This window comes from Mercenaria mercenaria, chromosome 7 (assembly GCF_021730395.1).
Source record: "Mercenaria mercenaria strain notata chromosome 7, MADL_Memer_1, whole genome shotgun sequence".
NCBI lineage: Eukaryota > Metazoa > Mollusca > Bivalvia > Venerida > Veneridae > Mercenaria > Mercenaria mercenaria.
Window position 1 is genome coordinate 65,665,465 of NC_069367.1, and position 72,089 is coordinate 65,737,553.

General features: G+C 34.9%; 2 protein-coding genes and 2 long non-coding RNA genes across 4 annotated transcripts in view; 2 read left to right on the top strand and 2 right to left on the bottom strand.

The window, feature by feature from the left end:
- LOC128558325 (uncharacterized) overlaps window positions 1–159 on the top strand; it is a 3,051-nt gene extending 2,892 nt beyond the window's left edge. Inside the window, exon 4 of the mRNA XM_053547253.1 lies at window positions 138–159. Coding sequence (XP_053403228.1) covers window positions 138–159 — 22 coding nt within the window. The remainder of the gene's footprint in view (window positions 1–137) is intronic.
- Window positions 160–10,792: 10,633 nt separating this feature from the next.
- Window positions 10,793–14,841, bottom strand: LOC123555348 (putative nuclease HARBI1). Its single transcript, XM_045345996.2, has 4 exons — window positions 14,419–14,841; window positions 13,472–13,704; window positions 12,390–12,543; window positions 10,793–10,925 (listed from the first exon to the last, which is right to left on the bottom strand). The coding sequence occupies exons 1-4, from the start codon at window positions 14,431–14,433 to the stop codon at window positions 10,821–10,823; spliced, it is 507 nt and encodes a 168-aa protein (XP_045201931.1). The 5' UTR covers window positions 14,434–14,841; the 3' UTR covers window positions 10,793–10,820.
- A 5,712-nt stretch (window positions 14,842–20,553) lies between these two features.
- LOC128558826 (uncharacterized) lies at window positions 20,554–21,364 on the bottom strand. Its single transcript, XR_008371948.1, has 2 exons — window positions 21,155–21,364; window positions 20,554–20,891 (listed from the first exon to the last, which is right to left on the bottom strand). It is a non-coding gene; the product is annotated as an uncharacterized LOC128558826 (long non-coding RNA).
- An 8,492-nt stretch (window positions 21,365–29,856) lies between these two features.
- Window positions 29,857–54,229, top strand: LOC123555347 (uncharacterized). Its single transcript, XR_008371778.1, has 4 exons — window positions 29,857–29,966; window positions 41,998–42,206; window positions 42,439–42,523; window positions 47,604–54,229. It is a non-coding gene; the product is annotated as an uncharacterized LOC123555347 (long non-coding RNA).
- Window positions 54,230–72,089: the final 17,860 nt, after the last annotated feature.

Below are 72,089 nucleotides of genomic sequence, written 5' to 3' on the forward strand. Positions count from 1 at the left end.
TATGAATGCGGAGATAAATGTTAAGTAACTGTGGGCAAAGGACAGATGTCCTACCATCATATAATCATCTAAAGATACAATAAAATGCAGTAAACAACTGCTGAATTTTACAAGAATTATTTTAATTTAATTTTCAGGTTCATACAGTGCACTTACTGATGATGCTTTGATGTCTGTAATGCAAGAGCAGAACAGACTGCTGTCACAAATTTTGGAGCAGCAGAAGATAACAAATGATCTGTTAATGGCCTCCATGACATTAAAGAACTGAAAGATGGTTCTTTGTATTCTCTGTGATTAATGATGAACTCCTTTTTAAATATTGTGAATTGTGATATTTTTATTAAAAAAAAAAATTTTAGTTATAAAAGCATTTTTATACTACTAGATCTATATTAAATATTATATCTAAATGTCACTGTCTTTATGAGTCATAATATATACCAACTTCAAGTTTTTTTGAAACTACATGTATTTCATTGTCAGATTAATTTCCTCAAAAATGACATTATTTAGGGCAGATAACTCTTTAAATACCGATGACCTATGACTTTTATTGCATATTGAAATAAACAAGAGCTGTCTCCATAGGATGACACATGCCCCCGATGGCACTTTGAATGAATAGTTATGGCCGATGTTAGAGTTTAGGACCTTTGACCTACAGATCTGGGTCTTGCGCGCGACAGGTCGTCTTACTGTGCCACACATTCATGCGTAGTTATTTTAAAATCCATGCATGAATGACAAAGATATGGACCGGACACGCCCATCAATGCACTATCATGAAATATGAACTTTAACGTCTAAGTGTGACCTTGACCTTTGAGGTACAGACCTGGGTCTTGCGCGCGACACGTCTTCTTACTGTGGTACACATTCATACCCAATAATTTTAAAATCCATGCATGAATGACAAAGATATGGACCGGACACGTCCATCAATGCACTACCATGAAATATGACCTTTAATGTCTAAGTGTGACCTTGAACTTTGAGCTACGGACCTGGGTCTTGCGTGCGACACGTCGTCTTTCTGTGGTACACATTCATGCCAAGTTATTTGAAAATCCATCCATGGATGACAAAGATATGGACCCGACACGCCCATCAATGCACTATCATGAAAAATGACCTTTAACGTCTAAGTGTGACCTTGACCTTTCAGCTACGGACTGGGTCTTGCGTGCGACACGTCGTCTTACTGTGGTACACATTCATGCCAGGTTATTTAAAAATCCATGGATGACAAAGATATGCATCGGACACGAAAATTGCAGACAGACCGACCGACTGACAGACCGACAGACGGTTCAAAAACTATATGCCTCCCTTCTGGGGCATAATTTATTTATTTATTTATTTTGTTGGGTTTAACGTCGCGCCGACACAATTTTAGGTCATATGGCGACTTTCCAGCTTTAATGGTGGAGGAAGACCCCAGGTGCCCCTCCATGCATTATTTCATCACGAGCGGGCACCTGGGTAGAACCACCGACCTTCCGTAAGCCAGCTGGATAGCTTCCTCACAGGAAGAATTCAACGCCCCGAGTGAGGCTCAAACCCACATCGATGAGGGGCAAGTGATTTGAAGTCAGTGACCTTAACCACTTGGCCACGGAGGCCCCTCGGGGGCATAAAAATTTACCTATCTCATATACAGGAATTCTAGCATATGCCTTTAAGAAAATACTTGCTTAAGATATCATCATTTTTTAATCGAAACAGCAACATGCTTCCATTATTTCTTTCGTACATCTAACGTTATTTCAATGAAACATTTTAATCATAACAAGGCAGTTTGAAAGACAAGCTAAATCCCCCACCATTGTTATGGGTAGTGAAAGGGTAAACCTTTGACCTTGAGCTGTGACCTTGACCTTGAACTGACATGACTGACTCATGAATTCGGCAGATCATCTTGATGAGGTGATCATTTGACTCAAGTTTCATGAAAATCCTTCAAGAGTTTAATGAGATACAGAGCTCAAACATTTGACCTTGAGCTGACAGAGCTGAATCATGAGTTCTTGATGTGGTTATCATTTGATCCAATAATAATGAAAAAGCTTTAAGGTGTTTAGGAGGTACAGAGTGGACACAAAATGGAAGGCTCAAACCTTTGTGACCTTGACCCGGCATGGCTAACTCATAAGTTATGCACATCGTCTAGATGAGGTGATTATTTGACCCAAGTTTCATGAAAATCCTCCAAGGGGTTTAGGAGATACAAAGTAAAAAGGGTGGATAAATCATGAAATATTGGTGCAAGAGTTATGGCCCTTATGTCAGATGATGTGGGTGATGATGTGGAATAACTATTTTGAGTTTGAATCACATCCATCAGGTAATTACAGAGATAAGTAGAAACAAGAGGGCCATGATGGCCCTGTATTGCTCACTTGAGTACCATTGCAAAATAGGGTGGGTGGTGGTGTTGCACTGACGTGTAGATCTGCTGTAAACATGCGCAAACTTTCGGCAGGAAATTCTCACAGTTTTGAATATGGTATTTGGCAGTTGATTTTCAAAAACATTACTAAGCATATACAGTAAAACACCGCTTGCTCGAGGTCACAAGGGGATGAGCAAAATGCTTGAGTTATCCATGGTTTCGGGCGACCCAAACATTGACCTACCTACGAAGAAAATTGAAGTTTTCTTTACCGATTTTCATCGGAACCATTTGCAGAGTAAACGGTGATGCGTAATAATAACATATTTGTGACATTTTTGAAAAAAAAAAAAAACGTATTACAAACGTTATCTATGATAGACGTTTCAATATGTAATTTATAAATGGCACATGTAAAGAAACGACCAAGACTTATTTTATTTTTATTTATCAACAAGTGCATATCAGAATTATCGTCTCAATTTTTATTTCCTTCATTTGCATGCAAACAACTGCTGATTAAGATATTAAGATCTCATAACTATGTTCTCGATCCCGAGAAAAGATGTTTTAGGTAATCAGTAATTGATCAAAATTTGATGTGAAAATGTTTAATTAACCGATACATTCTGACCGCCGAAGGTGCAAAAATTTTGACACCTCTGCTCCAGTTTGCCAGAAGAAATGAAGAATAAATTAATACACAGGGACCAGGTGTCATGCTCGAGCGATCGAGTTATCGATGCTCGACCCAGCCATGGTAATTTCACATGGAAAACAGAAGAAAATCGGCCGGGACCACATCAATTGCTCGAGCGAGCCCGGGTGCTCGAGTCATCGATGCTCGAGCGAGCGGTGTTTCACTGTAGTTGGGATTTATAGACCTCCATCTTTATCCACTTGTTCCCAGTTTGTCACAAACTTCTTTCAATATATGGAGGGAGTACTATCACAGTACTCAAATGTAATGGTCATGGGTGACTTTAATCTTCACATCCACGATGAAACAAATGCAGTAACAGAATTCAATAATTCTTTGTACGCCATGGGTTTACAACAACATGTACAATTTAGTACACACACTGGTGGTAACATTCTTGATTTGGTCCTTACGGAAGTGGTAAATAGTGTTGAAGTAGTTTCTTGTGAACAGGGTCCATATATTTCTGATCACTGTGCAGTCAAAATTGTGACAAATGTTAGAAAGGAAAATATAACCAGTGAGGTTGTGCTCTTTAGAAATTTCAAAGACATGGATACGAACACTTTTTCAAGCGATCTGAGAAAAATGACAATCGAAAGTGATAATGTCGACCTTTCTGTTGAAGAGTTTCAGACAGCAGTAGAACTCACAGGCACCATTTATAGAAAAAACAATCATCCATCGCGCTCCAAAACCCTGGTTCACAGAAAAACTTATTCACCTTAAAAGAGTGGCTCGCAAATCTGAACGTTTGTGGAAGAAACATAGACAATCACATCTGCATGAAGCCTTCAAAACAGCGCGTAAAAACTACGAAAAAGAACTCAAACATGAGAAAAAGTCATCTCTGAGTGAAAAAGTTCTTAATGCAAAAGGTGACTCGAAAAAGCTTTATAGATTTGTATCTGAGACAACAGGCACTAGGTCTGAGAACCCTATTCCAACTGGACATGACAGTACACTGGCTGAGAAATTTGCAGATCATTTCATGAATAAAATCGAAAAAATTGGAGAATCGTTGAAACATTTCGATAAGTTTCAACCATGCGAAAAAGATATTCCTTGTTTTGACAGTTTTAAAGGTCTGAGCAAGGAAGAAGTTAGAAAAATTATAAACCAACTACAGACAAAATCATGTGAACTTGATATTCTACCAACAAAAGTGCTAAAATCATACTTGGATGAGCTGTTGCCTGTTATTACTAAACTGGTTAATTTGTCGTTGCGCGACGGCATCTTTCCAACAAATTGGAAACAGGCAATTGTAAGACCTTTGTTGAAGAAAATGGGACTGGAACTTGAATTCGCAAACTACAGGCCTGTTAGTAATCTATCGTTTCTGTCAAAATTAATTGAAAAAGCAGCTCTGTTCAGGCTCAATGATCATGTAAACAATCACAATCTTCTACCAAAAAACCAATCTGCTTACCATTCTTGCGAATCAGCACTGTTACGTCTTGTAAATGATTTACTGGATGCTATGGAGAAGAAAGAAGTTACGGCGCTAATTGCCATCGATCTCAGTGCCGCTTTTGATACTGTAGATCATGACATTCTTGTTGATGTGTTAAACAAGCAGTATGGTGTTCGTGGAACAGCACTGAGCTGGGTTGATTCCTATCTGCGCCCCAGAAGTTGTCGAGTAAGTGTCAATTCAACCATGTCATCTCCACGCCAATTAAATTGTAGCGTTCCACAAGGGAGCTGCTTAGGACTGTGGCTATATTTGACATATGTGGGGACACTGTTTGATGTTATTCCGCCGTCGATTTCAGTTTACAGCTTTGCGGATGAACACACTGCTAATAAACGCTTTAAACCATCATCTCCAACAGTAGAATCCCAGGCAATACAAGAACTTGAACAATGTGCTAAAACAATCAACAACTGGATGAATGAAAATAAGCTGAAAATGAACACTTCCAAAACTGAGTTCATCATGTTTGGTAGTAGGCAACAGCTCTCTAAGTGTTCAACTGACAAAGTATGTATTGTAGGTGATGAAGTGAAATCAGTGAGCTTTATTCGATATCTAGGTGCATTCCTGGATGAAAACTTGAATCTAAAAGAGCATGTAAAACGTAAGTGTAGAACAGCAATGCTCAACTACTTCAGAATAAAATGTATCCGGAAATATCTTACCAAAGAGGCTACGGAAACCCTTGTACTGTCATTGGTGATATCCCATTTAGATTACTGTAATGTCATTCTATATGGTATTGCTCAAAGCGAAGTAAACAAAATGCAACGAATTCAGAACATGTGTGCAAAACTTGTCCTAAATCGAAGAAAATATGACAGTTCCAAGCAAGCGCTGTATGACCTTCACTGGCTACCAATCAAAGCAAGAATCACATTCAAAATGCTCACCTACATGTATAATTGTTCAGTTGGAATCTCTCCAGAATATCTTTCTGAACTTCTCGTAAAACAAACACAGACAAGGAACTTGCGTTCTTCAAATTCCGTTACTGGGTGTTTCGTTGTTCCTTTCAACAACACAAAACGTTCAGCGACAGAAGTTTTGGTACTGTTGGACCTAAACTCTGGAATGAATTGCCTCTCGAAATAAGGAACTCAGACACAACAGATGTTTTCAAAAAGAAGTTGTAAACTCATTATTTTGGAAATTACTATACACTCTTTTAGAAACTGTGACTGTATTCTTTTAAGAGATTGAAGTAGCGTGAACTGGATGATTTTATTGTGTAAATACATTCTTACGAATTCTTACTTGATAACAAACAGCTGTCTTACCGTATCTTAATGTTCTAATATTTTATTAATCTTATCTGATGTCTGATCTTTTTTTTTTAATGCTTACTAAATAGTTTATTCACAATGATATTTATGCTCATTTATGTTATATGTCATTAAATATCTTAATTTTTTGTCGTATTTTTATGTATTTGTAAAACGCCATTGAATATGTTTTCTGTAAAAATAGGCATTTAATCAAATAAAACAGTTTCAGTTTTTTCAGTTTCATTGCTCAAAATGATATGATAAAGTTTTGACATAGAGCACATAGGCTTACACATTAAATATCAGAATAAACATTTTCTTGTAACAGTCCCTTTTGACCAAGTCAGGGCCAATTTCCATACCAAGTTTGAGGGTCCTAGGCTCTAATGCTGCATTTTTGTACTGTTACATGACTAAAAAATCCTTACCCTGGAAGACTTAAATAACATTTTAAACCAATCTCATTAGACGCTGCTTAGATATATTCCTTTACATAAAATAAAGGGAGGTAATTTGTCATAAATTCAGTTAAAAGTTATCTACCCTGATTGTCCGAGTCCATCTGATGGCACAAATGACATTTCAAATCAGTATCTTCATTGTTTTCTGAGAAACACCCACTTTAATTTGAAACAAGAAACGCGGCAATGCCACGAAACCAGGTTTTCAACACTTTTCATAAGAATAAAAAAGTATACTGAATCACAGTGCACCACTTTAAAGCACAACCCTAACCCTAACACTAACCCCTAACCCTATTTTTAGTAACAATGACCTTGACCTTGATCCCAGAAACCCCAAAATCAATCCCAAGCTACAACTTTATATAAGTTTTCTATACACCAAGTTTCATCATGATAGCTCATTCCTAAGTTAAGTTATTGACCGGAAACCCTTTTTCTATTTTAAGTAACAGTGACCTTGACCTTGACCCCAGAAACCCCAAAATCAATCCCAGCCTTTGACTTGATATAAGCTACATACATACCAAGTTATATTCAAATATCTTTACCGAAACAAAAGTTATTGACCGGAAACACCAGTTTGACGCCGCAGCCCATCCGCCCGCCCGCCCGACCAACGACATACCCCAATGTTATAACTCCCTGGTTAACAAAGGGAGGTAATTTGATATAAATCAGTACATAGCTATCTACCCTGATTGCCTCAGTCCAACTGAAGACAATAATGAAATTTCAAATGAGTTCTATAAATGTTTAACGAGATATATCCATTTTTATTAAAATCAGGGGAGGTACTCATGCTTCGGTATATGCATGTAGAAGATACAGAATACAAGCCTATACAACAATATATTAGCAAAGTATCCATATGGATAAATGTTAAATCAAGAGTTATCTAATATGACTAGTTATTTCCATGTAAGAAATAAACCAATCTCATCAGAAGCTGCTAAGGTGTATTCATTAAGATAAAAAATAAGGGAGGTAACTTGTCAAAAATTCAGTCAATATGTATCTTCACTGATTGCCCAAGTCCATCTGTTGACATAAATGAAATTTCAGATCAGAATCTTCATTAGTTACAGAGATATAACCATTTCAATTTGAAATAAAGGGAGGTAACTTGACATAAATCAGTCCATGGTTATCTACCCTGATTGTCTCAGTCCAACTAATGACAATAATGAAATTTCAAATAAGTCCTATATGTACTTACTGATATAAATCCATTTTGATAACAATCAGGGGAGGTAATCAGATATAAAATAACTTTGGAACCTACAATTGGATCTGACAGATTTGTCACGGAATCCAAGATTTATAGTTGTTGAAGATATTTTGGAAGTGTGTATCAAATCAAACATAAATAAAGTCTCTATATGGCTGCAAAAGCCAAAATAGTAAATTTTGGACCTTTAAGGGGCCATAACTATGGAACCCATGATGTATTCTGGCCAGTTCAAGAAAGGAACCACAGACATCCCAACTTTTTCTGAATGCCAAGTGGGAGTTTTTGCTTTCCAAAGTGGGAGATTAAGGTGTTCAAGTGGGAGATTTTATACCGCGGTAATTATGTTCATGATAACGAAGCTTTTAACAAATCTAATGATAATATAAACTTATTTGCCCTTATAAAATCACTAGTCTTAAAAAAATTCACTTGTCTATATCTTATTATTCATGCATTTTTAATGTTGTGGAACAATAATACATGAAGCCTTCTGTGCAAAATTAAATAGTTATGGCACTTTAAGCACTATGTCTAAATTCAAAACACCACTGAGAATTAAACCTGCACTTTTATTTCTTTTGTTGGAAAGAAGACTCCCCAGGTGAATTTTACATGACAAACAGTGCAGCTGTTAGAGCTGTAAAAACAAAATGTATATAGCTAAAAGAATAAAAGTTCAAGCAATAGAAAATTTACTGTTTGATTCTAATCCCTGTCAATCAGTATTTAAAACCCCTAGCTCAAATACTTTTATTGATCAAAATCCTGTTATCCAAAATTGAATGTTCGTGTATTGTTACACTTTCGTAAACATTTGCCTAAATCTCCAGTTAAAAGAATGTGTCTGACAAATTGTGATGATGCAAAGACAGTTTAACAGCATTTGATAGTAAGTGATATTAAAATTTACCATGACATTTCCTCTTATCAAAATGATTTTAAGAGAAATGTTTTTTAAAACCTAGCAGGTTGACTCGGCGACCATCTACTTTCAATTTCAAAAAGTTACAGAAAAAGGTAAAGCCAGTATAATTTCTAATCTAAATTTGATTGAATTTAATTAAATATCTAATGTCTGGATTTTAATTTCAATTGTGACACATTAATCAACACCTGGCTTTGTTAAATCGTGTAATAAACAATAATCAGCAAGGGTAGAATAAGGTCCGAAAGCTGTTGTTTACAGACTCGATCGTCAGTAGTGATACAGTATCAGATAGGTGCAAAGAAGTGGATTATTTCATAATTTTTGTTTTTTGCTGTTTATGTTGTTTTGTTGTTTTTTTTTTTTAATCGGGAGATTGAGACTTCTGATCGGGGTGATCGGGTTTCACAACCAGAATCGGGAGAAACCCGATCGGATCGGGAGAGTTGGGATGTCTGGAACCAAGATCTTGTGGTGATACAAGTTTTGTGCAAGTGTGATTTAAATCATAAAGGAAGCTGCTATTACCTCTACAGAGGTCACAAGGTTTTTCTATTATTTAACCTACTGACCTAGTTGGATCGGACGTGTCCCAGTTTCAAACCTGACCTAGATATCATCAAGATGAACATTCTGACCAATTTTCATGCAGATCCCATGAAAAATATGACCTCTAGAGAGGTCACAAGGATTTTCTATTATTTGACCTACTGACCTAGTTTTTGAACGCAGTTGACCCAGTTTCAAATTTGACCTAGATATCATCAAGATGAACATTCTGACCAATTTTCATGCAGATCCCATGAAAAATACGGCCTCTACAGAGGTCACAAGGTTTTTCTATTATTTAACCTACTAACCTAATTTTGGACCAGACGTTACCCAGTTTCGAATTTGACCTAGATATCATCAAGATAAAAATTCTGACAAATTTTCATGCAGATCCCATGAAAAATATGACCTCTAGAGAGGTCACAAGGATTTTCTATTATTTGACCTACTGACCTAGTTTTTGATTGCAGTTGACCCAGTTTCAAACCTGACCTAGATATCATCAAGGTGAACATTCTGACCAATTTTCATGAAAATCCATTAAAAAATATGGCCTCTAGAGAGGTCACAAGGATTTTCTATTATTTGACCTACTGACCTAGTTTTTGACCGCAGTTGACCCAGTTTCGAACTTGACCTAGATATCATCAAGATGAACATTCTCATCAACTTTCATAAAGATCCTGTGAAAAATGTGACCTCTAGAGTGGTCACAAGCAAAAGTTTATGCACACACGGACGCACGGATGCCGGACGCTGCGCGATCACAAAAGCTCACCTTGTCACTATGTGACAGATGAGCTAAAAATAACATCTTTAACTTTTTTAAAATAACTACATGTATATTCTGTCTGTATTTGGTTTTTAGGTGATTATTTAACAAATAATCAAAGCCTTCGAGTGGTTTATCGTCTGATTTACCATTTAAATGCGTTGGAATTGAACCATGGGGCATTAGCTCAAGAGGTTAAATACTGAAGTATCTGAACAATGTACCAAGGTAAACTAGATGTGAAATCACAAGGTCTTGATTGGTTTCATTCTGACATGCTCATTGATATATTTTTAATAAATATCATGCTGGGCTTCATTTAGGTGAGGAATAATGTATCAGACGTCAGACAGCAATTTGACGTCTCTTACTGGTCTGCGCATCAACCATTGTTTATCACAGAATATACAGAGCATGATATTCTTCTTTGTTTTAACTGAAAATCAAATTGAGCCATATTAGAATATAAGATATATAAAATATCTGAAAAACTCAAAATGCTCTGAGGTACAATGCCACCTGAAGATGAACTGTATAATAATTGAGCTGCCTGTGCAAAAATCTTTTGGTCTATTGTCAGTCACTATCAAACCTTGAGAACACTGTGCAGATGACAATCTATATTTTCAGTAAAAGAAATTAATGTAATCTTGTGCAATTTCTAATTACTTCTTGCTCTAGAAAATAGAAGTTAACAGATTAACAACTTCAATTTTGAAAAACAATGTCCATGGTGGAATAAAAAGTTAACCTTAAAGAAATGAAAATTCTATCGAAAACTGAAAAATTTACATAGCACTGAAAAGGATCACCATGAAAGTCAAGGTCAGATGTTTTTAATCAATGTAATGGACATGTGATAATGAATTTTACCGGTGAATATGGAGGAATTCACAAAGAAATGATAAGTTATGACAAGGTGGCATAAAAAGACTTCAATATTGCACGTCTTTACTTAAACTTAATAGTTGAGCTCTATGAATAAATAAACCTGCACTCATGTAAACATTAAATAATGAATTGTGAAAAATATTTACCTGAAATGAGATTTAAGCAAACCAAATGTTCTTTCAACCACCATTCTTGTTCTGCTGTGTGCGGTGTTGAAGGCATTTTCTTGTCTCGTAGACGGTCTAATCTGTTGATGTTCAGTAAACACAAATATACTACTACAAAATTTTTTTGTTATTGAATGTATTAAGTATTACATGACAAGAACATAACGAGAGCAGCACCCACCAGTGCTAGACACTTGACTTTATTGTACCTGATAGTAAAATGGAAGAAATTTGAGAAAAGGGGGATTTAACTATCAAATTCCTTAATGCAGTTACCTCCTCTTCTGTACAGGAGGCCATTACTGTAATCAAATATGTTTGTTTGTTTTGAGTTAAACCCTATCTGTCAACAGTATTTTAGTAATGTAATGTAATGGCAGACAGTTCACTTAACCAGTGTTCCTGTATTCTGCGCATGTACAAACCTGTTATTCACAAGTAACTGCTAACTTCCCCACATGAATCCAGAGGTGGAGAACAAATGATTTCAGACACAAATGTATTTTATCAAATCATCATGGAGAACATACATACCCCTTGCAGAGGGCTTGGACTTGTGATCCACAGATCTATGCTCTCCGTATTAAAATGAGTTTCAAGTCAACACATCTTACAGATATTGAGAAATCTGACCTAAATGCAAACTTCTCAATTGAAAAATTGGCATTAACTGGCATATATGGCATATAATTAATTAATTGGCATATATGTAGTTCGTAATACATCATTTAAAGCACGAGAGTCATCTTACATCCAGGGTGAAAGATTATAAGGATCTTACATGCCTGCCTGTGTAAGACTGTGTTTTCCCTACCCGAGGGACAGTGTGGAATGGGAAACCGAGCGTTAGAGATGTTTTTTATCCGTGCTGTCCCGAGGGTAGGGAAAACAGCTGTCTTACACAGGCAGAAATGTTAGATCATCTTTCTTGCCTATCATGCTCAAAATTGATTGTGAAGACAAATAGGTTTTTGGTATTTCCTGACATTATTTATCAGGGCACTCGTTTGGCTGTTTTTGGGGCCGAATATGGGCCCCATTCCCCTCATAAAATAATATGTTTTTTTCCCTTTTCTCAGAAGAAAATTCCCGTATAATAGGTTGTTTGACACAACTAGATACGAACTCTCTTTCAAGTTATATTATAGTGCCTCCAGGGAAGGTTATTTGCTGCTGCAATGTTAAATTAGTTAGAAATGATTGAAAACAGTATTATTAAGTGTGAAAATTAGTAACCTATATATGGCTAAAAACTTCCCTTTTTTTGTTTTAAAACGATGAAAAATTCCCCTTCTTGAGGGTATGGGTACCTGTCCCAAAAAGTTGTCTAGTGCCCGGTTTATAAAGTTTATGACGTCACAATGGTACCAGTACAGGCTATTTTAGACAAGGTTTTTCCCTAGGGAAAGACAGGAATATCTATTCCCGGCGTGTGCTCGGATAAATGTATACTCTCCCCGCTAGGTAGGCAAGAATGATTTTTCCAGCACTGGTAAGAAAACCTGCAATCCCCGTCTGTTATGCAAGAACAAATATTTGTTTACTTTGGGTGTGACCAGATATGGCTTCAAGGCATATCCAGAATCTCCAATGAGCCAACCATGGTTTCCTGTCTCTAACCTGGCCTTCAATCCACAACTTTCAAAGATGGTACTGTCATGGGTTGAACCCGGCCATTGAGCAACTACATCCACCAACCTGTAATATTATTATCTTTAATAAAAAGTAAATATAAGTAAGACTGCCAGAATTTATTATAATATATCTACATGAACTTAATGCAAAATGTCCATATGGAGTGAAGAAAATAATTTCTTAATTCAGACCCGATTTAGTTGTTTCAAGTTATGCTTCGGAAAAGCATTATTTTGTATAATAAAGGGAGATAACTAAAATCCATATGAAGGTAGTTATGGTTATTTTGATAATGTATATCTTTTCAATGGCCTTTAAATATCATTACATGAAATTATACTTAAATGCCATTAATACTTTTCAAGTTACCGGTATGCCCAGAACAAGCATTACGTTGCATAAAAAGGGGAGGAAATTAAAAAAATTGGTAGGTAAAGTTATCGTTCTTTGACAATACTATTCGTCTTAATGGCCTTTATTATAATGTGAAGTTTCAATCAAATAACATTAATACTTTTCAAGTTATGCTCAGACAATAATGTGATTGACAGACAGACAGACGGACGGTCGAAATGGCAACTATATGCTCCCATTTGTGGAGTATAAAGAGAATGGCACTTTATTCTTTGCCAAGGACATTGAGTTTAAAATATGTAAAATGTTTTATGTTTAGAGCTTCTTTTAATTTATGAAATATATTTTGGAAAGAAAACTACAGTTACTTCAATAAACGACAACAATGTTATATTGTACTTTCATAATGTCAATCTTTATATGCATTTATATCACATGTGACGGCCTTTTTTACCTAATTATGCATATTTATGAACCATCAATGTACTGTTAAGATTTCCCAACTGATTAAGGTTAAATTGATAAAGATGTGATCATTTTAAACATAAATGCATAACTTACATGACTATATGCAAAGAAATTTATTATTCACTCAAATATATATAGATAGTACAGTAAAAACGTGTAAGTACTATACCGCATGTCTGGATCCACAACTGCTTGTACATTTATTGCGTGATACCCTTTTCGACACACAAAAATGTCTTCTCTAACTTTTGGTGCCAGAATTGTGATGAGTGTGCTGTCAATCGCACCAATACAATTAGGAATCCTTGTGATATTGAAGAACTTTCTTTTCATTGTTGCAAGAGATGCAGCAGTTCTCGGGAAATTGATGTTATTCAGCTTTGCATCAAGTGCTTCGATAACCTTCAGTTTAAACAATATTTATTGTATTATAATTATCATGTACAGTGATTGTATACATTCACACTTAGAAGTTACAACTAATAATACATTAGGCAATTTACACAATACTTATTTGTATAAGGATCTGTAAACAAATGACAGACTGAGATTTTGTTACTACCCTTCGTCTGTCGCCTGTCCACCCACAATTTCTTGTGATAAGTGGAGACCACATTTTGCATAAATTTTGATAAAACTTATACACAACTCCTCTTTAAGATGGGTTTATTTCAAAATGAAAATATCATTCAGTTTCTATGCCATAAAAAGCATGCGATTTGATCCAGACCCACTATGTTCAATTAACATCTCATTATAACTATACTGACTGAATAGCGAACAGTATGGATCCTGATCAGACTGCAAATGTGCCGGCTTATTTGGATCAATACTGTTCACAACGGACATAAAGCTGGTTTTCGCAAGACACGTCTCATCTGTAATTTAGAATTATTACTGGTATTAACGTGTTTTATGTAATTGAATGAAAATGAGACTATAGATAGAAAGATTTAAACATAATTTAACTGAAACACAATGTTAAATTAGATGTAAATTCAAAGATACTGTAGACAAATCATAGAGCGGCTCATAGAGTTATTTATTGTTTACAAACATTCTATTATTTATCATTGAATACTAAAATGTAACATTTATATATATTGACTTACTTACCATATGCATCGACATACAGAACTCTTTGCGACACCATGTGTTAGCCCGCCCTCGCTGTAAAATTCACCTTTCGCCAGGAACTGTAGTGTGATCAGTAGCTGCATTGAATACAAAATTAAACAAACTCACATTTCACGTTTCAATCATAGTCCAACAAATTTAACCCCCAAAATAATAGTAATGCCCTAGAAATTCTACCTTTGTCAGCTTGTTTGCTCAGCCAGCTATATACATGTATAGATATTTGTGGGTCTACTTTTCAGTGGTTCACTATTGTGTGGTAGATTTTACTGGCAAATGAACATTTAGTTGGTTGTTGTCTTAATTAATCATCACAAGACATCAACTCAACCTTATGCAATATGCCAGCATTTTCGTCGAAGTCTACTTTCTCAGCCCAGCCAGTGTTCCAACTTGAACTTCTGACAACTTTTTAGACAGCAGTGCTACATAAATATGACCGTTTCCAATTCCAAACACTATACAGTAGGCTAGTTTTATTCATTAAAATTAGACACCACTGTTTTATGTAATCCGTAAGTTTAAGCGATAAAAAAACAACAGCACTTGTGTCCCCACATACACAATGTACTATTAATTCTTAACTCTTAAATCTCAAACGTCAAATTTTAGTTCTCGTGTGTATTTAAAAGGGTGAAGGTCGTAAACAATGGGAGATAACACAGTCACAACTAAATCAGGCTATAGACACGTCGACCGACTTTAGACTACTGCAACGATACTGAAAATTATAACACTAACAATATAGATCTATACTGAGATAGATCTGCAGTACGGTAATACCTTCGTGAGAGAAGAAATCGGATGACTACGCATCGACTTATGTTTAATATCTTCTTCTATTAAACCATGAAAGTCCATTATCTGTTGCCTCGAAAGACGGTATTTCTCTTTGATTGCACTTTCAGGCAATGTATCTAAGTAATTTGGCCTTTCGCGAAAAATTCGTGGCCTTCGACGCTGGTTATTTCTCCTGTCGGCCATATTTACGCAGGCGATACTCAAGGTTTTTGTACGCGTATATTTACGCAAATATTTACGAATAAACTTACGTACAAAAGTTTATTAAAACGCATTTACGCAAAATAATATTGCGTACGCACAAATTTGTGTAAAACATAGAGTTACGCATATATGTAAGTACGTTAGTAAAACGGTCCCCAGGTCATCAAAATGAAATCTGAGATGCCTTATCTCGTTTTCAGTTGAACAGGTTCAGGGAGCTGGCTCCAGGGGCAGATCCGGACCCATGTCCAGTTCCAAACTTTCTATGTAACATATTCAACGTAGAGCTAGGCAACTTCTCCGGTCAGGAATAGCATGTAACTCAAATGCAACTTACAACACTGCTGTTAACGCAAAAAAAACAAGAGCTGTCAGATGACAGCGCGCTCAACTATTCGAAGAATTGATTGAAGAATGGGGTCAAAATATTACCACAGATATTCAAACAAAAGAAAAAAAAGATTAGACAAACAATTTTCCTGTATTTGTGGATTTCGATACGTCTTGCACTAAAATGGCAATGTGTGAACCAATTTCAAAGTCCAAAAAGGGCCATAATTCAGCCAAAATAGTTGTCAAAGTTATGTACTCTTGCCTACAGATTGAAATCAAGATGATAAACAAGCGTTCAAAGTTTAAAAGCAATATGTCAAATAGTTTTGACAAAACGTGGACTTGTATGAAAACAGAACAAATTTCCAACTCCAAAAAGGGCCATAATTCAGCCAAAATAGATGACAGAGTTATGTACTCTTTCCTACAGATAGAGACTATTATACTGAACATGTGATAAAAGTTTAAAAGCCATATGTCAAACACTTTATACAAAATATTAACTGGTACGAAAAACTTAACCATGATTTCTAAGTCAAAAAAGGGCCATAATTCAGCCAAAATCCTTGATGGAGTTATGTACTCTTGCCTATAACTAGACATGGTGATGGTAAACAGGTGTTGAAAGTTTCAAAGCTTTATCTCAAAAGACTTTGTCAAAATATGAACTGGTACGAAAAACTTAACCCAGATTTCTAAGTCAAAAGGGGCCATAATTCAGCCAAAATCCTTGATGGAGTTATGTACTCTTGCCTATAGCTGGACATGGTGATGGTAAACAGGTGTTGAAAGATTCAAAGCTTTATCTCAAAAGACTTTGTCAAAATATGAACTGGTACGAAAAACTTAACCAAGGTGTGATGCCGACGCCGACACCGTGGTGAGTAGGATAGCTCTACTTATTCTTCGAATAGTCGAGCTAAAAATCGTTCCTCTTACGGGTTGTTGATACATTTAGTCCCAATCTCGGTTCAATGCATTGTTTTATTTGTATCTTATTGCTTCTAAAAAGAATGTAACATGCACCATGCACAACTAGGGTTGGTACTGATCACTTGTGTGAAGTTTCATTAAATTGTGTGCAAGGGTTTGGTAGATTAGGCACGCACAAGATTGCATATGCAGACTGTATGTACATAGTATGTTAACAAGAAACAAAGTCCCATAACTCTGCAATTTTTGTTGCTGAAAGAACCTAACATGCCCCATGCACACCTACTGTTGTTACTGATCACTTGTGTGAAGTTTCATTAAATGTGTCAAGGAGATGAGGAGAGATGGTGCGCACAAGATTGTGTCTATGTATATAGTATAGTAACAAAAAAACAAAGTCCCATAACTCTGCAAATTTTTCTTCTAAAAGAACCTAACATGCCCCATGCACAACTGCTGTTGGTACTGATCACTTGTGTGAAGTTTCATTAAATTGTGTCAAGGGGATGAGGAGAGATGGTGCGCACAAGATTGTGTCTATGTATATAGTATAGTAACAAAAAAACAAAGTCCCATAACTCTGCAAATTTTTTTTCTAAAAGAACCTAACATGCCCCATGAACAACTACTGTTGGTACTGATCACTTGTGTGAAGTTTCATTAAATTCTGTCAAGGGGATAAGGAGAGATGGTGCGCACAAGATTGCGTCTACGGACAGACAGACAGACAACCTGAAACCAGTATACCCCCCCTTACAACTTTGTTGTCGGCATTACACTTGATAATCCAGCTCCACTTACTAAGCCCGTATTGTTAGCTGTTTGTAATTCTTTGTGGCAAGTTTACTATAACAGCCATGAAGTAAATTATTAAAAACGCCTTTTACTTTGGCTTATTACGGTTTATTTTGGGTCAGCGAGTTAATTTCTGCCAACAAGCATGTATCAGAAAAGGTATTACGCCTGACTGATTTGAATGTCGGCAGTGACGAAAGTAATGTAGTTGTCCGACTAAGCATTTTTAAAACAAATCAGAATGGAAGACCCATTTTCTTAAAAATACCTTGACAGGGAAATAACACGTCCTGTAGCTGCGGTTAAAGATTTTATTAAAATGAGGCCGAAAATTCAGTCTCCTTCATTTGTCACTGTGATGGCTCGGTTTTGACTAGCTCAGTTTTCAGCTGTGTTGTCGCAAGCAATCTGTAAGTCTAACCTGACAAGTGCAAACTAGAGCTATCACTAAAGGTGATGAATGTACCCCCCGCATGCACTGACACAGTACATTGCAATTTGACGCACACAAGATTGCATAATTATGTGGACTGTATGTATATAGACTGTATGTATACAGTATATTAAAAAAAACAAGGCCCATAACTATGCAGAATATTTATCTAAAAGAATGTAACATGCACCATGCACAACTAGGGTTGGTACTGATCACTTGTGTGAAGTTTCATTAAATTGTGTGCAAGGGTTTGGTAGATTAGGCACGCACAAGATTGCATATGCAGACTATATGTACATAGTATGTTAACAAGAAACAAAGTCCCATAACTCTGCAATTTTTGTCGCTGAAAGAACCTTACATGCCCCATGCACAACTACTGTTGTTACTGATCACTTGTGTGAAGTTTCATTAAACTGTGTCAAGGGGATGAGGAGAGATGGTGCGCACAAGATTGTGTCTATGTATATAGTATAGTAACAAAAAAACAAAGTCCCATAACTCTGCAAAATTTTTTTCTGAAAGAACCTAACATGCCCCATGCACAACTACTGTTGTTACTGATCACTTGTGTGAAGTTTCATTAAATTGTGTCAAGGGATGAGGAAAGATGGTGCGTACAAGATTGTGTCTATGTATATAGTATAGTAACAAAAAAACAAAGTCCCATAACTCTGCAAATTTTTTTTCTAAAAGAACCTAACATGCCCCATGCACAACTACTGTTGGTACTGATCACTTGTGTAAAGTTTCATTAAATTGTGTCAAGGGGATGAGGAGAGATGGTGCGCACAAGATTGTGTCAATGTATATAGTATAGTAACAAAAAAACAAAGTCCCATAACTCTGCAAATTTTTTTTGTGTACGTGTCGATAAGCAAAAGTAACGAAGATGTAAATGTGATATTACGATAGGTCGCACATGCCCTCGGAATGGAAAATTACAGGCATGACGTTTTGATATCTTTACGATTCGCGGTAAAATTCCAGTCAATAAAAGTAGCAATTGAACTATCTGAGAGCTCCAGATAAGGGCCGTATTTTCGTTATTACGAATTTGTTAGGGGTCTGATATGAATTTATTTTAAAATGTGACCGTAACAATACGATTTTATTTTAAAATGTGGTCGTATCAGTACGACATGTAAACAGTATTACAAATTTCAAAGGAAGATCGAGCCGAATTGCATGTCTGTGCCAAGTTGCGCTAATCAACACTATCCTGACTGTTGACAATTTGCACACGCCATTAGCATAATATAAGCTCCGCTTACTTCAGGTACTTGCGAGATTTTCCCGAGAAGTGTGAAGCGAATCAAATTATCCACTACACTACAGTCGATTGTGTTCAGCCAATTAGCGCCGCGGTTACGTATTTGACACTTTGTTTAATTGTCAGCATGTCCGAAAGCAAAAAAAAACAACAACAATGTTTTATAACCGTGCGATTAATTGGAATAATGTACACATTTTTTGTCATATATGGTAAAAGAACGACATGTAATGGTAATGTATTAATATGTTAAATCTAACTGACTTCCATCAGTGAATTGATTTGAATATAATTATGTTATCTTAGTTTACACAGTTTTACTTTCAGTTTTTATTCAAGTGAGATATTGTTCACCGATGATATGACTTGCGCTCATTTTTGTCTGTTATCTGGAACTATCATTACTAATTTCATAAAATATCAGGTAGTACCGTTACGAATTTTACAGAAAATCTGGTAGTACCGTTACGTATTTCACAGAAAATCTGGTAGTACCATTACTTATTGCACAAAACCTTATCTGGAGCTCTGTATCTCAAAGTTTGTTGACGTTTTTCAAGATGTAATTTCTGAATTTCATTAAAGCTACGACGTAAAAACCACGCACCCGACCAGTCGAGTAAACAGGGAGATCCACTCGTCCTACCAAGACTTTAACTCCCCAATGCGAGCGGGCGAGTGGAATTTTACACCCCTGGACACCCTTACATTTTTTAAAATAAAAAATCAAATAAGTATGTTGACAAGCGATGAGTAAGCTAAGAGATGAAGAGAAGTCAGTTGTAATGCTTTTAAATTATAAATAAAAATGATAGGAAGTTGCTAGATGTTTAAGACTTTCCATCATTTTGGCTAGAGCTATATTGTATATTGGCCGTATGTATAAGGCAGACACTTTTGCCTTGATGTTATAGTCTACATGTGTGCAAGTAGACCTAGACTAGCTCTAAACTTAGTATACAGTCAGCAGAACTTTTTAAAAGCCAATAAAGGACGAAACGCAACAATGTTCAACGTCTAGAATATACAACCATAGAGAATATATAAGAGGTGACCAAGCACCTTAATTTCGTAGCATTTTTTTCAAGTAAGCCTGGTTAAATTTTCCTACACAGTTACATGTCTGTAAACTTAGCCAAATTATGGTCCTACTATTTTAGTAATAGCAATCAGGCCCTTCCCCAGGAATTTTTTAAGGCGCTGGGGTAAAGTTTGCGTGGCGGGATAAGGGGTGGGTGCAGGAGGGGTGTCCCCTCCCTTGATCAATTTTTTTTTTTAAATTGAACCCAAATGGTGCTTTTTTAAGTATACCACATGCAAAAAAACACAACAACATGTATTTCATTACTTCTACATTTTTACATAATCATATAACCATCAATATATCATATACACTACACAGACATGACAGATGTCCACTTCTTTTATATGTATTTTCGAACAACACATATGTCCTTCCACTTCTTTTGTACTAACACTAACAACACATAGGCATTTTTGTTTTCATATACTGGTAAGTGTCTGTCTTTGGCTCTGTGCCATTCCTTTACTGCACCACTGAAATTAAAGTCATTCAGTTTTTGTCCCTGCATGGACACCATGAGTAAGGCATTAAGCACTTTCATGCTCACCGGTGAATGGTCTTTACACATTCAACTGCTGAATCTCTCTCACAATCTGAAAGTACAAAAAAAAAGTATTTGTTATTTTCCCAGAGCAAGGATAACCAAGGATGGATTTATATTGTAAAAGTTCCTAAGATTTGACATTTATCTTGTGTTCTTCTGCACAATGAACTGCAACAGTATTTCTGTTAAATATTTGTGGGTGTTAACAACACCATTGCAGCTTTTTTACACACAGAAGCAGGTTCTGTATTTCAAGTTTAACTATGTATTTTACTGCAAGCAGCAAGTTTCAGAAAGAACATGTTTACACACCAGCTGCGGAGGTTGGTAGAAGCAGTCCCACTGTTGCGACTTTGCTCAGGTTTGGGTGAGACTCGTTGCATAGACTAATTATAATCTTTAACTAATTATAATCCAATCACTCCTGCTCCAGTTAACGCAAACTTGTGAAAACACAGACTTTCATCAACACGTGTCGTCTTTAAACCCTTATCAGTACACGGTAAACAGCTAGCTACACTGTGTATTTACCTGAGGTATCTCACAGGGATGAAATCGCTTACTGATTTAAGACGCTGCGCTAATAATTGAGGCACCGCGCGGGATAATTAAGCGCTGCGGGAAGCTGTATTTCGTGTTTTAAGCGCCGCGGTAGCGCGGCGCCTTATGCGGCTGGGGAAGGGCCTGGCAATTGTAAGTAAGTAAGTAAATTTTATTATAGTGACATTGTGTATAACAAATGTACAAAGTACAAAGTACAAAATCAATAGAAACATTTTACAACACCCGGCCACGTTGGGCCTATAAGTCACTCTAAGGCCTAAAAAAAAAATATGTTTGTTTCCTGTAACCCGACGACCGTAAGTTTTTACCGCCGACCGCAATTTTTTTATGGGCTGAAATTCGAGATTCTGATCATATCTTTATTGATTATAGGGATAATTTAGTTGCACCCGACCTCGTCGCGCATAGTCACGAACGTTCCTGTTCTGTCGACATGAAACAACATGGCGAAAAGCCGTTTGTCGGTAGACTCGAGGTTCCGGGTTTTCACCCGCGAAAATCGAAAGTTTTCTTGGTGCATATCGAGTTCAAAAGTTCTGCCCCTAGTCAATCAAAATCTCGGTGAATTTTCAATACTGTTCGCCGCCACAAGCGGAAGTATGGCAGTAGGCGGAGCGTCATATACTAATTAGCTACTGACAGATGTCAATCACGCCACGCGCCGACTGACACGTGGTTATCTCGTGTTTGTATTTAGTACTTCATTATGAAAGGTGTTTATTGATCAAGGTGTAAACGTAAATTGATAAACAATTCGTAGAAGAGCAGTCTATTATCATGTTTGTACCACTTGTTCAGGGTCATGCTGTCGGTTGCACTTGAGCCATTTGCGACAAAAGATTAATTGTGGCCCCGAAAATCTCTAATTGGCAAAAACGGCCGAAGCTATGTCTGTCTGCAAAACTATGAACTTTGCCTGTTACACAATGTTTACTGAACGAAAGGAAATCAGTGTAGAAAAAAAAAAACTTGTATGAAACAACATCGTTATTGAAAGGCGGGAGCAAATTTTCAACAATTTTATTTGATTAGTAATTTAATTTATACAGGTCTCGACCTTAGCGGTGGACCGTTGGACCGACGCAACCAAAATCGGCAGGTCCACTATCAAAAGTTGGGTAGACCGACGTCAACCAATTTTCAGTCACGTCTGCAAATAAAATAAAACCCTTAAAAGTGGAAAAATAGGGGTGATGGGGGGTGGGGGATCGTACCCATATCGGTGAATTCACAAAACGAAAGTTGATTTTGCCTTAGTACGGCATTCTACAGTTATAAGCATTGCGAGTTAAAGTCAGGATAGCACGAATGGACTACTCCACCAATCCGGTGAGTGGTTTTTACGTGGTAACTTTACCAAATTGAGTAATTACATCAGGCAAAATTACCTGGATTGACTGAATTTACCCACGAATCGTAAAAATATCAAAACGTCATGCTGGTAATTTTCCATTCACAAGCATGTGCGCCCTATCGTAATACTTAATTTACATCGCAGTTACTTTTGACACAAAAAACGCGCGTAGTGCATTCATTTTTTAATATATTCGCTTCAGATATTCAACACCGCTTGAGAACTAATACAGTTTGAATTCTATAACAATTTTAATGAGATATCGAAGGAATGTAGGCAAAATTCTTTTAAAACAATCAGATTTTCATATAATGTTTGTAAAATTTCAAACAGCGCGATCTTGATTATTTATTTCCTTTTTAAAGTAAATAAACGTACATACTATGGTAATAAATTCAGACTTTTGACCAGAAAGTACAAAAAACACAATTAAAAAATCTTAAATAATGAAAAAGCGGCAGCAATTTAAATACATGGAGTAAAACGATTTTTTTGGCAAACAGATTTCTGTTAGCACGGCAGAATAGGTTTACGTGACCTCATGAACGTAAATAGAAATATGGTTTTAAAAAGAGGCAGTTGATGTCGTTGCGATTTTTAATAAGTTTTAAATGAGTCTTCGTACATATATTTTTTGACACAACACTTTGTTAGATATTCTTCTCAAACAATAATGTAAATTTCTTGAGGGAAAAATAGGTCAGTACTGTTCACGATCTGACACATTTACATGTCAGTTTATTAGGGATATTGCACATTCGCTTTTTAAAAAATTAAAGAAAAACTTTTTTACTGATTTCTTCTCAACAATTAAAGGAATCGAGAAAGTACGATCAGACAGTGATGTGTCACATGGCGCGAAAACATGACGTAATGCAATGACAATCTCGTGGAAACTATACCGCTTTGATCTCCACTGCAGATGCCACAATAACCGACACACTTCTTTAGCTCTTTGGGGGTGTTAATTGATGATGAAAACGAGGCCAATTACTTAGTTTATCATCAGAATGATTACCGATAATTGTTGATGGTTTTTTTTTTTCACTTTCAACACTGGTGCTGATTGTGTCCATATTTTGGGACACTTTTCAAAATAATTATTTTTCGGGATAACAGATTGCTACAGTCTTCCATTTTTAATTATTTAGAAATAAGTCCTGTTTCTTTGAGTCATATGAAGTTATGACGTCTACAGCATCACAATTTATGAGATAGAATTGGAGGTCCACTAAAGTCTGAGCAGGTCTACTAGATTTTAGCAGTTGGTGAACCTGCTGGCAACTGCTGAAGAAAGTTAAGGTTGAGGCCTGATTAGGCAGTTAATTGGCGATAATAAGGTTACTAAACACTGAAATGTTCTGACACCTACTAAAAAAAATTTAAGAAAAAAAAAAAATTCCCTACCTACCAACCCCCATTTTTTTCAGCATGTTACAGGAAACAAACATATTTTTTTTTTATGCCTAAAAATATAACTTTTTATACAACTTATCATCCCAATATTCGTACAATTAAACATATACGTGGTAAAGAATATATTCTGAACATTTTTTGTTGGAAAAAAAAAGAAGCACATAGATGTTTTGCACATAAAACTAATAATGCTGCTGACATACAAATGCTCGACAAAGTATACCAAAGCGTGATTAACTGTGATCAAAATTGCACTCTCTGTAAATTCCATAACCAGTGTAACGCGAAATATCAATAGCAATAGTTTATATCAGAGTCTAGATCTGATAATGTATGCAACCGAAAATGTTTGTCAGTTTATTACACTGACAAACAGAAACATTAATGAACAGACAGACAAACAGAATCCCTGCCACTTCTTCTAAGAAAATAGGTCAAGTGCTCAATAGCACTTATGTTTCGTATAAAGGAAGTTCTAAAAGACTCAATACAATAGGGCTATCATAACAGTAGCTCAGTCTGGGATGTTGTATTTGAGTGCTTGAGTGGATTTTTGCCAGACAGGATCTCACAAGGTGCGCGAGCACCAAGTGTGATCTGACCTTGCAACCGCCACAATAGCCAACTACAAATTCCCAGATCTAGCTACTGTTATGATGACTTTTTTATTATATGCCCCCACCTGTTTTGTTACTGAATGAAATCTTCAATGTTAATGGATATTAAAATGGAACTTAGTGAGGTTTTTATGTACTTCATGTATAGAACTGTGTCAGGTCTTGCATGTTAATGAAAATAGTCCAGCAACATACAATACAAAAGGTACAATACGGATTTTTCTCTGCCTGTTCATATTTACTTGTGAAAAACAAACCTATATTTTTTACAGAATTTATATATGTATATAATAAAGATCTATTCTGTTCTGAAAGAAGCATAAAAGATCTAAATCGACAGGTAAGGGAAACAATCTAGGCCATGAATTATCTAATGGGGTTGAAAACTGCCGACAAAATGTTTTTATGTTAGCAGATATCGACACCCCATTCTTTCCTGTCTCCTTGGCATCTTGGTAATATTTTCCTCCATAATTGTTGTCAAAGACGTCTTTCTCATCTGTCCTTGTGTTGCACACGCGAAAATAACTAAATTTTCAAAAGCATTGTCAAGGGAGACAAGACTATCCACCTTACGACTTGCAATAACTCTTCCAAATATTGCTGAAGGAGATACGTCCTATCAGTAAGAACAATGTAAAACGATAGTGTGCAGGAGTTTCGCTTGGACTCGCAGACATTTTGGAAGTTTGTGATGTCATAGAAAAGTCACAGAAAATCTTAATGACTGTGGCATTAACATAAATGAACTCTTACAATAAGAGTGTTGATAACTGACAACTGTCGGTATTACCCAACATTACACTACTTCAATTCGTTTGAAAAATCATGAAAATTGTTCACATTCTGAATTGAAAATTAATTGCTTCACCATTTTTACGCTTGTGTCAAATATACCCGAAGTTACTCTATTTAGAATATCTTCTATGCAACACAAATAAGCTACGTTTAAAAGCGTTTTCAAGCGTTTAAAATTTTTTGAGGTCACATTTTTTGGAAATTAACAAGAGTTATCTTTCCTGTGTTTTTTTTTTCACATCTAAATATTTGTGGACTACTGTTGTCAGTGCCAGAATCGAGCTGGTTTTACTGCTAAGTGAAATGACATTCCAACATGCATTTCACCGCTAAAGTTCACAGTTATTCGTTGTCTTTTTAACTCGTACCATACCTTGTAGATGCAGGTTTACCGTTTACACGCGTTTCTTTACAAATGGCATACTTTATTCTAAGGGACCTAACTTTGCACGGACGTAACCTTGCACGAACTACCAAACATTACTGCATCAGTAGAGACCGTACCATAGCTCTTCGCATACTTCGATTTTTCAAACTAAAGTGATTTTTGGGTACTTGGGAATACCGAAAACTACTCCATTACCGAAAACTACCGAAAACCAGTTTTGATTACCGAAAACTACTTATATTTCTAAAAGTATTACTGTTTTGGAATTTAAGTTAATATATTCTGATAACATATAATAATAGATATTAACAGACGAAATTTTGAAGAAATTTGACATTTTTAAAGTGGTTTAATTTGGATTTTATTAAAAAGAGTGATAATTGTATACCGAGTTACTTCCCTTTGATAAAATAATCGAATAGTATTAAATGTCATTGTCGTCACAAGTTTGTTTTATTTGAAAATAATGTTATAAATAATTGTATTATTAAACATTATCAAATTATGATTGCATATGATTTTTTTAAAGACCAGTGTTTTTAGAGACAGCGGATGTTAATGGATTATTATAGGTAGATAAAATAAATAATTGTATCATGTATCGTAGAAAAATAAATAATTAGTCAGGTACACAAGTATTAATACTGGTGTCATGTTTCTTGAGCTGTTCTCACATTTAATCGCTATCTCATATATTTGATTGCATATTTTAAATTGACATGTACATAATCACAAACCTTGACCCTTCCTTTTGACAGATTGGCGGGAATTAGAGGGAGATAAATTTGCAAGACGTTAGAAGTTTGATGAAATGAAAGAGGACAACATTTTACATCTATTGTATATGTTCATGTATTTTTCATTTAATATTGCCCAACGATTGACAGATGGCGGGAATAAGACGGAATCACAGTGTTGGCTGATGAAGGCTGGTGAAATAAAAAGAACAACATTTTACATCTGTATGTTCACGTTTTATCATTATAAAGATGTTTTTTTTTTGTTTTTTTTTTTAAACTGGTCTGACACAATGATTCATCGTGTTAAACATATTTACAAAATATTTACAAAATATTTACATATATAGATATATATATATCTGTTACTTTTTTTCTTCTTTCTTTCATTTATGTTTGCAGAGTAAAATCTGGTGTTACACAATATTCATAGTGTGTGACACAGTGGAAATCATACAATGTTCAGCTCCTTTAGCCTTTTTTGTTACCGTCACCGTACGTACATTAATTTTCCGTTTACGTTGTCCAGGTTTTTTGCCTTCTGTCCTTGGGCCAACTACAGTACTTCGTCCGTCAGTCGAAGTGACAAGTTTGTCATCCTTAACAACATATTGTCTGTAGCGTCGGTACAGCTTAGTCCGTTCTTGTTCAGTCATGTCGATCCAACTTGCAACGACGTTAAGGTGTAATAGCACTTTGTAATTTTTACCAGTGAAACTTTTTAGAAAAAAAATGATGAAAAACGACATTCACAATTTTTCACTAGTAACCAAGAAAACAGAATTCATGTCGGTGATAACGTCTTCTTTAAAATGATCTAAAATCATATGCGGGTTGTAACAATACAAAGTGCTATTCCACTTAACATTGAAATGTAATGTTGTTTTAAACAATAAAAATGACGTTGACACTGTTCCGTAAATAATAATATTGTCAAAAAAAAAAAAAACCCCCAAAACAAGGAACTTTAACAACGTATAAACCTTTGAATTTCTTTCCTTCTTATATTCATTATTTTTATTATCTTTACGGACGTGCAATGCGGTATGGGGGCATTTGCTAAATGACGGACGGAAGCAGACATGAAAAGAATTTGTAAACTTTTAAGGCTATAAGTTATAGCCAAATACTATATGCAGTGTATTATATTATTATACAATTATACCTTTTCGTACGGCACATATGTGCATATATATACCAGTCCGTACGTGACGGAAAATATATATGACCAATCATGTGACTTGACTTCTCTGCACGTGCTTGTGGAAGTAATTAGATTTTGTCATTGAGAATTACCAGAGACTTAAAAAACATGAGATAAGCAACTTCATTGAATCCAGAAATATCTCATGTGACTGAATTTGTAACAATGAAAACTCACAGACCATTTATCATACAAACATAAAAAAACATATTTTCTGAAAGCTTAGATATTCAAGGTAAAAATATTTTCATATTTGCATTTATCTTTTAAATTTTATCCTCGCATACTTGATGCTTTTAGGAAACGTAAAGCCTAAAATGTTTTATATTTGCTACAAATGAAGAAATTTCTGCTGACACGCGTGAAATTTGAAGCATATAACAGGTCAGTACCATATAACAGTCTGTGACGGTAAGCTATATAAACGAAATCGTACTAAAAAGACTTTATATGAACATTAACATGAATAACATGATCTCCATTTTCAGATAAAGTACATCAATTAATTAGATTTAAATAACAAATAACATGTTTGACGGGTCACGGCATATATTATGTCCGTACTGGACGGAAAATAGACTTTTTGCACGTGTTATGAGCGTTGCAATTTCCTGCATATTCAAGTAAGTATTTGCTTGATAAATGTTTATAACTATCCTGCTGGTTATTGGAAAAGACATTTTTATTTTAAAAAAAGACATCTGTCAAAACGATTTCTTGAAGATTGTTGAAAGTTTTTATAATTGGTCAGTGAAATACGTTATCTGTTTTAATGCATACTAATTTTGAAAATACTTCATTATTATCCAAAAATCATTACGTTTATCAACAGTTGATTCTAAATCATAACGGCTGAATATAAAGAAGTTATATTACCTTGACAAGCTGCACTTGCATCGTAGTTAATCCAGAGAAAACACAACATTTGCACAGAAAGTTTAAGTGAGCAGCAGACCAAGTTTTCAAGTCCTTAGAACTAAAATTTGCACAATCACTATGTACCCAATTCTGACAATTGGAACAATGTATGCCTTCATGGCACTCAAGAGCACAGACAGAGCATGGATATTCCACAATGAAACCAAAGACAATGGTACTGAGGCTACTATTTCGTAAGCTTAAATATACGTTAAAAACAAAGAAGACAACAAGCTATGAAGAATTAAAATGAGTGACAAAACTTTTTTTATGTAGTTTCAACTGATGTTAAGTAGATTAAAGAGAAGCGGATTCAATAAGAATCAATTTCAAGATATATTGTTTTTAATAATTACCTTTAATGTGTCGTTTGAAAGCTCAGATTAAAGACACATTGTTATCACCTTAAAGAACTTGAGCGGGAATGTATTTAGCACCATACAGATGGATTAAAGATGCACGTGCAAACCTGAAAAGACTCTAAATTTAAAAATTAACACTCATTAAATAATTAGTTAATATATCAAAAAAATAATTTTCAACCAGGTATGAAAAACATTTATACTTACCTTTGAACTTCTTTCTTCAAACACTCTACAAATAAACTCACCGTTTTAATGACTCGTTGATATTTTCTTTCGACTAAAAGTGCAAACTTTCTATTAAGACAACAATTAATTTTTCTCATTACGGAAACTCTAAAACAAATCAGTGTAACTGATTTTGTACAGTATATATATGAAAGGGAAGTAACTCAATGTTTCATTTTCAAAGCGTAATCAATAATGTCGGATAAAACACTTAAACATGGACGAATTAATTCAAAATTTCGCCTGTTATAATAAAATATTATATATTAATAGTATGTATTAAATTTAATATCATAATAGTAATACTTTTAGAAATATAAGTAGTTTTCGGTAATCAAAACTGGTTTTCGGTAGTTTTCGGTAATGGAGTAGTTTTCGGTATTCCCAAATACCGGTGATTTTTACAAGTGCACCGGTTACGATAAAAATGTAAACAACGGACTCTGTCTATGAAACTTTGAAATGAATGGATGACAGTCGATCTTAGTCATAATACTGATTGACAGTGAATGCTAATGACTCCATGTGTTGCAGAAAGGTATTTAGTTTGTAACTGTAATTTCCCATTAATTGAAATTCTCTCAAAACTGGTAAAATAATTACTTATATTTGGACAAATCTTATCGTCTTTGCCGTTCGGCAGCTGCAAAAAGGGCAAATATAAAATATTCAGTGTAAGTAATATTTCACTGGTACTGCCAGTTAGTAAGTTCATACTCTGAACAACACGTCAGAGAAATTTGGGCAGGTTTGACCAATTATGACGTTGGCAGCAATAGATTATATTTTTTCTTTACACAAAAAATGCCGTTAGGAAACAAAGCGAATACGCCGATAATCCGGAGTTCACCGATTATTGTTCCAGTTCACGCAATGTAATCCAGCAATAAAACTGCATAGCTATTAGCTACTGCTGTTATAGGGAAGTGGTAGAGTGTCTGCCTTAGGTGTGAGAGGTCCTGGTTTCGAGTCCCAGTTAGAGCTTAACTATTTAGATTCTGCTAAAGCATAGTTTTTCTGTTAATAGACTGTTCCAGATGTTCTAAATTTTTAGCACACAGTATCATGGATCAGTATTTAGCAATCCAGATCAAAGTTGAATGTTAAATCAAATGCACCCAATTAGAAAATATTGACTATATTATGTCCCTTTGATGTTTATGCTCTCCATGTTCAAGAAGAGTTACATGGGGCATGACTAGATACCGGAAAGGGCCCTTTCCGTGATATTTGATCGGAAAGGACCTAACATGATCGGAAAGGGCCTGCCATATGTTTATTATTGGAATTTATTTAACTATTTCTTCATATTTCATTATGGCATAATAAAAGAAAATAAATTAAGAAAAAAAAGTTATCAATTTGTTATTTTTAAATGAATTATAGACAAAATACAAGTCATGGCATAAACCGCGCTGATCGGAAAGGGCTTAACATGATCGGAAAGGGCCTGCTTTATGTTTATTATTGGAACTTATTTTATTATTTCTTCACATTTCATTTAACAAATGAAAAAGGAAATAAAAAAATATCCATATTCGATTTTTAAATGAATTATGGACAAAATACAGGTCAAGACATAAACCGTGCTGATCGGAAAGGGCTTAGCATGATCGGAAAGGGCCTGCCATATGTTTATTATTGAAAATTGTTTATTTATTTCTTCATATTTCATTTATCATAACAAAAAGAAAAGAACATACGGTAAAAAAAATATCAATTTTTGGCTTTTAAATGAATTATAGGCAAAATACGCGCCAGTACATAAAGCGCGCTGATCGGAAAGGGCTCAACATGATCGGAAAGGGCCTGCTATATTTTTATTATTGGAAATTATTTATTTCTTTCTTCATATTTTATTTATCAAATCAAAAAGAAAAGAACCTAAGAATAAAATAACATTTTTTTATAATTTTTAAATGAATTATTGTCAATATACGCGCCAGTACATAAAGCGCGCTGATCGGAAAGGGCTTAACATGATCGGAAAGGGCCTGTTTTATGTTTATTATTGGAAATTACAAAGAATAGATTAAGATATATATATATATATATATATATATATATATATATATATATATATATATATATATATATATATATATATTTTAAATGAACTAAAGACAGAAAACCTATTAGTGAATAAAAGCGCTGATCGGAAAGGGCCTTACTTGATCGGAAAGGAAATGTCTTGTGTTTCCTATAATAAACAACAGTTGTGTTTCCTATAATAAACAACAGATAAAAAGGTTTAAAATTTATTATATAAATATTTCACATCTTAATAAATAGGCAATGTAACACAAGAGAAGTATAGTATAAATTATCACATAATCAAACAAATCAGGGAATATGACGAATTCATTTAACTTTTTCAAAATTCAGATACATTTAATGTGTTGCTATTTTCTGTTTTATCTAATTATTATAACTTATCAAAAGAAGGTTCAATATTAACAAGAGCAAAGTACAACATGAAATAGAAATTTACAAAGAAATGTGATCAAGTTAGAATCTCATATATCAAGTCACATAAAAAGATCAATATATTGAAGATTAAATACCAACATGCTAAATCTTCTCAATGAATATGTTACAGCATATACATCTATTAACATTATATTAACATGGTATGAGCAATGTACAACATATGTATATATTTACATTATTTACATGGTATAAACATGAAACATAAATTAACAAATAAATGTGATGAAGTATAAAGATTGATCTCATTGATGAAGTTTGAATCTCACATATAAAGATTGATCTCATTGAATATGTTACAGTATATACATCTATTAACATTATATTAACATGGTATGAGCAAAGTACAACATATGCGCCTATTCACATTATTTACATGGTATATTACCAGATTAAATATCAACATTATTCACTAAGCACACAGGATTAGTATCACAGAGGACAACATGCAGTCGGCGTGTACTACACCCGGTGAGGTATAAAACCCCCCTTACCGACTACAGCCGCCTCTTTGCACTTTTTGATGGGGTTCTGGAACGCTCCGCACGTTTTCGTTTCCTTTGATTAGGTTTTCGGCCAGCTGATGGTGTTTTGATGGCCGTTCTCGAACCATCTGAAGAAACTACCTCATTCGGCTTAGATCTTCCATAGTCGGATAAAAACCTTTTTGTTTTGCGTTCTCTTTGATCTTCCTCCAACGCAGACCACCGATCCATTTATATAGCGTTATGAGTATATCGCTCTGCAAGTCTGAAATTACCTGCATCCCGTACTGCTCTACATCTTTCTTCTTGTTCTCCTATTACAATATCATAGAGTTTGTGTACAAATTTCGGTAGATCAAACAGTTTCCACTGGGTGGCAGACTTAAGAATGTGGTTCGCACTCTCGCAGTTATTGTTGGTCCAAGTCGGTTCTATTTTCCTTTTCCTCACCGGTTCAATGACATGACTTTCAAGGAGTGGTCTTAACTTGTTCTCAAAATATTGAGTGAAGTTCTTATCTCCTGTGCGCACATCTTTTTCAGCTAACAACGATCTTAAGTTTCTTACGCGAGTGGAGTAGGTATCAATGTCTGTGTTTTCTAGAAGACCGGTTTCGCCGTATATGGCTTCCAAAATTTCTTTTCTGTCCTTCAAGGGAATACCCACCACGTCCTCCATATACTTGTTTGTATTCTGTCTTAGATGCCTGGTACATAGCACATGTGTACAACCACTGAAACACCTACTTATAGAGTTCTTGAATGAGAGTTCCTCGTCACTACCGATCGTTAAATTAGATATTTCATTGTCTGACAAGTTATCTGCTATTTCGTGGAAGAACGACGAATAGGCTTTGGTTGTTGACGTCTGATGTATTAGCGTTGGTCCAAAACATATTGGATGGTCACCAGTGGAACGTTTCACGACTGACTGGTCTTTGTAGACTGTCGGGGTAACGTGGAATTCGCCCAAGTTATATGTCTTATCTACACCTAGTACGCAACCATTGTCTTTGCCGCAGAATCTCTTTATGTCAGTAATTTGCTGTTGTGTGTACAGTGTTACCAGTGGGAAATTCATTCCATTTACGTGCTTCACGCTTTGAACGAATGGGTGATTTTTCGTCATTTCCTCGACACTAATGATTTGATCGGCGATGTTCTTTGAATGCCCGCTTGATTCTTTATTTGATAGTTTAAATTTCATGTTTCTTAATTGTTTTTCATTTCTCTGCTTATCGAAATCACTTTTTATAGTTCTGTTATTTTCTCTTTCAACGTCCTTTGCTGGTCTATTTTCAACTTGACGTTCTAGGGTTTCACGGACATGCTGCTTAGTTCTATAGTATTTGATGTTTTTACTTTCATTCTTCACCCTACCATGATACGCACGACCTGGAAAAGTTCCTATATACTCCACAATTGCGATTTCATCTGAAACCTCCGGCAGAATCTCGGACGATTTCTCTATCCATGTAATTCTCTTCTTGAACTGTTCATCGCCACTCGGAGAAGCTTTCAGAGACTGGTAATTTCGGTGAATACATATGATGGCATTCTTGTCTGGTTGTGGGGTAAGAGGTATGAACTCCCTTTTGTTTTTCATTTGTTTCAATGTGCAGAAGATATTCTCTCGCTTCACAATGTTTATGAGTTTTCCGTCTCTTTCTATGAATGTAGAGCATGGAGATGTACCCTTTACCCAGGCACCGCAGTCGTCCCAGAATTCTGATTTCTTACCCTGTTTTCGTTTCTCTAGGTTGACAGTGTTGTCTACAACGAAGAACATACCGTCCTTTCGGCCTGCTGGTACTTCCGGTATTACAGTATATGGACCCTTGAAGATGTTCATAGTAGCATTTAAGTCCATGAATTTGCGAAGAGGACCTCGGGTAAACTCTACCTCTTCATCTGTGTCACTACTGATCTCTGAAACATTGTCCGAATCAATTTCTTCACGACCGGTATCACTTATATCAGTCTCATGTTCACGTTCCTCCTGTATTGTTGACAGATCCGGGCAAAATTCATGTTCATTCTCCACAGACTGTGTATCTTCTGTGTCGTCTGCTGCCATGTGACGTTTTATTTTTGGAGAGATGAGTATTGGGTCGTCATTTTCCACAGACTGAGTATCTTCTGCGTCGTCTGATTCCATGTGGCGGCCTCTATCTGGAGAGGTGAGTATTGGGTCGTCATGGTCTTCCCTCAAGTCTGCCTTCTGTGCAGGTGTTTCTGTAGTTACGAGAGGAACGAAATGGTTGGGGAACCATTCAAGTTTCTTTTTCGCTACAAAACCATTCTTCTGAGGCGGTGACGTGTTTGTCCACATGACTGATATGGTTTCTTTATCTGGATCCACGAAAGGTGGTCTGAAGACATGATTGAGCAAGATGAATGCGTAGTGTTTTGAACCGTTGACCGCCGGATAAACAGATTCAATTTTCATATTCAAGAGATTTGATAAAGCTATAATATTCCATACTGACGCATAACTGCCTGGTTTTCTACAATCTAAACAGTCTTTATCATAATCAGGTGAGATCCATTTCAATCTAGGATACAAACTATGGCGCATTATTTTGTCTCTGTTTGTTACCATTTCAACACAACACCTGTATCTTAGTTCTACACTGCGGGATTCGTCTCCTATCAAAAGCGTGGACACTGAATTAAACAAACAATCCCCATCACCTGTACTGTTCAGCGCTGTCTTGCGCGATGTATGATATTCACTTAAAATAGCGTTGGACACTGGATCCTGTTCATAATTGTTGAAGCTAGTGTGAATCGAATCGTCCAAGGGAATGTCGGACAGAAACAATCGCTCCCGTTCTGCAGCAGTGATAAGTTTTTTCATATCATTCTTTGAAGACTGAAAATATAAAGTGCATTTAAGTTCAGAACTGAATGCCATAAATATTCTTTAATATGATTCACATATATCACTTAAAGTGCAATTATGAATTGTCACATTTTAAAAATACACGCCATTTTACTAAAAATATAAAGTGCATTTAAGTTCAGTACTGAATGACTTTAATTTGGCTGAAAATTGCTACTAAATAAGTAACCTGGTAGGAAGAATTCTTAAAGTGTTAGCCACGCAGTAGGATTTATTATAGCCAATTTGTGGCCATAAAATATTCTTTAATATAATTCACATATATCACTTTAATACAATGCAATTATAGATTCTCGCACTACACACGCTAATGATGTCACGTTCGTTAAGACGCCAAAGTCAACTTGACAAAAAGAGCAATTAATGTGTACAGAGCTATTATATATATAAATACAGTGGTGTTTGTATTTCAACGTATAGAGAAATGTTTTCTACATTAATCGCAAATTGTTAATTTATCATATACCTCCAATGATTACAGTTTGACACGTACATGTATTTCTTAGCTATTAAAACGCTATATTTTTTTTCAAATGAGCCGCACCATGAGAAAAGCAACATAGTGGCTGTGCGATCCGCGCAGTCTGTTCAGGATCTATGCTGTTCGCTTTCAAAGCCTATTGCAATTAGAGAAACCGTTAGCGAACAGCATGAACCCTGGATGCGCAGGCTTGTCTGGGTCCATGCTGGTCGCAAAGCCACTATGATGATTTCCCCATGGCGCGGCTCAAATATATACGAAGAAAAAAAATAAAACACGTAACCTGGATACACTGCAGGGGATGGACTATTATGGATAAAGGGAGATAATAACATAGTATTGAAATGTTATATAAGGACATAATAGTAGATAAAATAATAAGATAAATTATAAAGAGACAAAAATCGATTAAATTAAGAGAAAAGAAACATAATTTGAGATATATATTTTTGTCAATAAAGCTGTAAGCATCAAATAAAAGATTTGTATAAATACCATCGACAAAGACAGATGTTAATCACGTTTCAAACATTTCACCGGTGATATACGCCGGTCAGAATGCACGATAGTTGTGCATCCACCAGAAGTCTGACGCTAGAATTCAGTATGTCTTATAATATAATAATTATACATTATATCTGTTCTATTGATGTATGAAATTAATTCAGAATTCATAAACTGTGTATTACCTGCTTCAGACGCTCTAAACCCATCAGGTAATCTAGAGAACCGTCTTCGGTACTGCGACACGTAATACAAATGTAGTCAAGAGGTGTGGACTGCCAATATTTACATTTTGTCTCATCTATATTCTGACAACGATATTGGAACCATGTCTTACATATCTGAAATACATATGGAATATTCCAATATTATTATATATTTTATTTATTACAATCTCAGCAATGTACAATATACATGGAGTTAAAACATATAACTTAAGTACATTGTCACAAGAGACTTTCACATTACTGTATGAATAACAGTCACAACTGATATCATATATATGAAGAATGAACATTTTTAAAATATCTCCCATATCTAATGGAATATTTTTATTTATTTATATATTTTTTTATTATTTTTTTTTATAATTTATTTTGTTCTTAATAGAATTATTCATGAATGACAATGTATTTTAATTATATGTTTTAACTCCGTGTAAATTGTACATTGATGAGATAATAATAAATACAGATCTCCCTTAAATATTTATAAAACATTATTTATTGGAAGTTTAATAATAACAAATAATCTTGCAATATACTTTTAAAGTTTATTGCTCATCGTTCTGTTAAAAGTACCTTATAATTGTTATTAACGAATGTGTCACCTATCAACCAACAAGTTGAGTAAACACTGATTGCTACGTGTCAATCAAAATATTTAAAGAAGGTTAGATGTTTTTACGGCTTTTCGTTGACAAAATAATTTGCCATTGAGTAAATGATGCTTTATTCAATAATATAATATATAAACCATAGACAGATTTCAGAAACGCAACATTCGAATAATAATGGCTTATGCTATATTTGGTGACAGTTACGTTACACGCCTGGAAAGGTATACTAGGGGCAATATGCATTTCAAATATAAATGTGCCTTCTATGGTGTATCTGGAATGTCAACTCGTAAAAAATTCAGGCCAATGTATGATAGATTATTAAAGGACAAACCAAGGTAAGAAGGAAATTTCTATTTTTGCTAAATATTTATAATATTTTCTTTTCGTGAAAGAACAAGACATTATAAACTTTTGCTAATTTATGTAATGGAAATAGTTACAATTTGTAAACCAAGTACTATCATAATCATATGTTAACAAAAGTGTAAACAAACATATGCATGTTGGTGCACATGCCATGCACGTGCATAATATGCAACACTGTTACGTCTTATGCGTTACTGCCGTGAGTTGCGTATACGATAATGATTTTTAAATACATATGTTTTATATTTCAGGTATGTCTTCTTAAACATCGGAGGAAACAATATTGTCAACTACTGTTCGCCCGCTGATATATTTACAGACATCAGAGATATAGTAGAAGAACTTAGAGCAATTGGCGTGGAAAGAGTTTTCGCTTCTTCAATCATAGAAAGAGGGAAATTTCCTGAGTGGACTGGAATTACTAAAACTGACTTTAACAAAATACGAAAGTCTGTTAATGAAAAACTGAAAAAGTATTTAAAGGAAGATTATGTAGATACAGGAAAACGACTACGATACCCGAGACATTATGATCGTGACTTAGTACACCCTGGAGAGAAGGAAGGAGGAATGAAAATGTTTAAATCTACTATTCACCGCTGTTTTAGTAAAACCTTGAATTAGTATTGATACGTTCAAGTATATATGTGTACTGCTTTATAAGCATTTCTTGTGCAAAAATAAAAATACTATCAAATGTACCTGTTTTTTTTTTCTTCAGTTCTTCAATTTGCAATAATAACAACAAGTATTAAATTAAATAAAAGCTTATCATATTAACTGCACTTACCTCACAGAATATACAATTCGTCTTACACTGTTCCGTGCAAACGGTACACACATAATCCTTAGCCATTTTGCTTAAGAAACATGTATGCTAAGAATCAGAGACTTTATACCCAAAACATTTAGCGGCATTGTTTGAAGAAAGCAATTAAACTTCATAAAGGGTATTATATGTCCAAAAGACAAAGTGAATAAAAATATTTTTATAATATAAAGACATTATTTGTCACATGGCACTTGTGTGTGTTTACAATTATACTGATTAACTGATGTAATCAATAGGTGTGATAATCCAATCATACCTTATCAGGACTAATCAGAGGCACGTGTTTGTTACGCCGCATATATTCAAAGACCGGTCCTCTCCGATCAGCGCGGTTTATGTCATGATCCGTATTTTGTCTATAATTAATTTAAAAATCGTAAATTGCTATTTCATAATTCATAATTTATTTTCTTTTTTATTTGTTAAATGAAATATGAAAAAAATAAATAATTAAGTTCCAATAATAAACAAATAGCAGGCCCTTTCCGATCAGCACGGTTTATGTCATGACACGTATTCTGTCTATAATTCATTTAAAATTCGAGTATTGATATATCTTTTATTTTAAATTATTTTCTTTTTTATTTGTTAACAGAAATATGAAGTAATAATTAAATAATTTCCAATAATAAACATTTAGCAAGCCCTTTCCGATCATGTTAAGCCCTTTCCGATCAGCGCGGTTTATGTCATGATCCGTATATTGTCCATAATTCATTTAAAAATCGAATATTGATATTTTTTTGATTTTAAATAATTTCCTTTTTCATTTATTAAATGAAATGTGAAGAAATAATAAAATAAGTTCCAATAATAAACATGTGACAGGCCCTTTCCGATCATGTTAAGCCCTTTCCGATCAGCACGGTTTATGTCATGACTAGTATTTTGTCTATAATTCATTTAAAAATAACAAATTGATAACTTTTTTTTCTTAATTTATTTTCTTTTATTATGTCATAATGAAATATGAAGAAATAATTAAATAATTTCCAATAATAAACATATAGCAAGCCCTTTCCGATCATGTTAAGCCCTTTCCGATCAGCGCGGTTTATGTCATGATCCGTATATTGTCCATAATTCATTTAAAAATCGAATATTGATATTTTTTTTTATTTTAAATAATTTCCTTTTTCATTTATTAAATGAAATGTGAAGAAATAATAAAATAAGTTCCAATAATAAACATGTGACAGGCCCTTTCCGATCATGTTAAGCCCTTTCCGATCAGCGCGGTTTATGTCATGACTAGTATTTTGTCTATAATTCATTTAAAAATAACAAATTGATAACTTTTTTTTCTTAATTTATTTTCTTTTATTATGTCATAATGAAATATGAAGAAATAATTAAATAAATTCCAATAATAAACATATGGCAGGCCCTTTCCGATCATGTTAAGTCCTTTTTGCGAAAAGGGCCCTTTCCGGTATCTAGTCATAGCGGAGTTACATGTCCTTGATCACAAAATTTTCGTTATCATGAAAATATTAAATGCTCATAACTCCGCACTTCTGGTAAAAATATTGTCTATATTTCTGTTTTTGAGAAATATATGGACATTTGTCTTCATTTCAAAGCTTTTTAACTTCAAACCTATGATTTGAAAAACTTAGGTACTATCTCTACTGCATGTGCGAGGTGTGTTTTTTTTTACTTCTTTGGTTTAATTAACTAATTTAAATAACTTGAAAAATTGTCGAACTGTTTTTCTTGTTTTTTCTTGTTGTATAAATCGAGTGGCAACTGTTTAATCCTGCGGGGACCACAGGGATCCGTCACATGCAATGATTGGGGGGGGGGGGGGAGGAGTTTTAGGCTATCTGGAGGAATATTCAAGAACTGATATGTAAAATAAATCACCCATAAAAAATAACATAAATATAAACATTGATAAATATTTATGTATCTTTATGGGTGATTTTTTTTTTAATATAAGTTCTTGAATTTCATCTAAAAAAAGCATTTAAAACGAAAAATTCCCGTCATAAAATTTTTGCCCTCTATCAGCATGTGACGGATCCCTGTGACTATTAGGTTTTCAACTCCATAAGCAGTGGCTAGGTAGCCGGTTCTGGCTACCTAGACCTTTAGTCTACAGTCGTAGCCGGTCCTGGCTCCTAGACTAAAGGTTCCGGCTACCTGAGTATAGACTAAAGGTCTAGGTAGCCAGTTCTATATATACATATTGTATATGAACATGTGAGTCAAGGTACCTGGCTTTAATCTATCTATCTTCCATAACTGTCAAACCCCTTGCGGGGACATAGACGCTTTGCGCGTCAAAATCATAAAGAGAAAGAATATAGTGAAAAAAAATTTAGAGTGGAAGAAACTAAAAAATAACTTTGGTGAAATAAAAAGGTTAAAACTTGAGTTTGCAGGATATAACTAGGGCGAGACATGTTCAAGGCTGCAAACTGCGGCACTGAACTGCTCTAGGGTAGTGAGGTGGGCGACACTGGGGGGAAGTTGGTTCCAATGGTACACAGTTCTCGGAAAATAAGAAAACTTGTAATAGTCAGTGGTTTAAGTAATTAACCTATAACTTGGAGAATGGCCATAGCGGACACATCAGGTCATTGGGGTAAGGTAATGTACGACTGGGATAGCAACCAGATCATGATGAATCTTATAGAAGAGTGATAACCTTGAATCTATACTGTGTATTATAAAGGATTATTATAGTACTTAAATAAATTACATTTCTTGTGATTTATTATTTATTATCTGTGTTTAAATTGTTTATTTCACCATATTTACACACTCATATCATATCAGCTGATATTTTATTATGTTAAAACGTACTGGATACATATTTGAGATATCGTGATTCATTCTTAAAACAAAACAAATAGTTAAAAAACAAAAGGGCAAAACAAACAGCATCAATGTACGCTTATTAAATGATGCAGTTTTACTGAACATACCAGTGTTTGATCATTTCTTGTGCCTTTTTAAAGTGATAATTGTAGGTGATCATCACTTTTGCACCTCTATGTGCATCTTTAATTAATTGATTACTATATAATTTCTCCTCCAACTTGTTTATTAGTCAATAATCTTGATTGGTTCTAATTCTTTGTTTGAACATATGACCTCCTTATTCTAAGGCAGCATTTACTAAATGTGAAAGATAATTACATATCAAAAGACCTAATTCTAAAGGATCACCGTGCTAGAATTGACATCATCTATCAAAACTATTTTTCAGTATATAACAACCTACAAAAATTCATTAAAAACTTTATTCTAAGAATTTATAAACACACCTATGATGATAACGACACTCTGATCATCATAACTTAATAAAATATCAGCCGATATAATAAAAGTGCGTAAATACAGAGAAACAAAAAAGTAAATCACAAAAAGCAAATAATAAATCTCAAGAAATGTAATTTATTTAACTTATATAATGAAAGGTCTAGGTAGCCAGAGCTGGTTTACCTAGCCACTTAATTAAATTGAATGTTTTCCTTAAAAAACTTGCTCGTTCATACCAGGGACCCTGACTGGGAGCCACAAACCCCCGGCATAAATTTTCAGAGATTTTTTATGAAAACCATTCTCATCCCTGTATTTAGTATGAAGTGCATACTGTTTTAATGACTTTAATAACTTTCACACAAGTAAGAGAGAAGTGCACATAATATATTTTAACAGGGTGATGAATCCATGATCTGCTGCATCCACACCAAGATGACCAGACTCACACCATTGGACAACCAGATTGCTTGGAAAGTTGATAGGGCATTCATAACTATGACTGTTATCCATTATACATAAGATGTCACCAAGGTGTTCTTCCAGGTTTTAGGCAACCAGAAGGACACTAGATGTTAGCTGGCTTGTTAGACAATAGATCTACCTAGGTAAGTTATATCCCCACAGGGATTACAAACAAACTCTTCAGGTAGATTCTTCTTCATAAATGATGTGGGTTATTTTTTCGAAGGTCAAAATTTGTTTATAAAGAAAAGGTTATTAATTAGCATGCACATAAATCTACTCAACTTAAAAAAGCCAGTGCAGTCCTTTTGCTCTTACTTCAAAATGATCGGAAAAGTTTTCTGTTACTGTAATACTTGTGATGGTATATTTCAGTGATGTGTTGGACTGTCTTTGGATTCAGATAATTTCAAGCAGAATCTTGATCTGCAGTGACGTGTTGGACTGTCTTTGGATTCAGGTAATTTCAAGCAGAACCTTGATCTGCATTGGTGTGTTGGACTGTCTTTGGATTCAGGTAATTTCAAGTAGAACCTTGATCTGCAGTGATGTGTTGGACTCACCTTGGATTCAGGTAATTTCAAGCAGAACCTTGATCTGTAGTGATGTGTTGGACTCCCTTTGGATTCAGGTAATTTCAAGCAGAACCTTGATCTGTAGTGATGTGTTGGACTCCCTTTGGATTCAGGTAATTTCAAGCAGAACCTTGATCTGCAGTGGTGTGTTGGACTGTCTTTGGATTCAGGTAATTTCAAGTAGAACCTTGATCTGCAGTGATGTGTTGGACTCACCTTGGATTCAGGTAATTTCAAGCAGAACCTTGATCTGTAGTGATGTGTTGGACTCTCTTTGGATTCAGGTAATTTAAAGTAGAACCTTGATCTGTAGTGATGTGTTGGACTCCCTTTGGATTCAGGTAATTTAAAGTAGAACCTTGATCTGCAGTGATGTGTTGGACTCTTTGGATTCAGGTAATTTCAAGCAGAACCTTGATCTGCAGTGATGTGTTGGACTCTCTTTGGATTCAGGTAATTTCAAGCAGAACCTTGATCTGCAGTGATGTGTTGGACTCTCTTTGGATTCAGGTAATTTCAAGTAGAACATTGACCTGTAGTGATGTGTTGAACTCTCTTTGAATTCAGGTAATTTAAAGTAGAACCTTGATCTGTAGTGATGTGTTGGACTCTCTTTGAATTCAGGTAATTTCAAGCAGAACCTTGATCTGCAGTGATGTGTTGAACTCCCAGGGGATCAAGATAAAGCAGAACCTAGATCTGCAGTGATATGCTGGACTCTCTTTTGATTCAGGTAATTTAAAGTAGAACTTTGATCTGCAGTGATGTGTTGGACTCTCTTTGGATTCAGGTAATTTCAAGTAGAACCTTGACCTGTAGTGATGTGTTGAACTCTCTTTGGATTCAGGTAATTTAAAGTAGAACCTTGATCTGTAGTGATGTGTTGGACTCTCTTTGAATTCAGGTAATTTCAAGCAGAACCTTGATCTGCAGTGATGTGTTGAATTCCCATGGGATCAAGATAAAGCAGAACCTAGATCTGCAGTGATATGCCGGGCTGTCTTTTGATTCAGGTAATTTAAAGTAGAACTTTGATCTGCAGTGATGTGTTGGACTCTCTTTGAATTCAGGTAATTTCAAGTAGAACCTTGATCTATAGTGATGTGTTGAACTCTCATGGGATTCAGGTAATTTCAAGTAGAACCTTGATCTGCAGTGATGTGTTGGACTCTCTTTGAATTCAGATAATTTCAAGTAGAACCTTGATCTGTAGTGATGTGTTGGACTCTCTTTGAATTCAGATAATTTCAAGTAGAACCTTGATCTGTAGTGATGTGTTGGACTCTCTTTGAATTCAGATAATTTCAAGTAGAACCTTGATCTGTAGTGATGTGTTGGACTCTCTTTGAATTCAGATAATTTCAAGTAGAACCTTGATCTGCAGTGATGTGTTGGACTCTCTTTGAATTCAGATAATTTCAAGTAGAACCTTGATCTGTAGTGATGTGTTGGACTCTCTTTGAATTCAGATAATTTCAAGTAGAACCTTGATCTGTAGTGATGTGTTGGACTCTCTTTGGATTCAGGTAATTTAAAGTAGAACCTTGATCTGTAGAGATGTGTTGGACTCTGTTTGGATTCAGGTAATTTAAAGCAGAACCTTGATCTGCAGTGATGTGTTGGAATCCCATGGGATCAAGATAAAGCAGAACCTTGATCTGCAGTGATATGCTGGACTCTCTTTTGATTCAGGTAATTTAAAGTAGAGCTTTGATCTGCAGTGGTGAGTTGGACTCTCATGGTATTCAGGTAAAGCAGAACCTAGATCTGCAGTGATGTATTGGACTTTCCTTTGATTCAGGTAATTTCTAGCAGAATTTTGACATGTAGTGATGTATTGGACTCTCATGGGGGTCAAGGTAAAGTAGAACTTTGATCTGCAGTGGTGAGTTGGACTCTCATGGAATTGAGGTAAAGCAGAACCTTGATCTGCAGTGATGTATTGGACTTTCCTTTGATTCAGGTAATTTCAAGCAGAACCTTTATCTGCAGTGATGTGTTGGACTCTCTTTGGATTCAGGTTAAGGGAGTTCTGCAAGTTTGGATCGAAATTTTTTCTACTATGTAGAATTTGATTAATCTTCGATTTTCAAAACTTCAGAATATACCTAGAAAATTCAGCAAATAAAAAAGATAGGTCCGTGTGCTTAATTTTTTGCTAGACCGGTTTGAAAAATGTGGACCTCACGCAATATTTTAAAATAGGTACGTGTCTATGGGAAAAACATAACTTTCATAACATTTCATCAATTAGAAATTTTTACATTGTAGATTTTGCTGGATTTTTCACAGTTGTAAATAAACACATTACCTATAATTTTGTGGATTAAAATGCATAGATCCATGTGTTTAGTTTCTAGATATTTGACCATGATTAAATAAAAACGGATATTTCACGCTAATTTTAAGTCATTATTTTAAATATTTTAATGTGTCATATGTTTTATTATCATATTTTGCCTTGAAAAATATAGCAACAGTGCAAATCTACTTACAGGTTTCAATTAATTCATAAAATAAGTTTCATTTCCGTACGCTGAATCCAGCCTTTATTCCACATTTTCCGGATAAATAACGTTACACCATCACTTCTGGTTTATCAAACGTGCAGAACTATCGTAATAAGAGCCTTGATTTGCAGTGATACGTTGGACTCTCATTGGATCAAGGTAAAGTAGAACCTTGACATGTAATGATGTGTTGGTCTCTCATGGGATCAAGGTAAAGTAGAACCTTGATCTGCAATGATGTGTTGGACTCTCTTTGGATTCAGGTAATTTCAAGCAGAACCTTGACATGCAGTGATGTGTTGGACTCTCATCGGATCAAGGTAAAGCAGAACCTTGATCTGCAGTGATGTGTTGGACTCTAATAGGATCCAGGTAAATATGAACCTTGGTCTGCAGTGATGTGTTGGACCCTAATAGGATCCAGGTAAATAAGAACCTTGATCTGCAGTGATGTGTTGGACTCCCATGAAATTCAGGTAAATAAGAACCTTGGTCTGCAATGATGTGTTGGACTCTCATAGGATCCAGGTAAAGATAAACCTTGATCTGCAATGATGTGTTGGACTCTCATAGGATCCAGGTAAATAAGAACCTTGGTCTGCAATGATGTGTTGGACTCTCATGTGATCCAGGTAAATAAGAACCTTGGTCTGCAATGATGAGTTGGACTCTGATAGGATCCATGTAAATAAGAACCTTGGTCTGCAATGATGTGTTAGACTCACATGGGATCCAGGTAAATAAGAACCTGGTCTGCAATGATGTGTTGGACTTGATGGATCATGTAAATAAGAACCTGTCTGCAATGATGTGTTGGACTCCATAGGACCAGTAAATAAGAACCTTGGTCTGCAATGATGTGTTGGACTCTCATAGGATCCAGGTAAATAAGAACCATGGTCTGAAATGATGTGTTGGCCTCTCATGGGATCCAGGTAAAGATGAACCTTGATCTGCAATGATGTGTTGGACTCTCATGGGATCCAGGTAAATAAGAACCTTGGTCTGCACTGATGTGTTGGATTCTCATTGGATCTAGGTAAATAAGAACCATGGTATGCAATGATGTGTTGGGCTCTCATGGGATCCAGGCCTTGACAGATCCACTTGAGTTAAATACAACATTACAGATCAAGTTACTGTTATGATACACTTCTCTGATAAAGCAGCAACATTTTTTAATTTTCATTAAAGGGGATATGTTAAAAATGAAACATTTAGTAGATCTGCTATACATTATTGTACCCCCACTCCCCTGAACAAAGAAGTTGTAAAGGGGTATATGTACTGTTTTCAGGTTGTCTGTCTGTCCATCTGTTCATAGACACAATCTTGTGTGCACCAACTCTCCTCATCCTCTTGATACAATCTAATGAAACTTCACACAAGTGATCAGTAACAACAGTAGTTTTGCATAGTGCATTTTATGTCCTTTCAGAAAAAACAAGGAGCTGTGTTCAATAAACGCTTGATGCCCCTGGTGGCATCCTTGTCAATACAAAGCAATCTAAGTCCAAAACAAGATCAAGTTCAAGGTAAAACTGAGATCTGGTGATGTCTGAAGATGAGGAATGGTCACAGGTTACATCTGCATTAGTATCAAGTCATTCTAGTAAGGGATATTGATGCTAGACGAAACGGTCCTATTTGGTTAACCTTGTATGGACAGACAGACAGGACAATCACTATATGCCTCCCGCATCAGTAGATGCCAAGGGCATAAAAATTGCAGGGTTACATGACTCTTATTGTTACTATACTATATACATAGAGTCTGCATATGCAATCTGTGTGCGCCTTAACCTATGCACACAGTTTAATGAAACATAACACAATTTAAGTGGTCAGTAACTACAGTAGCTGTGCATGGTGCATGTAAGATTCTTCCAGAAATGTTTTTTGCAGAGTTTTGGAACTTTATTTTTCTGTTCTATGCTATATCCATAGAGTCTGCATATGCAATCTTGTGTGCACCTGAACCTATGCACACAATTTAATGAAACTTAAAACAAGTAGTTAGTAACTACAGTAGTTGTAAATGGTGCATTTTAGGTTGTTTCAGAAAAGAAAAATCTGCACTGTTACGGGATTTTTTGTTTTGTTAATAGACTACATACATACAGTCTGCATATGCAATCTTGTGTGCACCAAATCTCCCAAACCATTGCACACTAATTTATGAAACTTCACAAAAGTGATAAGTACCAACCTTATTTGTGCATGGTGCATGTTAGGTTCTTTCAGAAAGAAATTTTGCAGTTTTGGGACTTTGTTTTTTTGTAACTATACTATATAAATACAGCCCACATAATTATGCAGTCTTGTGTGCATCTAATATTGTACTGTGTCAGTTAGTGTTGGGGTACATTTATCACCTTCAGTGATAGCTCTAGTTATACATTTTTTTTCTTCAGTTTGTTACATATATTAAAAAAAATAAATGTTTCTTTACTAGTTAACAGGCTGTTTGACCGGTTCATCAACAATCCTTGAATGACAGGAGATGTCTGGTTGATAGATGTGAAAAATATCTGCTTCCTCTTGAGACGTCATCTTGAGACCTATTGGGTATCTAATGGGAAAATGAAGCTCCACACTGAAAAGGAGAGGAGTCATGAGGGAAATAAGATGATTCTACTTCTTTCTGCATTACCAAAAAGAAGTATTAGTCCACAGTGATCTTTCAGTGATAATCCACAGTGATCTTTCAGTGCTGATCTACAGTGATCTTCCAGTGCTGATCCACAGTGATCTTTCAGTGCTGATTCACAATGAGCTTTCAGTACTGATCCACAGTGATAATTCAGCGCTGATCCACAGAGATCTTACAGTGCTGATCTACAATGATCTTCCAGTGCTGATCCACAGTGATCTTTCAGTGCTGATCTACAAAGATCTTCCAGTGCTGATCCACAGTGATCTTTCAGTGCTGATCCACAGTGATCTTTCAGTGCTGATCTACAATGATCTTTCAGTGCTGATCCACAGTGATCTTTCAGTGCTGATCCACAGTGATCTTTCAGTGCTAATCCACAGTGATCTTTCAGTGTTGATCTGCAATTTAATGATCTTTCAGTGCTGATTCACAGTAATATTTTAGTGCTAATCCCCAGTGATATTTCAGTGCTGAACCATAATGATCTTTCAGTGCTGATACACAGTGATAGTTCAGTGCTGATCCATAGTGATCTTTCAGTGCTGATTCACAGTGATCTTTCAGTGCTGATCCACAGTGATCTTTCAGTGCCGATCCACCATTATATTTCAGTGCTGCCTCACAGTGATCTTTCAGTGCTGATCCACAGTGATCTTTCAGTGCCGATCCACCATTATATTTCAGTGCTGCCTCACAGTGTTGTTTCAGTACTTATCAGACAATGAGCTTTGAGTGTGCCGAGGATGATACTGGCTGACAGCAAAATCAACAGAATCCTTGAAACTATTCAAAACTTGATGTCTGTGAACATGTACAATCATGAATTATTACATGTTTTTCAGTGAATTATCAAAATATTAAAATGAAATACATCTGGTGTATTTACAGTGAAAAATACCAAATACATTTGCCACTGGGTAAGAAACTATAAAATGGGTAGATTTAATCGAAACATGAAATAAAAAAAAAATTGTTTGTTTTACATGCAAGATTAAAATATCTTTCACTCATTAAGGTAGTTCTGCATGTTTGTATCAAATATTTTTCTACAATGTAGAATTTGATTAAACTCTGCTTTTTCCAAAACTTCAGAATATACTTAGAAAATTCAGCAAATAAAAAAGATTGGGTCGTGTGCTTGAATTTTTGCGCAAAAAAAATATGGATCTCACGCAGTTTTTCATAATGGAAGTCTATGGGAAAATCGCAACTTTCATAACACTTTCGCAAATAGAAATTTTTATACACTGTAGATTTTAATGAAACTTCTCAAAGTCTTAAATAAATATAATTATGGTCTATAATTTGGTGAAATAAAATGAAGAGGTCCTTGTGCTTATTTTTGAGATACAAATGTATTTGACCATGATTAAAGTGAACCGCACATTTTAAGCTAATTTTCAGACATTATTTTGAATTATTTAACATGTCAAATATTTTAATATCATATTTTAACTTTAGAAAGATAGTAACAGTGCCATTGTAATAAATTTAATTGCCATTTATTCATAAAATGATTTTCATTTCCGTCTGCCCAATCCAGGCTTTATTCTACGCTTTCCGGATAAATGACGTTACGCCATCACTTCCGGTTTATCAAACATGCAGAACTACCTTAACACCAGATCTTACATTTTCGCTTGTGGCTGTGCCTAGTCTCTTGTGATTTTTGTTCCTGTTAATATGAGGAAAGATGATTTAGCTTATATAACTTAGTAAACATGAAATGAGGAAGTGGTATTTATGTGTTTAATTTCTGTGTATGTTGATGTGTAAATTCCCTATATATATTTTGTGTAAATGATTTTGTTATGGTAACTTACACATAACCCGAAGATTCCAGTCTCTTACAATTGCATAAGGGAGTCGACTCTTTGATTTAGTGGTTAGAGCATTGGACTAGCACCCAAGTGACTAGGATTTGAATCCATAGGCATTTTTTTACCTACAATGCTATACTCTTTGATTTATAATAGTTAAAAGTCACACACAAGATTGGGGCTTGTTCTGGATGCAGCCTTGAATTTACCTCAAATCCAAAAATGGCTTACACATCGTCATAAATGATGACTTCTTTGAAGAGGGGAAGTGTTATGGTCAATTATGCATAGTCTGCCCATTTAAAGCCTGTCTTTGACAATTGCAACGAGACATCTGTTTGGCTCAGTGGTTACAGCATTGGACTAGTAGCCAGGGTTTGAATCCTGTCACATGCAGTTGGGATTTTTCATTATAAAATGCTATGCTCTTTGATTTGTTACTGTTAAGTCAAAAGAATGTGTGAAACATTTTTTGCACTTAGTATTTTAAAGTGTATATACATGTAGCTTGTAAGTGATGACAGCATCAGAGATTTGTATTCATATTTTTATGCATAAATGATGCCCACATTTATCTTACTGGGAATGGTGACTTTTTAACTTTCTGTTACCTACCATCACTCCTCTTTACAAGTATTATGTGTAGCTGCGCACTTGTACAAAAAATTTAAAAGTAGAATGGACAGGAGAATAAAAGTAATACATTATGTGTATTGCAAGTATGAATACAGTTGATAGTTGATAGTGCAAAAAACAAGAAGGATTTACAGATAAAAGCAGTTTAAAAACAGGTCTATCATATTAAGCATTGTGTTAAGCATTGTGAGCAAGTCTGGTCACACTCTGCTTAAACTGATTCAGGGTGGGGGCTTGCACAAGTTGTACTGGAAGGGAATTCCAAAGCACTATGGTGGCTGGAAAAAAAGAGTACTTATAGAAATTACAGGGAGTAAGAATCTGGGTATAGGAGTAGGGATGCATATGTCTTGTTAGACGGGATGGATGAAGTAGTACAGCAACCAAACCATTCACTATTTTGTAAAACATAAGGAGGCTGACTTATCATGTGGCACTGCTGTAAGGGGAGTAGTCATGATTAACCCATGGTGCTGCCCTCCACTGAATCATTTCGATCTGGTGGATGTAATGTTAGGTATAAGGGTTCCGGACACAGCTAGCATATTCCAGCTATGGCCTGGTTAGAGCTTTATAAGCTACTTCCCGAACTTTTGGGTTTTTGCATGGAATATTTCACTTAATAAAGTGAAGTGTTCGGGCAGCTTTGGGCTTAGGACGTGAATAAATTGATATGTTTATTCCAGTTAAGATCTGAGGATATACTAACCCTGAGATACTTTGCATTAAGTGAATTAATTTTCTGCATGCAGGATATTCCAATTTCTTTTACACCTTTGGGGTGGGGGTAAATTAACTCACATGCTGTCATTTCTGAATAAATGTGTATTTAAGGTATCAGACCCATAATAGAGTACTTCCTTTTTGAAGAGTATTCAATTCCTACAATAAACCTACTTTGACTGAAATTTTTCAGGGGGCATAGATTAAAGCCCTACTGGGACCATTTTTTTCTCTCCTTATTTTCTTTTTTCCAAGTAAGTTTATACTTTTTTCAAGACCTATTTTTGATCTATTGTACAAAAGTGGGAATTTTTATTTTGATAATTGAAAGATATTGATTTCTTGCTGTTCAAAGTGAATTTACCTCTGAAACAAAAGGGGCCAGAGTTAGACATCTTTAAAAGTACTGAGTTATATGTGGTAAAAGTTCTCTAGTTTGCCTTTACTCTTTAGATTACATATTGTGGAAAAAAAGTAGGCAGGTTTTTTTTGCCACATGATTATTTTTAGTTCTAACATAACCTATATACATGTAGAGCAAAATCTCGGGTTATTCTTCAATAACCCACACAAGTGCAATGACGTCATCTGATCCAGGTGCGTAGCAAGGTCATAAAAAGTAGTTACCAATTTTTCTAACATTGTTATATTAGTTTGTTGTGTTACATCAAAATAACAAGTTCCTAAGTATGATTTATCGTAGAATAACCTGAGTTTTTTGTTCTTATGCGAAACAAAATATCATTCAAACCTACGGCCTTCATTATATATTCTTATGCATAAGAACTCAAAACACAGGTTATTCTATGATAAACCAGACTTGGGAACTTACTATTAGGGATCCATTACCTTAATGTATTCTGATGTTTGAAAAATAGGGTATGCAGAAAAATCTGTCACTTGTTGAATGTATGGATGGAAATATATATCTCTCAGGGAACTGTTTTTTTTTTCAGTAACTAAAAAGTCTTATCCTCAAGACAAATATTTGAATCTGCACCTTGAGCCAGTGACAGGTTCTTATGATAAGTAATGTTATTGTAATATTCTACAAGGGGATTGTTGAACTGTACATAGTATAGCTTGAGTTGAAGACAACATCAGAAATCTATGTTTGTGGTGATAGCTGGAAATTTTACAGTTGAATAATTGGAAACAGGAAAGGAATGTTGAAATGTAAATTACCATTATGCCTCTTTCTCGTAATTCCGAGCCTTCTCATTGATCCGAACCTTTGGAAAATTTGCACTTGCAGATGTTTTCTGTTTCTAAATTTTATGCATGTTGTGGCAAATCATATGACAGTTAAACAAGAATAAAAAGAAATAGTATTACTAGCATTAAAATAGAAATATACACAACAGAAAATTTTGGCACAAAATTTGCTTCTCTAAAATCACTTGGGTATAATATAACCTTCTTATAGAAAACTGAAACCACATATTGTAAAACTTTTTGGTCTGCAAACACAGTTATATATCTGTTCTTAATTTAAAAAAAAAAGAATTTAAAAAAAAAACATTAGTTTTTGAGAGCTTGTACAAATGATCACAAGTCTCGGTTCAACGAGAAAGTATCTAGCTGTTTCAGAGGGTGAGGGTCATCATGTGAAAGCCTGGATTATTCATTGACAGCAATCCTTAGAATTTTTGTTCATGGGGATTTCTTAAGTTTAGATGTTGGTGTATCAAACTGTAGCAAAAACTCTTTTTAAACTTAAATCTGTTATGGACAAGAACCGAAATACCGGTTAAGGGGCTCGGAATAACGAGAAAAGGGCATTTATATTACCATAAGATATGTTAATTATTGTAATATAAATACTGCTAAACTCTTAACAGGTTACTTCAAATTTATATTTTGTTTATAGCACTTTTGGTAACTTTTTTACATGTGTGTTTTATAGATAAAGGATAATTATATGCCTACTAAAACTTCCCAACTCAGATACTTCATGTTTACATTTTTATCATACTAACTAATGAAAGATTTCAACAAGTTATTACAAATTATTGTCTGTCACTTTAGGGTACAAATTTCCTTTCTGTTATCATATTCAGGAAACTTTTTTTTATACTTTATGTAGCATAGCTGAGTGGGGGGAGAGTGTGGGAGGGGTGTTCCTCTCCCGCTAGTGGGGGTTCGTGGGGACTCCCCCGAGAAATTTTTGAATTTTGTGATCAAATTAACGCAATTCTGAGCCATTTTGTGTAAATAAACAACACAATTTTCACATCTTTCAACAGTACTTTTGTTTTAAATCTTTCAAAATTTCAAAGCAAATTTTACAAATCTGTATCTACATACCCATAAATCTCACAAGGCCTCCTCCAAAACAAATGAATTCCGTGATCAACTTTTTTTTTAAATCAATTTTTTTTTATTTTGGCAAAAATAAAGATGTTTGTATCGTAATCGCTTCTTTATTTAGAATATACCATTTCATGTGTATGGTATATCTTAATTACTAGTATTTAAAACAAATTCTAAGTTCAGTCTGTATCATTGCCAGCCATGGCTTGCTGAAATACAATGGCAATGCGCCTATGACCTGTTGCATTGAAATCACTGTCAACACAGTCGATGATGATGTTTTGATATTGATGAATATGAAACAAAGTCAGGCCTGTAATGCATTGCTCCGACTAAAGCTGCTAAATGACCTCTCTGCCGAGGCTGACAATACTGGCATTGTCAGCAGGATTTTCGAACTTATATGTATATTTGGTAGCAGCTGGTAACTGGCATCGACAGCCTCAGTGAGCTTTTCAAGTACAAAACCCTGCCCAGTTTTGAATTTCCATAGATCAAGTCCAGTATCAATCATTTAAGGACCATACTCTTTCTTGATTTCAGCCCATATCACAGATATTGTGCGATAGCAGATATACTGGGCCTTCATCCTTCTACTGGCATGACACAGTCTGTCTTCTAATTGGATAAGTAAATGATCCATAAAAGGAAGAAATAAATTCGAACACCAGTACTCCTTGACTGTGTTCGTCGATATATTGTTTCGCTCTATGTCGGCTGACTTGCATATTCAGCTGAGTGGCCAGATCGACTGGCCTTCCCAACAACCCGTCATTACAATTGATCATCAGTGTATTTTACTCCATTTACAGTGAAATAGACCCGGTGTGGAACAATTTGATCCTGACACAGTAGAGCCCTCCACCACACAAACACACAAATTAGATCTATAAACTGTTAGAATTAAAATAAAAATTGTTCAATGCAATTTAATCTTTGTCAGTTCTTTTATAGGTTTTACTTTTAGATTTTAAACCTTGATTTATTTTATTACGCATGTGTGTAATGGGCGCTACGCCCTTGTGTTTCTCTGTAATCATTTTTATACTTTATTTTGGTTAGTTTCTCTGTAATCATTTGTGATGCTGAGCTCAAGGTTCAAGATTTTTTATTTCAGTTGTCTCCCTTTAATCATTCAGCTTTGTGTACTGAATCAGTTACATGCAATGTTCGGTCTGATAGGCATAAAACAAATGTACAACACTCTGTTGCAAGTATATCTCGGAAAGTATTCTGCTTTAACAGATGAATAAGAAATACTTCATTTCTGTACAATTGTAAACTACTGCAGATTGTTTTTAAGTCCAAAAAGAAAAAGCAATCATTTAAGAAATAATTTTTAACAAAAAGAGTGTTTTAACACTATTAATGCTTATACGTGGTGCGTAATAATTTGTACAGATAATTAATTGTACAACATATTACCGCTGGAGTGTGTAAGTAGTGTTAAAATACTCTTGCTATAAATTATTCCAATTCCAATATGCCCTTAATCTAAAACAATAGAAACAAGAGGGTCATGATGACCCTGGATCGCTCGCCTGAGTAATATGAGCTACATGTTTCAAGTGTCAAACTGATGATTTTTAGAAACTTTTTGGAACATTTTCCGATGTACAATCAAGAAACCCCTGGGGCGGGGCCAATTTTACACCGGGGGTCATGATTTGAACAAAGTTTGTACAAGTCTACTAGGCAATGTTACATATCAAATGTCTAAGATCTAAGCCTTCTGGTTTATTTTTAGCAAATTTATGAAGATTTCCCTATGTATAATCAAGTAACCCCTGGGGCTAGGTCAATTTGACCCTGTGGGGGTCAAGATTTGAACAAATTTTGTAGAGGTCCACTAGGCAATGCTACATGTCAAATATATAAGCTCTAGGCCTTCTGGTTTATTTTTAGAAAAATTTGAAGATTTTGCTATGTACAATCAAGTTACCCCATGGGGCGGGGTCAATTTGACCCGGGGGGGAGGTCATGATTTGAACCAAGTTTGTAGAAGTCCACTAGGCAATGCTACATGTCAAATATCTAAGCTGTAGACCTTCTGGTTTATTTTTAGAAATTTTTTGAAGATTTTCCTATGTAAAATCAAGTGACCCCTGGGGAGGGGTCAATTTTGACCCAAGGGTCATGATTTGAACAACTTTAGTAGAGGTCCACTAGGCAATGCTACATGTCAAATATCTAAGCTCTAGGGCTTCTGGTTTTTGAGAAAAAGATTTTTAAAGTTTTTCCTTTCGGTTGCCAAGGCAACCAGAGTTCTGCATGGAATTCAATACTTTGAACAATTTTGAAAGGGGGCCACCCAAGGATCATTCCTGTGAAGTTTGGTATAATTCTGCCCAGTGGTTTTCAAGAAGAAGATTTTTTTAGAAAATGTTGACGGACACACGAAGCACGATGGACTGTGGACATTGAGTGGTCACAATAGCTCACCATGAGCCTTTGGCTCAGGTGAGCTAAAAATATAGCAGAAATCTTTCTTGGTTGCAACAAAAACATTGACATCATAGCACATTAATGTGATTTCATTCTAGCGTAAGCGTGTTTTATCAGAGACAAGCATAAAATGTCATCCGATGTTTAGTTTAGTTTATACTAATTTGTTTTAGCCCGATTGTGATGAAAGCTTCAAGCTTGTTTGAACCACTCTTGAGTGCACTTCCTAGAAAAACCATTACTGGTATTATGAGAAATCATGGTTGTGACCCCAGTGGGGCTCAAACCCATGACCCCTGGATAGAGCGGCCTATACCTTAACCACTAGACCACTGCTCCCTTGAAAAATATAGCTGGTTTACTTGTGGATGGAAATATCTGGCTCTCAGGTAACCGATCTTTTTTTCATTAACTAAACAGTGGCCAAGTGGTTACGGTTGCTGACTTCAAATCACTTGCCCCTCATCAATGTGGGTTCGAGCCTCACTCAGGGCATTGAATTCTTCGTATGAGGAAGCCATCCAGCTTGCTAACAGAAGGTCGGTGGTTCTACCCAGGTGCCCGTTCATGATTGTTCAGATTTGCTTGTTGATAATAAGTTACCTCTAAATCTTGAAAAGCAAACTATGTTTTTAGGGCCTAAGAAAAAATTTAGGAAAATAATGCTTGTAATGGACATAATATAATAGTCAAAATGTCTGAAATGGAATACTGAAAATGTTTTGTCTGGTGAAGTAATTGTTGATAATATTGTCTCCGAAGTCAATTCAAGACTTATTTTTGTACAAAGCAAATGTCTTTCATTAAACTGCAGAAAATTATTTTTTTGCATTAAGCCAGTACAACTCTGACTATTCTTGTCCTTCCTGGTATGAAAGTTTTAACCAAAGTCTGAGAGAGAACCTGCAAATAATAAAGAAAGTTGTAAGATTTATTAAGGACTATCATTCAAGAGCTACTTTAACTCCTTTGGACTTTTTATGATGTGAACATGTCAAATATTGAAAACAAAATAAAAGCGGGGAAGGCTAAAAATCTTATGTAAATAAATATGACATTAGATCAAATAAGTTTAAATTTTCCATTCTTCATTGCAATAGTACATGATTTTCCCATTCCTTATTGCAATAGTACATGGTTTTTCCAACCTCAGTGCAACAGAACATGATTTTTCCATTCCTCATTGCAATAGTACATTTTTTCCAACCTCATTGCAATAGTACATAATTTTCCCATTCCTCATTGCTATAGTTGATAATTTTTCTATTCCTCATTGCAATAGTACATGATTTTCCCATTTCTCATTGCAATAGTACATGATTTTCCCATTCCTCATTGCAATAGTACATGTTTTTCCATTCCTCATTGCGACAGTACATGATTTTCCCATTCCTCATTGCAACAGTAAATGTTTTCCCATTCTTCATTGTAATAGTACAATTGTTCTTTTTTTATTACCAATATGGCTGTTAATGCTAGCTTTATAATTCTTAATGTGTAACTTAATTTTGTGATATGAATATTGTGTGACATTATTCCTAGTCTGTAGACCTTCGGCCACTCATAACTAGTATGTTTACAAAGGTCTCTTTATATAAGTTTGATTTATGAAATGAAAATGTATATATTTAAGTAATTAATCATTTACCATTGTTTTACTGGTTCCATCTTGTTTCCTTTTGCCTTAACTGGACCCAGTTTGAAATAAGCTATTGGGCTTAATGGTTTATCCATGTAAACATAGATCATATAATTTTTAGAAACAATTTTTGTAGTGTGTTTCTTTAAACAAGAGTGGCCTGAAGGCCCTGTATTGCTCATCTGACCTTGAGACAAACATTTTGATTATGCTTTACATAATTCAAATATATCATTAACCAAGTTTTTCAATGATTTGGCCTAATGACCTGGTTTTTGACTCCAGATGACCCAGTAACAAACTCCTCCTAGGTTTTATTGAGGATAATATCCAACCAAGTTTCATTAAGGGCTAAAAATGTGACCTCTAGAGTGTTAAAAAGTAACATTGTTAACTACGCAAGACAATCAACATGTGTGGGTGGTGGGAGGAAGAGATCACAATATGAGCACTTAATGGTTAATCTCTAAATATCTAAACAAATGGTAACTTCTTGTATGTAAATAGTTATTCATATGATTTTTGAAAAAAGTGTGTTCTTAATTTATCATCTGCTCCTAGTTATTGTATGTCTTGCTTATCTTAGAATGTTAAACTACAATATGTCTTAAAACTGTGCAGAAACTGTGCATTAACAATCAATATGTTATTATATTTAAATGCATAATTCTTTTTTATCTGTTATTTTTTATAATGTTTTATTACAAATAATATGTTATTTGTTATCTATGAAATTGCAAAATAAATAATAATATTAATCAAAGCTTTTAATAGACTGCTTTAACTCTTTTTTTATTTTCTTAAACTTTTGTACACATTTGTTTTTATGTCTCCCCAAACTCATGTTTACATTTTATTCACAATATCTAATGAAATATAACAACAAAGTATTGTTTGTTGCTTTAATGTATAGAATCTCCTTTCTGATCTTATTAAGACATATTAGTAGTTTGTGATGTTGGCCCAAGGTTCAAGAATTGTTATTTGAGTTGTCTCCCTTTAATCATTCAGCTTTGTTTGCTTGGTCACGTCTAGAAAAATGACAGAAGTATTTAATTTCTGTACAATTGAGTAAATTGCTGCAAATTTTTTTGAGCTTTTAAAATTATTGATGGTTGAAACTCTTTAGTGCCTGTTGAAACTCAAAATCTCAAAATTGTGTTTAGAAATTCCAGCTGAAGCTCAGATTAGAATGGCAGCTCAGAATCTTGGTATTGTTTGTTGAGAAGTTCCCACTGAAGCTCAGAATCTCTGACCAGTTTTTTAAAAGTTCCTATGGAAACTAAGAATTTCAGACTTTTTTAGAAGTTGCAGTTGGAATTCAGAATCTCAAACAAGATTGTTTCGAAGTTTCTATGAAAACTAAGAACTTCAAACTTTGTTTGAAAGTTAATACAGTTGAAATTCAGAATCCCAAACCTGTTTGTTTAGAAGTTCCTATGGAAACTAAGAATTTCAGACTTTATTTGAAGTTACAACTGAAACATGCGCTCTGCACGTCATCTCAATGTGGTGAACATTTGTGCCAAGTTTTTTAAAAATCCTTCAAGCAGTTCAAGAGTAACAGAGAGGACACGAAACAAAGTCATATGACTTTTGACCCCTATATGTGACCTTGACCTTGAAGCAAGCCATCCGAAACATATGCTCTGCATGTCATCTTGATGTGGTGAACATTTAAGCCAAGTGTCCTTGAAATCCTTCAAGCAGTGCAAGAGTTATAGAGTGGACACGAAATTGTTAATGGATAACAGATGAAGGGTGATCAGAAAAACTCACCTTGTCACTGTGTGAGAGGTGAGCTTAACAAGGAGCGTTCAATAAATGCTTGATGCCCCTGGTGGCATCCTTGTCAATACAAAGCAACCTAAGTCCAAAACGAGGTCAAGGTCAAACTGAGGTCAGGTGATGTCTGAAGATGAGGAATGGTCACAAGTTACATCTGCATTAGTATCAAGTCATTCTAGTTAGGGGTATTGATGCTAGACGAAACAGTCACATTTGGTTAACCTCATACAGACAGACAGATGAACAAACGAATGAACGGATGGACAGGACAATCACTATATGCCTCCCTCATCAGTAGATGACAGAGGCATAAAATACCTTAATACATGGTCAAAGAATTCTTGCATTTCACTGGATATCGTCTGTTCCAGCGCTAGCAACACTTACTGTCGCCATTTTCACAAAGAACAGGTCAGTACTGCATTAGTGTTCAAACCACTTACACCAGGTACCAGGGGCTACTGTAATCTGGGGACTATGCTGTGTATATTTTCACCAAGAACAGATTTATATTACTATAAAATTCCAACCATAATGGTTCTGCAATACCTGGACGTCTATTGCAGCAGCTACATTTAACTGGATTACTGGCTCCATTTTAACCAACAAGAGGCTAGTATCATGAATTTAAAACCACATTATACCTGGTACCTGGCTCTCCCCTGTACCTGGGGCTCTACTCTTACCAGTTGCATTCAGCTTATTTTTCAACAGTAGGCCAGTACCATGAATTTCAAGCAACATTATACCTGGTACCTGGCTTTCCACTGTACATGGGGCTCTACTCTTACCAGCTGCATTCAGCTTATTTTTCACCAGTAGGCCAGTACCATGAAATTCAAGCAACATTATACCTTGTACCAAGCTCTCCCCTGTACCTGGGGCTCTACTCTTACCAGCTGCATTCAGCTTATTTTTCACCAGTAGGCCAATACCATGAAATTCAAGCAACATTATACCTTGTACCAAGCTCTCCCCTGTACCTGGGGCTCTACTCTTACCAGCTGCATTCAGCTTATTTTTCACCAGTAGGCCAGTACCATGAATTTCAAGCAACATTATACCTGGTACCTGGCTTTCCATTGTACATGGGCTTCCCTCAACTGTTTTTACACCAACAAGAGGTCAAAGGATTACAATAAAAACAAAATCAAGAAGTAGAAAAAAGTAAACTAATTTTAATGAAAAATAACAACAAAAAAAACCAACATTATTTACAGTAAGGAGATTTATCGCTCACCTAAAGCATTTGCAGCATATAAAATAAAGAAAAGGGAGTGTGGTGCCAGACAGCTGCAAACCATGTACATGGCAAAATCCAATGTACATGAAGAAAAGTAAATGATTCAGGTACCAGACTAGAGTAACCATTTGGTCCTGAATTAATCATGTTGTTGCCAGGGTAACCACCTATACAAACAGCTCACGCTGATCCTTCGGTTCAGGCAAGCTAAAATATTTACAATATATACAAACAAAAAATCCTCTCTCTCCCTCTCTCTCTTCTTTCTCCCCCTCTCTCTTCTTTCTCTCCCTCTCTTTCTCCCCCTCTCTCTTCTTTCTCTCCCTCTCTTTCTCCCCCTCTCTCTATCTATTGCTCAGTTCTCTCTCTCTCTCTCTCTCAATATGTACAATATTTACAAGTTACGGAAGGCAATATGTACAAATATTTACAAACAAAGAAAAGAAAAAAGAAAACGAAACAGAACTAATAACACAACAAGAACAACAACAACGCATTTACAATTATGTACACTAGAGACGACCAGACCAGAAAAAAGGAAAAATGTTCTAGGAAAGAAGATACATTTAAATACGAAGTTTACATTACAAAATAGAATTTAATTGTTACAAGATCGCAGTCAATTTCAGCACTCGCAAGATTGGAACCCACGGCCTACAGAACTTCCTGGGTTTCTTACCAGTACCCCATTCTGAAGACCGCAGCCAAATTCCCAACTCATTGGGAATGGAACCCACAGCTTCCAGATTTCCTGGGTTTCTGACCAGTAATTTCTTGTGAAGACTGTGGTGAAATCCCGCACTTGTGAGTACTGAAAGCTGCGACCTACCCTAATTGTTCCCCTGTGCTAATACAATGACCTCATTATTATACAAAGTGTGATAATGATAGAGTGATAACTTAAAGGAATTAAAAAGAAATTCAAGTGCTGTCAACATTATAACAGAAAACGAAAGGAAGCAAACAGAAGTCATGCTGTCACCACAGGGGTACATCACATAAAGGTTTTAATAGGGTGGTCTGGGGTATAGTAACCCCTATTTATATAAATAAATAGGATTTACTATACCCCAGACCACCCTAAAGCCTTTATGTGATGTACCCCTGTGGCTGTCACATTATTATTTAGTATTATAGAGCAAATACAAGTTCTTCCTAATGGTGTCAGAATGTAATAGGAAGTATGAAATCAAACAAATGCAGGATAAATGATGAAATTAAAAGCATGACTTAACTACAATAAAACTCTAACTAAAAAGTATGTCACTCACAGTTTTTATTAAGAAATTTATAAATTGTGGTTTGAGAAAGTGCCAATGGATCTAAAGTTAATGTTTTGTAAAGTACAGTAAAAATCAGTTTTGAAATTACTAAAATAGGATATTAAGTTTTCACTTCATTTGTTTTGATTAAATGCCAAATAAAAATCCATATTACCAAAATAATTATATTCCATCCAAAATGTGAATGATTACTTGAAGACCTGTTTATTTAATGATATCAACCCAGTGATAAACCATACTAACTATAAATGAAGACTGATGAAATTGAAAAAATATCTGCTGGATTAATAGAGTAACATGAAATTACAACAAGTTTTTTTGCCAGTGAGAATATAATACTACAAAATGCATCTAACACAATAAAGTACAAGTTAAGGCTTTTTGATTTTAGGCAACTGAAAAAGGAAATGTTATAACTTTTGAAAAATACTCTGCACAAAGTTGCCTAAGATATTATACTGTTTTTGAGCTACAAAAAGACTTTGTTTGTTTTGTTGTCATGGTATACTGCAATCAGTTAACCTTACTAGTATATGACTTCAGGCATATTGTCTTAATTAAGTCAACAATTAAGAAAATGAGGTTTTTCAACAAAAACCAGTAATAAAGAGAAAATTATCACAACTTCACAGGATGATCCGTTTCTTCCTGGGTTCCTTACCAGTACTCCATTGCGATGACTCGACTACTGAGCATCCAACCTCCATATAGAAATAAATCTGTTCTAGTATAATGACAATGCAAGTAGAACAGAGTAACTTTTAATTAGTGCCACAGTAATGTACAGGTGAAATCAAAGATTGGATAAGTATTGGGGTAATTATTTTGATCACTTGTATTGCCTAATTGCAAGAGTATAGCTAGCCCTGGAATCCAGTCTGACAATTTTTAGCTTTCTTTCTACTGGCAAATTGACAGCCTGGGGAAACCTGTTTTCCAACCACAGCACCACCTATATTACACCCTAAATATGCTGGTGCTTGATAACTAACGATAACTTCTGAAAGCAATTATCCATGGCTAAAAATAGAAACGGAATTCTCACGGAAAAGACAGATCAGAATTGTGTACTTCCGAAGGTTTCCGAACATTTCCGGGCCATAGACAAACACCAGTTTGTACCTCCCATAGTTTTTCTAGCAAGTTGTAACAACTTTTAAATATGTCAGTATAGACTTAAGTTTGCATCATAACTATCAAGATTTTATATAAATGCAGACCTAGTGATCTACGAAAATTGCCTCGTTTTCGGCACCACTGCCTCGTTTTCATTTAAAAAAAGCGCAAACATGATCATGTGTTAATTAGGCTAATTATAGCAGAATAGTTCTGTCACTTCTTATCATACCTGTACTTTTATACCAGAAGCAGAATACTGATCAGCCAATTCAAACCTTGCCTTTACTACAATTCCAGAAGCAGCAAAGGTCAGCTGCTTCATACCATGCCTGTATTTCTTAATCCCCTTAACCATACAGAAAAGGTCACAAAATTGAAACTACATTTTCCACTTGTAGATCACAAAATGCCCCCTTGATGCATTCAGTAGTTGCACATGGAACAGAAATTATTTGGTCACTGTGCACAAAAGTTCTACTGTTCTTGGTCAATGTGACCTTGACCTATCGACCTAAAAATCAATAGGGGTCATCTGCTGGTCATGATAAACCTCCCTTTTAAGTTTTGTGGTCCTTGGCCCAAGCTTTCTTAAGTTATTGTCTGGACGCATACTTTAACTGTTCTAGGTTACTGTGACCTACTGATCTCAAAATCGATAATTGACATCTGCTAGTCATGATTAACCTCCCTATCAACTTTCATGATCCTAGATCCAAGTGTTCTCAAGAAAGTCTAAATATGATTAACTAATATTGTAGGTCAAACACATACTCGTCATTTGTATCGGTGGCTCAGTGGTAACAGCACATGGCTCGAATGAGGAGAATTGCTGGTAAAGAGCCCATGAGCGAGACAATCTTTATTTTTCATTTTAATTCTTTATCAATTTGTTTGTTTTAAATATATATATACTTAGCTGAAACAGACAAAATATAAGGACAGCTTAAACAAAGGATTATGTAGAAAACTTCTGCAGAAAGAATGGAAAGAAAACTTCAACAGGAGAGATAAAATGATAACTTAAACAGGCAAAATATAAAGTCAACTTCAACAGAGAAAATATAAGAAATCTTCAACAGACAAAACGGAAAGAAAACTTCAACAGTTCAAACAGACAGATAACTTCAACAGACAAAATGTAATGATAGCTTAAACTGACAAAATATAAAGAAAAATCAACAAACAAAATATAAATAAAGCTCCAATAGACAAAATATAAAGAAATCTTCAACAGACAGAAAGATAACTTCAAAACTGGAGATATATAACAACAGCTTTAACAAACAAAGTATAAAGATGACTTCAACAGACAAAATATAACAAAAGCTTAAACAAACTAGGTATAAAAAAATCTTCAACAGACAAAATATAAATAAAACTCAAACAGACCATATATAAAGAAATCTTCAACAGACAGAAAGATAACTTCAAAACTGGACAGATATAACAACAGCTTTAACAAACAAAGTATAAAGATGACTTCAACAAACAAAATATAAATAAAACTCCAACAGACCAAAATATAAAGAAATCTTCAACAGACAGAAAGATAACTTTAAAACTGGAGAGATATAACAACAGCTTTAACAAACAAAGTATAAAGATGACTTCAACAAACAAAATATAAATAAAACTCCAACAGACCAAAATATAAAGAAATCTTCAACAGACAGAAAGATAACTTTAAAACTGGAGAGATATAACAACAGCTTTAACAAACAAAGTATAAAGATGACTTCAACAGACAAAATATAACAAAAGCTTAAACAGACTAGATGTAAAAAATCTTCAACAGACAAAATATAAATAAAACTCCAACAGACCAAACATAAAGAAATCTTCAACAGACAGAAAGATAACTTCAAAACTGGAGAGATATAACAACAGCTTTAACAAACAAAGTATAAAGATGACTTCAACAAACAAAATATAAATAAAACTCCAACAGACCAAAATATAAAGAAATCTTCAACAGACAGAAAGATAAATTCAAAACTGGAGAGATATAACAACAGCTTTAACAAACAAAGTATAAAGATGACTTCAACAGACAAAATATAACAAAAGCTTAAACAGACTAGATGTAAAAAATCTTCAACAGACAAAATATAAATAAACTCCAACAGACCAAACATAAAGAATCTTCAACAACAGAAAGATACTTCAAAACTGGAGAGATATAACAACAGCTTAACAAACAAAGTTAAAGATGACTTCAACAAACAAAATATAAATAAAACTCCAACAGACCAAATATAAAGAAATCTTCAACAGACAGAAAGATAACTTCAAAACTGGAGAGATATAACAACAGCTTTAACAAACAAAGTATAAAGATGACTTCAACAGACAAAATATAACAAAAGCTTAAACAGACTAGATATAAAAATCTTCAACAGACAAAATATAAATAAAACTCCAACAGACCAAATATAAAGAAATCTTCAACAGACAGAAAGATAACTTCAAAACTGGAGAGATATAACAACAGCTTTAACAAACAAAGTATAAAGATGACTTCAACAGACAAAATATAACAAAGCTTAAACAGACTAGATGTAAAAATCTTCAACAGAAAAATAATAAACTCAACAGACCAAATATAAAGAAATCTTCAACAGACAGAAAGATAACTTCAAAACTGGAGAGATATAACAACAGCTTGAACAAACAAAGTATAAAGATGACTTCAACAGACAAAATATAACAAAAGCTTAAACAGACTAGATATAAAAATCTTCAACAGACAAAATATAAATAAAACTCCAACAGACCAAATATAAAGAAATCTTCAACAGACAGAAAGATAACTTCAAAACTGGAGAGATATAACAACAGCTTTAACAAACAAAGTATAAAGATGACTTCAACAGACAAAATATAAGAAAAGCTTAAACAGACTAGATTTAAAAAATCTTCAACAGACAAAATACAACAAAAGCGTAAACAAACTAGATATAAAAAAATCTTCAACACACAAAATACAACAAAAGCATAAAGATTATATAAGCTTAAAAAGACTTAAAATGAAGAGAACTTCAATAGATAAAATAAAAAGATAACTGCAACAGACAAAATATGACAATAGTTTATACAGACAATTATAACAACAGTTAAATAGACAAAATATAAATATATCTTCAACAGATAAAACATAACAATAGCTTAAGCCGGTAAAATAGAAATATAGCTCCAACAGACAAAACATAACGATACCTTAAACAGACAAACTGAGAAAATAGCTCCAACAGACAAAACATACCAATACCTTGAACAGACAAATTGAGAAAATAGCTTCAACAGACAAAATATATCAATACCTTGAACAGACAAACTGAAAAGACAGCTTCCTCACATGGTATGTTACAATCCTCTAATTTTTCATGACTCAAAGCAAATACTTCTCGAGATACATTCCATACAAGCTTGTATGCCTTTTATGCATATTTTTTACAAAACGAAGGGCTTTAACTATGAACTGACAGATAGACATTACAAATTAAACCAGATGCGCACAACTTCAAATGCTGAATCATTTTCCCTTGTTTCATAATTATCGGTCAAATTTGTTAGCATAAACTTTTATACATTTTTTGGCATATTTCTGTATAAGTCAAGGGCCATAACTCTGGTCTGGATGAATGAAATCTCAAGCCAAATGAAAAGAACACAACTTAATATTTAAATACATTTGAGATACATGCGAGACAAACTTTCAGCTTCTTTTTAATATGCATATATTTGTATTTTTCACATATAATATCAAGGGCCGGCTGTAACTCTGGTCTGGCCCAGTGATAAATTTACATGCTGAGGTTGGATAAATCTTGGTCAAATACTTTTAAGAGATATGCATGACACCTCTTTGTGCAGGAAATACTTTTAGAGATATGCATGACACAACTTTGTTCAGGTAATACTTTTTGGGATACATACAACGCAACTTTGTGCAGGTAATACTTTTTGAGATATGCACAACACAACTTTGAGCAGGTAATGCTTTTTCAGACATGCACGACACAACTTTGTGCAGGTAATACTTTCTGAGATATGCACATATGCATGACATAACTTTGTGCAGGTAATACTTTTAGAGATATGCATGATACAACTTTGAGCTGGTAATACTTTTTGAAATATGCACGTCATAATTTTGAGCAGGTAATACTTTTTGAGATATGCACATATGCATGACACAACTTTGAGCAGGTAATACTTCTTGAGATATGCACGGCACATCTTTGTGCAGGAAATAATTTTTGAGATATGCACAACACAACTTTGTGCAGGTAATACTTATAGAGATATGCACAACAAAATTTTGTGCAGGTAATACTTACAGAGATATGCATGACACAACTTTGCGCTGGTAACACTTACAGAGATATGCACAACAAAATTTTGTGCAGGTAATACTTATAGAGATGTGCACGACACAACTTTGTGCAGGTAAATCTTTTTGAGATATGCAAAACACAACTTTGAACAGGTAATATATCTTGAGATATGCAAATATATGCATGACAAAATTTTGAGCAGGTAATACTGTTTGAGATATGCACGACATATCTTTGTGCAGGAAATATTTTTTGAGATATGTACGACACAACTTTGTGCTGGTAATACTTTTTTGAGATACGCATGACACAACTTTGTGCAGGTAAAACTTTTTGAGATATGCATGACCCAACTTTGTGCAGGAAATACTTCTTGAGATATGCCATCAAAACTTTGTGCAGGTAATTCTTTTCGAGATATGCACAATGCACAAAGTAATACGTGTTGAGATATGCATGACACAACTTTGTGCAGGTAATATTTTTTGAGATATGCACAATACAACTTTGAGCAGGTAGGGAGACACAAAAAACTATCTTTGGTTTTCTGAAAAAAATAATCTGGCCTTCAAGATGTGGAAAAAATTCTGACTTTCATACAATGCAAAAGAAATCTTGGCTCAAAGTAAAACTACAATCCCCAATATGAATTGAGTATGAAAATGTCATGGATTAGAAAAGCTTTTAGTGGTACTGGAAAGTATTAGGTGTAAAATGTTAAAATCAATATCTGACTTACATAGAATGGTTAACCTTGGAAATTTGTATTGGGAAAATATAATGAAAAGACTAAGAAACAAATTCTGGTGTGATGTGTTAAGTTTTATCTCTTATATAAGATGCCTGTTGAAACTGTAGATGAACTTCTTGCAATGCCACTATTTTATAACAGATGTTTTAAAATTGGTACCAAAGGTGTATTTGATAAAAATATGTTTGATAGAGGTTTTCGATATGTTGGACATTTTGTGTGCGACTTGTAAAGCATTATATTCTTTACCTGAATAAAAGTGAAATTATCAAAAATAGTTCTGATAGGACTACATGTAGTTACACTTCCTGGGTTATATGGACATACAGTAAATTTCACTTATAAAGAACTTGGATATAAGGAACACTCAGTTATAAGGAACAGTTTTCAATTCCCCGATCTAATTCCTTCTTTATTCAATGTAAAAATTCTTAGTTATAGGGAACTCGGTTATAAGGAACACTCGGTTATAAGGAACACTTTTTCTAGTCCCAAAGTACGAAATTCAATGGAAAACCCCTTGGTTATAGCGAACAGACATAAAGAATAAAAATTATTGAAAACTGGAAATAAACAGGAGAATCGCTGATGACGTCAGAGTAACGTCGGCACTTTCACACGCTTTTATGCACACGAATAAACACATATTATTTCATTTCTATGATCTTTAGTTTGTTATTTCACGGATATGATAAAAAGAAAATAAATAATATCATCAACTTATATTTACCAAAGATTATGTTTGAGAGCTACATGTATTAGATATTTCATGTTAACAATAGTGAACGTAAATCAGTCATGGACACGGTCATGTCATACTATCCTAAATAGAAACTGGTCAATTGGAAAACTATAGGTATAATTTACACTTTAGTCCATATGTATGGCGCTGTTGTCTAGTCGTAATGCACGGTAAGTCATAAACACCCTACTTTTAAATTTGAATTGGTAGTCCAATTAAACATTTTTGTATTAATTCGCTGTTGTCTAGTCGTAATGCGCGGTAAGTCATAAACACCCTACTTTTAAATTTGAATTGGTAGTCCAATTAAACATTTTTGTATTAATTATTTGAATATTTATTTTAAATTTAATCCTAATGAACAAGTAAAATTCCCATTCATTTTATGTTCAAATGTTGTAATCCATGAATTCATATCACCACGTAATTGCCATTTAGACAAAACTCACTAAATTTCATGCCTACGAAATGAAATGATTTTATAGTATCACACAATTACTGTACCACTAGTTTCAATGACCATCAACAGTCATCAAATGGTGGTTCATCTCACCAGGCCATTATCTTGTAATTTTTTATACATGTATATGAAAACATGTATGCCCACAGGCAGAATGTGGAGCCAAACAGTGGTCAAGTGTGACCCCGGCCTTAAACCTAGGGACTTGGTTCTTATGCATGACACTCTGTCTCAAAATGGTGCACATTCATGCCAAGTTTCATCAAAATCCCACCATGCACGAAGAAGAAACCCTCCAAACAAACATCAATTTGACCTTTGACCTCCAACTGTGACATTGACCTTTGAGATAGGTATATGGGGTTTGCGCATGACACACCTTCTCATTGAGGTTAACATTCATGCCAAATATAAACAAGATTGGTCAATGCATTTTAAAGTTATGGTCCGGACAAAATTGGTCGGACGCATGCACGCAGGCACATACACCTAACCGTCAAAAGTGGCGACTAAGCTGAGCTCACCGCAAGCCGGCTCAACAATGATATTAAGGAAAAAAACTAATACTGCATATTCTAAGTTGAAAAGGGGCCATAATTCAGTCAAAATGCTTGATAGAGTTGCCTCCTCCTTTTTACAGACTGGGGTCATGATGGTAAACAAGTATGCAAAATATCAAAGCAATATCTCAATGGACTTTGAAAATATTTGGGGAGGTACGCAAACTTTAACAATTGTGTGACACTAACACTAAATTAAACAAGAGGGTCATAATGGCCCTATATATGCCCACCAGAGTTGATCTGGCCAACTGACCTAGTTTTTGACCCCACATGACTAAGAGTTGAACATGACCTAAGGATCATCAAGCAAAACATTCTGACTAAATTTCATAAAGATTTGGTTACAACTGTAGCCTCTAGAGTGTGCACAAGCTTTTCCTTTGATTTGAACGGTGACCTAGTTTTTGACCCCGCATGACCCAGATTCAAACTTGACCTATAGATTATCAAAACAAACATTCTGATTAATTCTCATGAGTTTTAAACTAAATTGTGGTCTCTTAGAGTGTTGAAAAGACAGAAGTGTGGCCTCTATTTTCCTTTGACCTGGCCTAGTGACCTAGTTTTTGACCCCACATGACCCAGATTCAAACTTGACCTAGAAATTATTTAGAAAACATTCTAACCCAGTTTCATAAAGATTGAGTCACAAATGTGGCCTCTGAAGTGTTCACAAGCTTTTCCTTTGATTTGACCAGGTGACCTAGTTTTTGACCCCACATGACCCAGTTTTGAACTTAACCTAGAAATCATCAAGACTAACATTCTGACCAAGTTTCATAAAGATTGGGTCACAAATGTGGTCTCTAGAGTGTTCACAAGCTTTTCCTTTGACCTACTGACCTAGTTTTTGACCCCACATAACTCAGTTTCAAACTTGACCTAGAGATCATCAAGACTAACATTCTAACCTAGTTTCATGAAGATTTGGTCGCAAATGTGGCCTCCAGAGTGTTCACAAGGCAAATGTTGACGGACGACGCACGGCTGATGCCGGACGCTGGACAATGACTGGTCACAATAGCTCACCTTGAGCACTTTGTGCTCTTGTGAGCTAAAAGGTTGGAGCCTCTTTAGAGCCACTTTTGAGCCAAAGTTCTGAGCCACTTATTTCTCTCAGTTGGCTGTAATAGTGTGCATAGGGAAATTAATTATTGTAAATAATTACATTTAATAGGAACAATGTGTATTGAATAATTGTAAATGTAAATACAAAATAAAAAGTTCAGTTTCTAAATTTAAAGCACTATACAAGTTAAAGCACAGCAAAAGTCCCTTCTAGGGCACATCTATATAAATATATAATGATCATCTTGTAAAATTTAGGTTGCAATGTCTGTTTAAAATATTGGTCATCAGTGTGCAGAACCCCAGAATCGGACATAAGGACAAGACCATTCTACCATATTGACATTCCATATCCTACCGTTTAATCAGGTAGTCATTGGCGCAGTGGTTAGCAGTTTGACTATGCCAGCGATCCGTGTTTGATTACCGGACCCGGATCAATTCCCAGTTGTGGCTGATATCCCAACTAGTGTTCAGTACTGGGTGATTTACTTTAATTTGGTACTATTTCCTAGCCTGGGAAGCCGTTGATAATATTTGTGCTTTGTCAGAAGAAATCATACCTAATATTTATGCATTAAAGATATCACTGAATTTGCGCTAATTAGTGTTAATTGGCATTCATTGAATAATAAGTTATCAAAAATAATAATGCCACTGCCATACAATTTTCATTTCAAATATAATTTTATTCAAAATGTTCTCTAGCCATGACTATAGAATGTGTCTGTTGCACACAGGGTGTTCCTCCACAGGTACAATTGTCACAAATAAGGGGCAATAATTAAAATGCTTGCCGTCTAAAGGGGGTATAGCCTGAACAAATATTTTATATAAAGGATTCATTATTATTCTTAAGAAAATTTTTATTATTGCCATAATAATGATTGTAATATTACAATAATTGCATTTTCAGTGTATCACCAGTTTGTTACCAGTACAATGTCAGTCTATTGGCATATTATTGGTCTGCTAAATTACCAGTTATTGATAACTGAAACCAGTGCATTACCTGCTTCAAGACCCACCACGACCTAGTGACCTACTTTTTTCTCCTACAAGATCTTTGTGAAAATCATTCTAATAATACAGCTATATTACACTAGATGCCCACGGGCAACATGTTGAGCCCGTCAGCTGTCAAAAGGACTGAGAGTTGCACACGACACTCTGTCGCATTGAGGCAAACATTTATGCCAAATAAAAAAAAGATTGCAAAAAATTACAATAAAAGTTATTTGTAGTAACAACAAAGGGAAGTAAAAAAAAAAGTCCACACAAAAATCCTTACCAAAAAAGATTGGTCAAAATACACCTCAAAATTGGATGTAACATGCATGTTGTACTACAGAAAA

Coding starts and splice junctions, on each gene's coding strand:
- LOC123555348 (XM_045345996.2), bottom strand. Junction 12,544..13,471: donor GTTGTGGATCCAGACATGCG/GTATAGTACTTA, acceptor ATAATATTACAG/GTTGGTGGATGTAGTTGCTC. Junction 10,926..12,389: donor CATATCTGGTCACACCCAAA/GTAAACAAATAT, acceptor GAACATCAACAG/ATTAGACCGTCTACGAGACA.